Source organism: Drosophila miranda (genome assembly GCF_003369915.1).
Source record: "Drosophila miranda strain MSH22 chromosome Y unlocalized genomic scaffold, D.miranda_PacBio2.1 Contig_Y2_pilon, whole genome shotgun sequence".
Classification (NCBI taxonomy): domain Eukaryota; kingdom Metazoa; phylum Arthropoda; class Insecta; order Diptera; family Drosophilidae; genus Drosophila; species Drosophila miranda.
Window position 1 is genome coordinate 5587069 of NW_022881614.1, and position 72089 is coordinate 5659157.

General features: G+C 42.9%; 6 long non-coding RNA genes across 8 annotated transcripts; 2 read left to right on the plus strand and 4 right to left on the minus strand.

Moving 5' to 3' along the window:
• Positions 1-222: 222 nt before the first annotated feature.
• LOC117194144 lies at positions 223-742 on the minus strand. Its single transcript, XR_004474755.1, has 2 exons — positions 457-742; positions 223-406 (listed from the first exon to the last, which is right to left on the minus strand). It is a non-coding gene; the product is annotated as an uncharacterized LOC117194144 (long non-coding RNA).
• A 6896-nt stretch (positions 743-7638) lies between these two features.
• On the plus strand, positions 7639-8609 carry LOC117193713. The gene is made up of 3 exons (XR_004474661.1): positions 7639-7750; positions 7840-7913; positions 8005-8609. It is a non-coding gene; the product is annotated as an uncharacterized LOC117193713 (long non-coding RNA).
• Positions 8610-17981: 9372 nt separating this feature from the next.
• Positions 17982-19248, plus strand: LOC117193736. 3 transcript variants are annotated; one of them, XR_004474674.1, is made up of 3 exons: positions 17982-18093; positions 18183-18256; positions 18348-19248. It is a non-coding gene; the product is annotated as an uncharacterized LOC117193736 (long non-coding RNA). The 3 variants fall into 3 exon arrangements; XR_004474672.1 differs by lacking the exon at positions 18183-18256 and having other exon boundaries at positions 17983-18093; XR_004474673.1 differs by lacking the exon at positions 17982-18093 and having other exon boundaries at positions 18123-18256.
• A 5880-nt stretch (positions 19249-25128) lies between these two features.
• On the minus strand, positions 25129-27066 carry LOC117193205. The gene is made up of 2 exons (XR_004474529.1): positions 26669-27066; positions 25129-26611 (listed from the first exon to the last, which is right to left on the minus strand). It is a non-coding gene; the product is annotated as an uncharacterized LOC117193205 (long non-coding RNA).
• A 6708-nt stretch (positions 27067-33774) lies between these two features.
• Positions 33775-34789, minus strand: LOC117193206. The gene is made up of 2 exons (XR_004474530.1): positions 34415-34789; positions 33775-34357 (listed from the first exon to the last, which is right to left on the minus strand). It is a non-coding gene; the product is annotated as an uncharacterized LOC117193206 (long non-coding RNA).
• Positions 34790-45911: 11122 nt separating this feature from the next.
• On the minus strand, positions 45912-46451 carry LOC117194194. Its single transcript, XR_004474767.1, has 2 exons — positions 46338-46451; positions 45912-46262 (listed from the first exon to the last, which is right to left on the minus strand). It is a non-coding gene; the product is annotated as an uncharacterized LOC117194194 (long non-coding RNA).
• Positions 46452-72089: the final 25638 nt, after the last annotated feature.

A 72089-nucleotide genomic window follows, 5' to 3' on the forward strand; every position in this document is an offset into this window, starting at 1 on the left:
AACTTGCACTTAAAATTTAGCTTGAGAAACACGGGAATCAAAATAAAACAAAAATCTGCTGACAGCAAGAGTGGTTCTGAGGCAATGTGGTTTAGGCTAGCCTAATAACTCAATCCTTTGTAAATTTTCGTAGGTTGGTGACGATTATGTCCTCCGGCTTTTTGAGATCGGCAGGTTCAAACTGAAGTTCGGACATCCAGCAGTGGTGTATGGTGGTTGGTTTTTCACGAGCCGTAAATGATTTCCGGTATTGAGCTAGCCCAACGTCAACGGTTCAGCCTTCACTTTGGCGCCGTGGATGTGCACTGCACTAACTCCCAAACGGTCAGCTTTGTTGTTTTAGTAGTTGATACCGTAGATTGGTTGGCCGGCTTGGCTGTATTAAGATTTTCCAGTACTCCTATCCCTAAATAAAACTGTGTCAGAACCTTATCTTTCCACGGTGGACTAACGTACCTTTGCTTCTTTCAAGAATTTCACTTTATTTGCACTTTTCCCTCGGGTAGTTCAGCTAACGCCACTCTTCGGGTTTATTAATCCAAATAAACAGTGGATGATTGGATAATAGCGAAAAATTGGAAGTTATGTAACTCCACGTGTCTTCACCATTCACTCTGCGATTGCTATCACGAAAATCTATACATACGTGTGCCGTAAGTGAAACTATGCAGGGGAATGATTTCACATGAATAAAGTCTATTCGCCTGTACCTATTGCATTCCCAAGCTGAGCTTTAAGCTTTAACATATCTGTGCAATCGGATGATCTTCTGGATCTCCTGCATTTCACCAATTTCTTCGAGCTATGCTAGCGAGGGCGGTATGAAAAGTATCTTTGTCGAAATTACAGCAATATTTATAATTTGCCGGGACTCCGTATTTCGGACCGACGATAGGGGACGGGGCCGCAGTCCCGCGGACGGGAGCGATCGTAGAGTGGGACGGGGCAGTTGGCAGTTTCACCGAGAACACTCCGGTTATCGCCGAATAGCGCCTTCAGGGCCCCACCGAACTCAGAATCAATACGGAGGTCTTTATTATGCGATAATACCGACAGGTGTCGCCGAGAGTACCTGGCTATCGCCGGACAGTACTTACGGGACCCCGCCGGCCTGAGAGTTACTACGAAGCGGAAAGGGGGACTATGCTATGCGGGAATACCGACAAGTATCGCCGAGAGTACCTAGGCTATCGCCGGACGGTACTTACGGGACCCTGTCGGCCTAAGAATTACTACGACGCGGAAAGGGGACTTTGCTATGCGGAAATACCGGCAAATATCGCCGAGAGTACCTAGGCTATCGCCGGACGGTACTCACGGGACCCTGTCGGCCTAAGAATTACTACGACGCGGAAAGGGGAACTTTGCTATGCGGGAATACCGACAAGTATCGCCGAGAGTACCTACGGGACACTGTCGGCCTAAGAATTACTACGACGCGGAAAGGGGAACTTTGCTATGCGGAAATACCGACAAGTATCGCCGAGAGTACCTAGGCTATCGCCGGACGGTACTTACGGGACCCTGTCGGCCTAAGAATTACTACGAGGGCCAGGGATATCGACGAGCATCACCGAGAGTGCCTAGGCAATCGCCGGATAGCACTTACGGGACACTGTCGAACTAAGAATTACTACGGAGGTCAGGGATATCGACAGGCATCGCCGAGAATGCCTAGGCAATCGCCGGATAGCACTTACGGGACGCTGTCGAACTAAGAATTACTGCGATAATTTTTATCATACAGGGCAGGTATCGCCGAGAGGGCTTAGGCAATCGCCGGACAGCCCCTTCGGGACCCAGGGAACTACGGGGATCAGGCGAGACACCAACAGGAGTCACCGGGGGGCGCTTAGACGATCGTCGGATAGCGGCCTCGGGACCCTGCGGGGTCACAAACTACTGGAGGGAATCATGCGGAGGGAACAACGACAGGTATCACCGAGAACGCCTAGGCAATCGCCGGACAGCGGCCTCAGGATCCTGTCGGGCTACGAACTACTGGATGGATTCACACAGACTCGGGCAAGAGGCGGGAGGAAAGGCAGAGAAGATGAAGCCCCGGGCCTCCAGGTTCCCTAGTGTATAGATTGTTGGAGGTCGTGCTCTGTTTCTGTTATATTCGTTACATTTCACTTTATTCTTTCTTGGTTCCCTACCTATCGCACCGCTCAGCAGCCCGTATACACGTCTAGAGACTAGCTTACCCCTGAACTCCCACGCTTGTACTCGTCGAAAGCCTCCTCTTCCCCGTGGGTGCATCGTAGATGCAGGATCTCCTCTCCGTAAGTGTAGTATCGATGCAGGGTCTTCTCCCCGTAAGCGCAGCGTCGATGCCGGATCTTCCCCGTGTCACTGATAGCGTTGGCGTGGGCGGCTAGCGTCGTCATCTTCCGCGGCGGCAGAGGGCTGGCGCCGTCGTTCGGCGTCTACGCTGCGCCGGTGACTTTCGTCTCTCTGTCTCGCTGCTGGCGCGTCGTTACTTCGATTTAGTTTTCCGCGTCTCTCTTCTGCCGTTGCTGTTGTGGGCTTACTGTTCCAGCGCTTCGTTGCTGCATCGACGCTGGCGGCTTATCTTTTCGGCGCTTCTCGTCTTCGGCCGTCGCTGAATTGATCCTTTCACGCCGTTGCTGCGTCGATGCCGTTGGTTTTCGGTCCTCGGTGTATTCCTCTCTCGTTTTGGCTGCTGCTGCGTCGTTGATGTTGGGTTTTTGTTCTGAAAAGCCAGTGGCGTCCGCCGTGATCGCGACTTTACCCCCCCCTTTAAAGAAGATAATAAGCTACGTGGGGCTTAGAGACCCCTCGGGCCGTATAATATATAAAATTAATGTCATGTAGCCTTCGTGGCCTTCCCCCTCCCCCCCCTTAACCTAAAACTGAAAAGTCAATAAAGAAAAGTCAAAAATCTTAATCCCTCCAATGGGAAAATGACGGCGAGCTGATGGGCGGAAAAAATGTGGGTGGAGCGTACGCTCCCTCACAGTACTATGCTCCAAAATCTGTCCAACGCGGTTTGACACAAAGGTTTGCCATCGGTGGGGATCTCCATTTATCCAAAACAAAACGATAGTAGCATCTGACCAATAGAAGGTTGACATAGGTGGTCCTGCTGTGCGAAGTTGGTCCCGGATCCATTTTGGCAGTTTAACTGCCAGCAGCGCACCCGAAAGTTCGACTCGTGGTATTGTAATCGGTTTCGTGGGTGTGACTCGACTGCTTGCAGCTAGCAACTGAGTTTGAATCTTTCCGTTTGGTAGTTCTGCACGAATATATGCACATGCTGCATACGCCAGTGATGATCCATCGCAGAAAACATGTAGCTGTAATGACGCAAGCTCGTGGATGTTGAAGCGCAGCCATCGTGGTACTTGAATTTGCTCGACATATGGCAAGTTCTGTATGAATCCCTGCCATCTATCAAGCAGTTCGGTTGGCAGCGGTTCATCCCAGTCTAGTTGTGCTAGGCTGCCATCGTTGCGTTTGATATGGGGCATCCATGAGTCCTTGAGTATCGCCTTCGCGGTCATGACACAGGGCGTGATGAAACCTAAGGGGTCGTATAGTCGGGCGACTGTGGAAAGTAAAGAACGTTTAGTATGTGCGTGACAGATTTCAAAGTTTATCTTGAACCCAAAATAGTCTTGATGTGGATGCCAATAGAGACCTACGGTTTTAACGGGATCTTGGTACTCAAACTCTAATAATGTCTTACGAGATAAATGGTCTGGAGGTATGTCTTGTAGCAGAGAAGCGTCATTCACAGACCACTTTCGAAGTTCCATTCCTGCTGATCGTAAGGCTCCGATCAATTGATTTTGAATTTCTAATGCTCCTTCGCGCGTGGAAGATCCGCTTTGTACATCATCAACGTATATTTCATGTCGAAGGACCCTTTCCGCGAGTGGGTATCGGTCGCGTTCATCCTGCGCCAGTTGATGTTTGACGCGAATGGCTGTGTAAGGAGCTGATGCGGTTCCAAACGTAACTGTGTTGAGAAAATACTCAGCTACCTGGTTGTGTTCGTCATGCCAAAAGATACGTTTATATTGCGAATCCGCTGCATTCATGTCAATGCATCTATACATCTTCTGAATGTCGGCAGCAAAAACAAAACGATGGAAACGCCAATTCAGGACCACGCCGGCTAGATCGTTTTGGACCGCTGGTCCGGTGCATAGGACGTCATTGAGCGACTTTCCGTTTGTCGTTTTACAGGAGGCGTCATATACTACTCTAACCTTAGTAGTGACACTTTCCTCCTTGAATACTGCGTGATGAGGCAAGGTGCAACATGTGGACTCGATTCCATTCTCCTTGCTAATGATGCAATGCTGCTGCTCCTTGGTTGTTACTTTGGTCACCTGGCCTAGTTGAAAGTACTTATCCCTGACCTCCGAATATTTGGCTTGCAGCTCCGGCTGCCGTTGGAATATTCGTTGAAGCATTTGGAATCGATTAATTGCGATTTGACGTGATTTGCCTAGCACCTGCGAAGGGTCAAACAAACGCTTAAGTGGTAACCGTACCAAATACTTGCCGTTCCGTTGTCGGATGTGAGTTCGTATAAAATGCTCCTCGCACCATCGCTCTTCTGCTGTGAGCTGTTTTGCAGAACCGAGATGCTCCATTTCGAAGAATTTCTGGACGAGATTCTCTAGCCTGTTGTGGTGACATCTAATGGTGACAGCGTGTGAGCGTGTGGAAGTGGCTCGACCAAAGACTATCCAGCCAAGCTGGGTGTGCTGTGCAATTGGTTGATTCTCCTTTCCTCTGCGGATATCTGAACGCAGGATCTGTGGGATTACGTCCGCTCCCAGCAGAAGATCAATCCGTTGTGATTTGTAGAAGCTGGGATCGGCGAGTTCTATTCCGTTCAAATGAGAACATTGTTGCAATTTGATGGATTGTGAAGGTAATTGCGATGTTAGCGTTTTAAGTATAAACGCCGTATCAATGGTAGTACAAAACTGTGAAGTACAAGAACTTAACGACAATTCTCCAGCAATTTCTGCCGAAATTGGATGCTGCTTGAGTTTAAGAGCCTGCACTGTGTGCTCTGTAATGAGGGTTCCTTCCGAGCCTGAATCCACTAACGCACGTACCACAGCTGATTGGCCAGTGTGGGGGTTGTGGATTGTGACCAGGGCAGTGGCCAGAAGGACAGTGCTGGGTCCGTGATGTGTTGCCGTAGCGGAGACAAGTTGCGCAGAGTGTGTTCTCACAGACGAGACTGTGGATGGCCACCGGAACTAGTGTAGGGAACCACTGGGAGAGGCTGTGCAGTGCTCTGAGTAGGAAGTGGGGTCCTAGCGTAGAGTCGCTCGTTGTATACTGCCAGGAGTTACCGGAACGAGCGCTATGGAAGGCTGCGTGAGGGTGCGTAGCCACCTGAGCATGAGTTGGGAAATGCAGCAGTGTATGGTGTCTTTGACCACATAGCGTGCAGTTCCTTTTACTGGTACATTTTGAAAATCCATGGGAACGGCTCAGACAGTTGAGGCATGCCTTTGCCTGATCGACGATGGCTTTCCTTGCAAAGCAGTCCTTGGACAGAAGGTCCGGGCAATGCCGAAGATTGTGACTATCGCTACAGTGCGGGCAGCGAGTGTGTTCGGCAACAGCAGTCTTGGCGTGGAAACGGTTGCCCTTGTATGTTACGTTGCCAACTGACTTCTTCGGGTGCCTTTGGTTGACAGGCTGCGGCACAGGTGTCCGCGTCGTGGAGTGGGCACATCGATGCTGACGAGACGGTCGTTGAGAAATGATTGCAGCTGAGAAAATGTGACAAGTTCGGCTGAGCTACCGAGATGGAGCTCCCAAGCTTGCAGTGTCGTGCTTGACAGTCTGGAAGTGAGATGATGAGCCATCCAATGCTGAACATCTAGATTCTTGAAAGCATTGAGACAAACCGTCGCAACATTAAGCATATGTTTTATATCAGCAGACTGCTCCTTTGTCAACTGAGGCAAGTCATACAAACCGTTCATATGGTACATAAACTGCAGCCGTTTGTTGTCGTATCGCTTGAGGACGAGACTCCAAGCTGTTGCATAGTTATTTCCCGCAAGCGCCATCTGCTGAATATCTTCGTCGCGATCCGAGGGAAGAGCTGGCTTCAGAAAATGAAACCTTTGAACGTCGGACAGTTTCTGGTTGTTATGGATGAGTTGAACAAATGCATCGTGAAATGCCGGCCAATCCACAAACTTGCCTGTAAATGTCGGTACAGGTAGCTTGGGCAATTGCACTGATGATACAGATGGATTTGCTGGCTCTGGATTCTGCTGTACCGGTGGTGCTCTTGGACATACATTCTCGTAGGCCTCTGATATGATGCTGAATGCCGTTGTATAGTCTTCATCAAAGCGAAAGGCCACTTCGCCGGACACATAACTATGCGTACTTGGACATCGAAGTATTAGTAAACGTTGGTGATTTTGCTCAAATTCACCTAAGAACCGTTGAAAATGTTGTAAGCGCGTTTGAAAATAAGCTCTAGTTTTCCGATCTGCGCCATCCTTTCTGAAATTACGCACCGTTTGATTAACCCTCGCAATGAGATTTTTCTGAATACCACTTAGATTGTCGATCTCCACCTGAGAATCGGCTGTTGACATGTTGCTGTTATATGCATCTGTATGTACCTTTCTCACCCTTAGTTGCAATTTCTTTGACCTTGTACAAATACTCTGGTACATGATGCAATTATACAAGGTGGTCTCGTCGGGAGCCGAAGTACGTTCGTGTTGTCCCTTATCGTCAGTGCATGCTTGCTTGTTGATGATGAAGGTTGTTAACGGACGAATTCTTTGATATATTCTTAACCCTTATGTCCCGACAACAACAAAATTATAAAAAGCATATAAAAAAAATACCACAGAATTAGAAGTAATCTTTATATATTAAGTAAAAGAACATTTTAATATAACTAAAAATGTTGAAGAAAAATTATTAATGGCTGCATAAAATTTAAATATTAATATATCAGTAAAACCATTTTATTTTAAAATTTTAAAACCCACGGGCCTGTTAAGGGTTAATCAACATCAACATATACCGTCTCACTCACACTCACTATACTATGTGCCCTTCACTCGCACTTATTGCTAGCATACGTTAAGGGACTAACTTTTGCCGACGAGACCACCTTGTATAATTGCATCATGCTCTGGTACTCGGGAGTGGTTCTCTTTGCTTAAAGCGTAGCTTAAGAGAACTTGCGAGTCGTTGTTGGTGTTGTCCGAGCGGAGAGCAGAAACTGTGCTGATGTGAGCGTTGAGTTGAGGCCTTGTGTCGAGCGATGATGTGCAGCAACAGAACGATCGTTGTCTTCTTGGTCTCTGCTTTGCACGAGAGAGAGGCTTGCGTTGCCCTTTGTGTGCTGCAGTGAGGCTACTGTCCAGGCGCAGAGCTATCGTCCGATCTTCTTTGTCCCTGCTTCGTGCGAGAGATAGCGGCCGCTGCACTATGGTCCAGATTTCTTTTTTTTTGGCATAAAGTCGAAATTTTTATGTGAATGGATTACGTTTTTTCTTGCAAATTCTCAATGTAAATTCATCATACATATTAAAAATGAAAAAAAAAAATTATTTAGCTTCCCTGAAGATTTTGGCGAGCTTTTGAAAGTGAACAATCGATCAGCTGATTGTGGGAAAAAAATTGGCGCCAAATTACTTGTTTACATTTTTACGTGGCGATCGAGTAAATTTGCTCAAATAAATTCGGCTAAAAATGGAAAATGAAGATAAAGGTATGTAGTATCTAATGTATTTAGTTATTTTATGTGTAGTCCCAAGATTTAAGTGCTGTGCAATGTCCAATTTATGTGTATTTTTGTAGAAAATTTAACTGCGTCCCCTGTGTTTCGTAGAATATAACAAATGAACTGAGTTCTGCTGAGAAAAACTAACTATGTGAGTTTGTACCTACAAATGTTGTAATTGACTGGAAAGTAACAACTTTGGCCCGTTTTGGCCCCTTTTCTTTAAATTTGTTAATATTCAGGAAAGTTCGAGTTTTTGCATAGCGATCTCATCGATATTTGGCGCAACAACAATCGACAAAAAAAATCTGTCTCACATTGGATTTACAGTAAAATCAATAACAACCATTTGAAAAATGAAAAAAAAGAGAAATAGATAAAAAAATCAGTAATTTTGAATCCTTCATTAAAAGAAACCTTCTGAAGTGCAACAAAATGATGGAATGACGGTTTATGACCACCCATGCTAAATGGATGGCTTCTAAAATAACAATTATTGTTGATGAAAATTGTAAGACACCAAAGAAAATGGGACGTCCAACATTACATTATACAAATGCAGGGACAAGATTAAAAAGGAAACTGGCGTCTGATCTTGCAAATGATAATAATAATAACACGAATCTTCTTATGCATGCTGCGGCAGTTTCTGCTAAGAAAGAACGCAAGACCGACGTGGCTTTTGTCCTAACAAAAACAATTAGAACACCTGAATACCCGACTGAATCGAAAAAGCATCTTCAATTGCAAAAGCCCATTCCACTTTCACCAGATGAAGCTTTAGCTTACCTCCTGGAAAATTCACTCAACAAACAGCAGTATACAAACACTAGACTTTTAAATAAAAGGCATAACTGTGACATTTATCCTAGCTATAATAAAGTAATGGAAGCTAAATTACAGTGCCGACCAGAGTGCATAGAAGTAATGGAAACTACTGCTCGAGTGCCATTACAAAATCTTTTGGATCATACAGCACATCGAATAATTAAATTGCAGTCCGATGTTTTCAAGCAGTTCCCGGATGCATCTGAAATCAAATTAATCTGCAGCTACGGATTTGATGGCTCAACGGGTCATAGTATATACAAGCAGAAGTTTTTAACTGAAATACCTGGCAGTCAGCTTTCCGATCATTCTTTATTTGTAACTTCTGTTATACCCATACAAATTACAGACACCTATCATCGGAACATCTGGACAAATAGAACACCGCAGTCTATTAGATTTTGCAGACCGCTAAAAATTGATCTAGTAAAAGAAACTACTGCGCACATAATTATAGAAAAAAAAGATTTGATTTTCAAATTAACACTCTTAAACCCTTTGTTTATAATTTAGTTGAGAATGTTGACATAGTAGTTACCTATGAAATGCATATGACACTTATAGATGGAAAAGTGCTGAACGTATTAACTGGAACTAAATCTACTCAATGTTGTCCAATATGTGGGGTCACCCCGACAAAAGTATTGGAAATTACAGATTTTAGTTCAGAAACCTTTACCCCAAAGCTTGGAGCTTTGAAATTTGGAGTAAGTCCATTACATGCTTGGATCCGGTTTCTAGAATTTGTCTTGAACATATCATACAGAATAGAGATACAAAAATGGCATATAAAAGGTGATAATAAGATAAAAATGAGCATTCGGAAAAAATATATTCAGGAAAAGATTTGGGAAGATATGGGTCTACGTATAAGCATGCCAAAGCAGAATGGCAACGGAAATAGCAATGATGGGAATACGGCAAGAAGAGCTTTTGCGAACACTAAGCTACTATCATCCATAACCAACTTTAGCGTAGCCCTTTTAAATAATTTTCACATAATCTTAATCGCAATTTCGTGTAACTATTATATAAATTCGAAAAAATTTCGTTCTTTTTGTGAGAGTACTTTTTGTGCTTATATATGCAAACATATCCGTGGTACCCAATGTCCCCTACGATTCATAAATTCCACGGTTTTCAAATAAACAATTCGACGTTGGTTCGACTTGGATGTTTAGGAGAAAATGCTTCAGAGGCACGGAATAAAATGTACAAAAAAGACAGATTATCACATGCAAGAAAAAATAGTCGGGTAAATACTATGACTGACATTTTTTATAGAGCGATAGATTCCTCGGATCCATTACTATCGAGTGTCTGTTTAAAGGAGAGGGAAAGGAAAAACAAAAAAAAGCCTCTTTCCAAAGAAGTATTAAGCCTTCTGGAGTTGCCGTCTACCGAAAGCAAAGATTCATGTGAATACGAAAATGACTCGCAATCTGATTCTGATTCTGATTATAATATATACGACATAGAACTAGAAGAAGAAGATAAGGTCATTTAAGAAAAAAATTAGTGTGTAATAAATTTCCATAGTTTATATATAAATATAGATAATTTGAAATAAGATATTATATATAATGATTTAACAACAAAATGTAATAAATTTGAAGTATGTAATTTAAACTTCCGACTTTATGAAAAAAAAAAAACAAGAACAAGTACAAGTATACAAGTATATGTACAAAATTTAAAAGCTCTAGCTTTAATTTCGAGCTCTGTGTTAAACAAATCTGAGGTGCTCTGTGGAAGGGGGTCGATGGCGTGGTCGAATCTAAAACAAAAAAAAACCGAAATTTTATAAAAATACTCAAAATAATTGTGCAAAGTTTCAAGGCTCTAGCTTTAAAACTAGACTTTATGCCAAAAAAAACGACTTCTGGACCATAAGCACTTTTAATTTGGGTCTAAATCTATCCATATATTAAGTGATATTGCTCCATTCTCTCTACTATCAGCATCTCTTAATAGAAGAGAAATAGCTGTCCTAAAATCAGTCTATGATTCCGATTCCCCCCACTGTGCATGTATTTGCGTCAATCTGTAACTCCATCTTGTAGTAGCCAGCACAAAAATATAGGGAATTGGTTATCTTCTTTCGTCTCGTGAGACCCCCTAGTGATCTTTCAAATGATCAAGCTTTAGCCGCTCTTAAGGTTGGATCAAAGCTTTAGCCGCTCTTAAGTCCGAACGCCCACGCACACATGCAAGCGACGGACAGTGGGAAGCATAGACGGCAATCGTACGATTGCACAGTTAAGCTATGCTGTGCATTAGACGATCGTCTAATGCTGCTCGAATGTTCTAGATCATACGATTGCACAGTTAGTAAAAAGCTCAAAAGCTCTGCTGCACAGGCTACTCAGTCCATCGTCTATTACTGCTTTGAACAAAAGATGAAAGTTGATCGATCTGTAAAGACGTGATAATTCCCGAGTGCGAGCAACATACACAGTGCACACATATATATATAGTGCTGGAAGCATATAATTACAAGTGCCGTACAGCCCAGTGGTCAGTGAATAAGAAGAATTTAGTGCAGATATATTTGGGGAAAATATGTTTTCATATTAATGCCGTGCACGTGCTGACATAACCTATGTTGCAGGGAAGTGTACCTAAGCTGCCCCATCGCGGTATAGTCTCGAGAAGACTACCCTGGGAGCTGTCTTAGGCGTACAGTTGTCGAGGTCTCTCCAACTCCAACCATAATTCATCTTTTCTGGTTCTTATATTACCACCGAGTTCGGAATCTCCAAAGATCCAAGTGAACCAGATCAGCCTCAATCGCCAAGAATATTTAGTGCTGCTCAGTCATAAATAACTAAATATAGGCTTGGCGGAAGATTCGTCAGTACGGCCAGGAACCATATACATCGCACTTGTTGACCTCTAACCAACTTCAGGCGGGCAAGAGTCTACAAAGCAGCCGCACGGGATCGAGTTTTGTCCAATTTAAATTTAATTCATTATCAAGTTCCAACGCATAACATCAGCAGTTTAACGTAATGTAACTGAAACTTTATTAACACCCCTCTTTGATGTTACGCGCGTAAATATCTACATACATATGTGCATATGCACACTAAATTGTCTTTCGTTTGTTACTTTTTGGCTCAATTTTCGCGATAGAGCATAACAATTAAATTTCTGTCTGCATTATGAAAACCAAAACAACTGGCTGATGACTATGCGACGGTGTTTGTAGCGTAATTGTATTGTATGCATTATATATTTATGATTTCCATATTTTAAACAGCTGTATGTATTTTAAACCATCCTGGGTCACTACGCGGCTTGCCGTCTCGGCGCTCCGGGAGGGCCCGGTGTCGTCTGGAGGAGCATGCTGTGGGGTGGATAAACCGGGTCCTTGGTATGATGTCGTTCTGGCTTTCGTATTTGCGCGGTCGTTAGCTGGGTGGGTTTGTTCGCGGTCCCGCGTTGTCTCGTACGCTACTATCAATTGGGTCAGTTCTCGCAACGTCTCGAACTCATGTCTACGGGTGAACAGTTGGTATTCCGGCCGAAGGTTCTCGTAGATCCTGTCCAGCTCCCTGTCTGGAGTATACTGAGCTCGTTGCATCATGAGTCGGAGGTCGATCAAGTAGTCCTGAAAGGCTTCTCGGGGTCGTTGGTGACGGGAGCGGATCGTATCTTCCAAGCGCTGAAAGTATCGCGGGGGTAGGAAGATTTCCAAGAACTCCTTCCGGAACTCGGTCCATGGCTTGCCTTGCATCTGGAACGTCCTAAACCATCCTTCTGCCTTGCCAGTTAGTAGCCCGGAGATGGCTCGCGGCAGTTGTGCTGGGTTTCCGCCATATGAGTCGACCCTTTCTTCCAACCGTTCGATGAAAGCCAGCGCATCCGAGTGTCCGTCGAACTTCAGACCCTAATTGCGCAGTTTATCGGCCAGGGCGGCGAAGGAAATTTCTTCCCTTCCGGGTCGCGAAGTTCCGGCTTCCTCGGGGAAGCGGTGCTGGTGGTGATTGTCACCATGTCGCTGGTCAGTCGTGGTTTCAAGCCGGCCAGAGTCGCCGTGAGCTGCGCGCGGGAACTCGGGAATTATGATAGATAGAGGCTGCTCCGCACAGATCCCTTCCTTCCGCTCTCGCTGACTCGGTCCCGGCGACGGGGACGTGTTCCTCGGGCTTCTTGGGCTGGGCGCGCTGTCGAAGACCATTCCGAGCTCTTTGATCCGTTTTTCGATCCCAGTCGGATGCTCACCGCGCGAGATAAAGGCCGAGATCCGGCTGCGCAGTTTGTCCACTGTCCCGGTTTCACCGAGGCCGAATTCGGCGGCGATGGCCTGCAATTCGTCCTTGCGCCGATACGAAATCCACTGTACCCCCATGTCGAAGCACGGTGGTCGAGCTGGCACTTCGAGGTCTTTCGCGTTTCCGACGGTAGTATCACGTATTGAGCCTCCGGTAGAATCTTTTCTTAGGTAACGCACTGAATACCGGAGTCCTTGGGCTAGTCACGGAAGCTAACACGGTTGTCCAGTGAAGGCGTCCTTGGCGTCCTTGCTGCTTGGGGTCCTGGTCGATAGTCCTTGCTATCGTTGTCCTTGGAATTGTCCTGACTGTTGATCCTGGCTAGGCCGGTCGATAGTCCTTGCTGTCGTTGTCCTGGGGATTGTCCTTGTGGTCCTGGTCGTGCTGGGTTCGTTGATTTAAGCGTTGGATATCGTCCCGTGTTGATGGCTGAACGCTGACTGATCACTTCGAAGGCCGGGCGTTTACTTTCGGCTATAGTTTTGTAGGCTGGGCTTTGAATGATCACGCTGAAGACCGTGCGTTGAATGACTGCTCTGAAGACCGGGCGTTGACTGCTCGCGCTGAGGGTCGGGCATCGACTATTCTCGCTGAGGGCCGGGCGTTGACTATCGGCTATTGTTTTGTAGGCCGGGCATTGAATGATCGCGCTGAAGACCGGGCATCGAATGACTGCTCTGAAGACCGGGCGTTGACTGCTCGCGCTGAGGGCCGGGCATTGACTATTCTCGCTGAGGGGCGGGCGTTGACTATTCTCGCTGAGGGCCTGGGTAAGAAATATATGGCCGGTCTGGTTGGTCTTCGGGAGGATTCCGGCCTCTATCGCTCACGTCTCGCTGGTCGCCGCGTACTTGGCTCTCTCTCTCTAGCGATTTCTGGCCAGCCTCGGCACGGTTCTCTTTCTCTGCCGCCTCTCCGCGGCGCTCTCCTCCTCATGTGGGCGCAGCGGCCACGTGCTGACGCTATTGCTAGGGAGGTTAGGGAAGCCAGCCTCGGCTGTACGTGAATAATGGGCGACCTCACGTGCGTTTTGTTTACAGAGATATACAGCTATTCTTGTCCTAATGATTCCGACTGGCCGTGCTTGCGCATGGTACAGTCCCGATTCTGATCGACTGTTCCACTTAGCGCCCCAAACCAAAACGGAATCCCGGAGTCCCTGCTCGGGCGCCATCTGTAAGGAAGCGATCCTGGGCTGGGGTACATATCTCAGTCTACTTGTAGTGTTCAGTCTTCGCCAGTGAGTTAGGGCCAGAGCCTATTTAGGCTCTAACTCCGACTTTGGCCAATAGATGGTTTTTTTCCTGACCTCATGTTAATAGGAAGCTAGGTTCGAAGGCGCGCATTCTTGCTGTGCTCGGGTCCAGCTCGTCGGATTGGTCGGGGTTCTTTCTCCCCTAGCTACACAGTTTTCCTGACACAAATCAATATAATGCGCTTCAAAAAAAATAAACAGGATCTCGACGTTAATATCAATAACCAAAAAAAAAAACTCATTTCCACTCTGCGCCGATACGCATTTAGAAAACGCTTAGAAAAAGTGTAGTTCGTTTTCTGTCTGATGTAGGGAACAGAGGTGATGTATGTCCCTAGTCTTTACCCACCCAACCATGACAAACGCGTTTACATTCGGGCGTTGTCCCATTTCAAAGATTCAACATCTTCTAGTGCATTTTGAGGGAGATAAGCATAAGTACTTGACGGACGGAGACAATATTTAGTTTAGGCAGACATATTCATGATTACCAATTCATTTTATTTTTTTATGTTAAATGTCCCTAACCATAAGAGATTGTATTGATATTTTTTACATAAATTACAGATATAATCCGATACCTTACATTTACAAATAAACAAAAATATACAAACTTCCTTCTTCTTGGATCAGCAAAAAAAAACTTAATTATTTGAGCATTTGAGGGGGGAAAAATTCTTTCAAATCAGTATATATATATCTACTTTAACAAACTTACGCCTGCATTGGTGTATAGGCATTGTGGTTTCAGCCACTAGTGGTACTCACAGTAATTGGTTAAACTCATCGGTGTATCGTTGGGCCCAAGATGACTTTGACGGATTCATTTGTATACGCTGTGTAATTTAGAGGTTGGTCAGTATAAATGTATATATATATATAGAGAGAAACACATTATCCCAAACTCATATTGCTCAGTTTTCAAAATCTTCAGTTACTTTACAAATTTACTCATTGGAGGAAGCTATTTAGTTACTACATTAATCAACACAATGATAAACGAGATATGAATATGTGGATCTAAACATCTGGTTCTTAGAGCAGCAGCGTATAGATTTTTATGTGATAATGATAAAGGCAAACGGGAACTTGCACTTAAAATTTAGCTTGAGAAACACGGGAATCAAAATAAAACAAAAATCTGCTGACAGCAAGAGTGGTTCTGAGGCAATGTGGTTTAGGCTAGCCTAATTACTCAATCCTTTGTAAATTTTCGTAGGTTGGTGACGATTATGTCCTCCGGCTTTTTGAGATCGGCAGGTTCAAACTGAAGTTCGGACATCCAGCAGTGGTGTATGGTGGTTGGTCTTTCACGAGCCGTAAATGATTTCCGGTATTGAGCTAGCCCAACGTCAACGGTTCAGCCTTCACTTTGGCGCCGTGGATGTGCACTGCACATCCCAAACGGTCAGCTTTGTTGTTTTAGTAGTTGATACCGTAGATTGGTTGGCCGGCTTGGCTGTATTAAGATTTTCCAGTACTCCTATCCCTAAATAAAACTGTGTCAGAACCTTATCTTTCCACGGTGGACTAACGTACCTTTGCTTCTTTCAAGAATTTCACTTTATTTGCACTTTTCCCTCGGGTAGTTCAGCTAACGCCACTCTTCGGGTTTATTAATCCAAATAAACAGTGGATGATTGGATAATAGCGAAAAATTGGAAGTTATGTAACTCCACGTGTCTTCACCATTCACTCTGCGATTGCTATCACGAAAATCTATACATACGTGTGCCGTAAGTGAAACTATGCAGGGGAATGATTTCACATGAATAAAGTCTATTCGCCTGTACCTATTGCATTCCCAAGCTGAGCTTTAAGCTTTAACATAACTGTGCAATCGGATGATCTTCTGGATCTCCTGCATTTCACCAATTTCTTCGAGCTATGCTAGCGAGGGCGGTATGAAAAGTATCTTTGTCGAAATTACAGCAATATTTATAATTTGCCGGGACTCCGTATTTCGGACCGACGATAGGGGACGGGGCCGCAGTCCCGCGGACGGGAGCGATCGTAGAGTGGGACGGGGCAGTTGGCAGTTTCACCGAGAACACTCCGGTTATCGCCGAATAGCGCCTTCAGGGCCCCACCGAACTCAGAATCAATACGGAGGTCTTTATTATGCGATAATACCGACAGGTGTCGCCGAGAGTACCTGGCTATCGCCGGACAGTACTTACGGGACCCCGCCGGCCTGAGAGTTACTACGAAGCGGAAAGGGGGACTATGCTATGCGGGAATACCGACAAGTATCGCCGAGAGTACCTAGGCTATCGCCGGACGGTACTTACGGGACCCTGTCGGCCTAAGAATTACTACGACGCGGAAAGGGGACTTTGCTATGCGGAAATACCGGCAAATATCGCCGAGAGTACCTAGGCTATCGCCGGACGGTACTCACGGGACCCTGTCGGCCTAAGAATTACTACGACGCGGAAAGGGGAACTTTGCTATGCGGGAATACCGACAAGTATCGCCGAGAGTACCTACGGGACACTGTCGGCCTAAGAATTACTACGACGCGGAAAGGGGAACTTTGCTATGCGGAAATACCGACAAGTATGCCGTTGTATAGTCTTCATCAAAGCGAAAGGCTACTTCGCTGGACACATAACTATGCGTACTTGGACATCGAAGTATTAGTAAACGTTGGTGATTTTGCTCAAATTCACCTAAGAACCGTTGAAAATTTTGTAAGCGCGTTTGAAAATAAGCTCTAGTTTTCCGATCTGCGCCATCCTTTCTGAAATTACGCACCGTTTGATTAACCCTCGCAATGAGATTTTTCTGAATAACACTAAGATTGTCGATCTCCACCTGAGAATCGGCTGTTGACATGTTGCTGTTATATGCATCTGTATGTACCTTTCTCACCCTTAGTTGCAATCTCTTTGACCTTGTACAAATACTCTGGTACATGATGCAATTATACAAGGTGGTCTCGTCGGGAGCCGAAGTTCGTTCGTGTTGTCCCTTATCGTCAGTGCATGCTTGCTTGTTGATGATGAAGGTTGTTAACGGACGAATTCTTTGATATATTCTTAACCCTTATGTCCCGACAACAACAAAATTATAAAAAGCATATAAAAAAAATACCACAGAATTAGAAGTAATCTTTATATATTAAGTAAAAGAACATTTTAATATAACTAAAAATGTTGAAGAAAAATTATTAATGGCTGCATAAAATTTAAATATTAATATATCAGTAAAACCATTTTATTTTAAAATTTTAAAACCCACGGGCCTGTTAAGGGTTAATCAACATCAACATATACCGTCTCACTCACACTCACTATACTATGTGCCCTTCACTCGCACTTATTGCTAGCATACGTTAAGGGACTAACTTTTGCCGACGAGACCACCTTGTATAATTGCATCATGCTCTGGTACTCGGGAGTGGTTCTCTTTGCTTAAAGCGTAGCTTAAGAGAACTTGCGAGTCGTTGTTGGTGTTGTCCGAGCGGAGAGCAGAAACTGTGCTGATGTGAGCGTTGAGTTGAGGCCTTGTGTCGAGCGATGATGTGCAGCAACAGAACGATCGTTGTCTTCTTGGTCTCTGCTTTGCACGAGAGAGAGGCTTGCGTTGCCCTTTGTGTGCTGCAGTGAGGCTACTGTCCAGGCGCAGAGCTATCGTCCGATCTTCTTTGTCCCTGCTTCGTGCGAGAGATAGCGGCCGCTGCACTATGGTCCAGATTTCTTTTTTTTTGGCATAAAGTCGAAATTTTTATGTGAATGGATTACGTTTTTTCTTGCAAATTCTCAATGTAAATTCATCATACATATTAAAAATGAAAAAAAAAAATTATTTAGCTTCCCTGAAGATTTTGGCGAGCTTTTGAAAGTGAACAATCGATCAGCTGATTGTGGGAAAAAAATTGGCGCCAAATTACTTGTTTACATTTTTACGTGGCGATCGAGTAAATTTGCTCAAATAAATTCGGCTAAAAATGGAAAATGAAGATAAAGGTATGTAGTATCTAATGTATTTAGTTATTTTATGTGTAGTCCCAAGATTTAAGTGTTGTGCAATGTCCAATTTATGTGTATTTTTGTAGAAAATTTAACTGCGTCCCCTGTGTTTCGTAGAATATAACAAATGAACTGAGTTCTGCTGAGAAAAACTAACTATGTGAGTTTGTACCTACAAATGTTGTAATTGACTGGAAAGTAACAACTTTGGCCCGTTTTGGCCCCTTTTCTTTAAATTTGTTAATATTCAGGAAAGTTCGAGTTTTTGCATAGCGATCTCATCGATATTTGGCGCAACAACAATCGACAAAAAAAATCTGTCTCACATTGGATTTACAGTAAAATCAATAACAACCATTTGAAAAATGAAAAAAAAGAGAAATAGATAAAAAAATCAGTAATTTTGAATCCTTCATTAAAAGAAACCTTCTGAAGTGCAACAAAATGATGGAATGACGGTTTATGACCACCCATGCTAAATGGATGGCTTCTAAAATAACAATTATTGTTGATGAAAATTGTAAGACACCAAAGAAAATGGGACGTCCAACATTACATTATACAAATGCAGGGACAAGATTAAAAAGGAAACTGGCGTCTGATCTTGCAAATGATAATAATAATAACACGAATCTTCTTATGCATGCTGCGGCAGTTTCTGCTAAGAAAGAACGCAAGACCGACGTGGCTTTTGTCCTAACAAAAACAATTAGAACACCTGAATACCCGACTGAATCGAAAAAGCATCTTCAATTGCAAAAGCCCATTCCACTTTCACCAGATGAAGCTTTAGCTTACCTCCTGGAAAATTCACTCAACAAACAGCAGTATACAAACACTAGGCTTTTAAATAAAAGGCATAACTGTGACATTTATCCTAGCTGTAATAAAGTAATGGAAGCTAAATTACAGTGCCGACCAGAGTGCATAGAAGTAATGGAAACTACTGCTCGAGTGCCATTACAAAATCTTTTGGATCATACAGCACATCGAATAATTAAATTGCAGTCCGATGTTTTCAAGCAGTTCCCGGATGCATCTGAAATCAAATTAATCTGCAGCTACGGATTTGATGGCTCAACGGGTCATAGTATATACAAGCAGAAGTTTTTAACTGAAATACCTGGCAGTCAGCTTTCCGATCATTCTTTATTTGTAACTTCTGTTATACCCATACAAATTACAGACACCTATCATCGGAACATCTGGACAAATAGAACACCGCAGTCTATTAGATTTTGCAGACCGCTAAAAATTGATCTAGTAAAAGAAACTACTGCGCACATAATTATAGAAAAAAAAGATTTGATTTTCAAATTAACACTCTTAAACCCTTTGTTTATAATTTAGTTGAGAATGTTGACATAGTAGTTACCTATGAAATGCATATGACACTTATAGATGGAGAAGTGCTGAACGTATTAACTGGAACTAAATCTACTCAATGTTGTCCAATATGTGGGGTCACCCCGACAAAAGTATTGGAAATTACAGATTTTAGTTCAGAAACCTTTACCCCAAAGCTTGGAGCTTTGAAATTTGGAGTAAGTCCATTACATGCTTGGATCCGGTTTCTAGAATTTGTCTTGAACATATCATACAGAATAGAGATACAAAAATGGCATATAAAAGGTGATAATAAGATAAAAATGAGCATTCGGAAAAAATATATTCAGGAAAAGATTTGGGAAGATATGGGTCTACGTATAAGCATGCCAAAGCAGAATGGCAACGGAAATAGCAATGATGGGAATACGGCAAGAAGAGCTTTTGCGAACACTAAGCTACTATCATCCATAACCAACTTTAGCGTAGCCCTTTTAAATAATTTTCACATAATCTTAATCGCAATTTCGTGTAACTATTATATAAATTCGAAAAAATTTCGTTCTTTTTGTGAGAGTACTTTTTGTGCTTATATATGCAAACATATCCGTGGTACCCAATGTCCCCTACGATTCATAAATTCCACGGTTTTCAAATAAACAATTCGACGTTGGTTCGACTTGGATGTTTAGGAGAAAATGCTTCAGAGGCACGGAATAAAATGTACAAAAAAGACAGATTATCACATGCAAGAAAAAATAGTCGGGTAAATACTATGACTGACATTTTTTATAGAGCGATAGATTCCTCGGATTCATTACTATCGAGTGTCTGTTTAAAGGAGAGGGAAAGGAAAAACAAAAAAAAGCCTCTTTCCAAAGAAGTATTAAGCCTTCTGGAGTTGCCGTCTACCGAAAGCAAAGATTCATGTGAATACGAAAATGACTCGCAATCTGATTCTGATTCTGATTATAATATATACGACATAGAACTAGAAGAAGAAGATAAGGTCATTTAAGAAAAAAATTAGTGTGTAATAAATTTCCATAGTTTATATATAAATATAGATAATTTGAAATAAGATATTATATATAATGATTTAACAACAAAATGTAATAAATTTGAAGTATGTAATTTAAACTTCCGACTTTATGAAAAAAAAAAAAACAAGAACAAGTACAAGTATACAAGTATATGTACAAAATTTAAAAGCTCTAGCTTTAATTTCGAGCTCTGTGTTAAACAAATCTGAGGTGCTCTGTGGAAGGGGGTCGATGGCGTGGTCGAATCTAAAACAAAAAAAAACCGAAATTTTATAAAAATACTCAAAATAATTGTGCAAAGTTTCAAGGCTCTAGCTTTAAAACTAGACTTTATGCCAAAAAAAACGACTTCTGGACCATAAGCACTTTTAATTTGGGTCTAAATCTATCCATATATTAAGTGATATTGCTCCATTCTCTCTACTATCAGCATCTCTTAATAGAAGAGAAATAGCTGTCCTAAAATCAGTCTATGATTCCGATTCCCCCCACTGTGCATGTATTTGCGTCAATCTGTAACTCCATCTTGTAGTAGCCAGCACAAAAATATAGGGAATTGGTTATCTTCTTTCGTCTCGTGAGACCCCCTAGTGATCTTTCAAATGATCAAGCTTTAGCCGCTCTTAAGGTTGGATCAAAGCTTTAGCCGCTCTTAAGTCCGAACGCCCACGCACACATGCAAGCGACGGACAGTGGGAAGCATAGACGGCAATCGTACGATTGCACAGTTAAGCTATGCTGTGCATTAGACGATCGTCTAATGCTGCTCGAATGTTCTAGATCATACGATTGCACAGTTAGTAAAAAGCTCAAAAGCTCTGCTGCACAGGCTACTCAGTCCATCGTCTATTACTGCTTTGAACAAAAGAAGAAAGTTGATCGATCTGTAAAGACGTGATAATTCCCGAGTGCGAGCAACATACACAGTGCACACATATATATATAGTGCTGGAAGCATATAATTACAAGTGGTCAGTGAATAAGAAGAATTTAGTGCAGATATATTTGGGGAAAAAGGTATGTTTTCATATTAATGCCGTGCACGTGCTGACATAACCTATGTTGCAGGGAAGTGTACCTAAGCTGCCCCATCGCGGTATAGTCTCGAGAAGACTACCCTGGGAGCTGTCTTAGGCGTACAGTTGTCGAGGTCTCTCCAACTCCAACCATAATTCATCTTTTCTGGATCTTATATTACCACCGAGTTCGGAATCTCCAAAGATCCAAGTGAACCAGATCAGCCTCAATCGCCAAGAATATTTAGTGCTGCTCAGTCATAAATAACTAAATATAGGCTTGGCGGAAGATTCGTCAGTACGGCCAGGAACCATATACATCGCACTTGTTGACCTCTAACCAACTTCAGGCGGGCAAGAGTCTACAAAGCAGCCGCACGGGATCGAGTTTTGTCCAATTTAAATTTAATTCATTATCAAGTTCCAACGCATAACATCAGCAGTTTAACGTAATGTAACTGAAACTTTATTAACACCCCTCTTTGATGTTACGCGCGTAAATATCTACATACATATGTGCATATGCACACTAAATTGTCTTTCGTTTGTTACTTTTTGGCTCAATTTTCGCGATAGAGCATAACAATTAAATTTCTGTCTGCATTATGAAAACCAAAACAACTGGCTGATGACTATGCGACGGTGTTTGTAGCGTAATTGTATTGTATGCATTATATATTTATGATTTCCATATTTTAAACAGCTGCGGCCAACATCTACGACATCATTGGGCCCAACGATCAGCGTAAGACAATAACGCCGGAGTGAGTAATTATGTACAGCGAAAAGTAGTTTGGTCAAAAGAGCCATTGGCTTGAAAGTGAAGATATGCATACAACGTATAATGATTCAAACCCGTCTGCTCAGTGTGTATAATGCACCCTAGTCTGATCTAGCTTTTGTCTACGATTTCGATTCTTATTCTCTCGTTTTTATACCCGATACTCAAAATGAGTATTGGGGTATATTAGATTTGTGGTAAAAGTGGATGTGTGTAACGTCCGTCCGTCCGTCTGTCCGTCCCTATTAGCGCCTAGTGCTCAAAGACTATAAGAGCTAGAGCAACGATGTTTTGGATCCAGACTTCTGTGATATGTCACTGCTACAAAAATATTTCAAAACTTCGCCCCGCCCACTTCCGCCCCCACAAAGGACGAAAATCTGTGGCATCCACAATTTCGACGATACGAGAAAACCAAAAACGCAGAATCGTAGAGAATGACCATATCTTTTAGACTGCAGAATTTGAATAAGATCGTATTATTATTATAGCCAGCATCAAGAATACAATTTCATTTTTTCTCGCCCTGTCTCTCTCTAACACACACGTAGCATAGGCGCCTTTGCTTAGAGTAAAACATTAGCGCCTAGATCTCAGAGACTATAAAAGCTAGAGCAACCAAATTTGGTATCCACACTCCTAATATATCGGACCGAGACGAGTTTGTTTCAAAATTTCGCCACACCCCTTCCGCCCCCGCAAAGGATGAAAATCTGGGGATATTCACAAATCTCAGAGACTATTAAGGCTAGAGTAACCAAATTTGGTATCCACACTCCTTATATATCGGACCGAGACGAGTTTGTTTCAAAATTTCGCCCCACCCCCTTCCGCCCCCACAAAGGACGAAAATCTGTTGCATCCACAATATTGAGGATACGAGAAAACTAAAAACGCAGAATCATAGATAATGACCATATCTATCAGATTGCTAAATCTGGATCAGATCAGATAATTTTTATAGCCAAAAGGAACAAATCAATTTGCACTGGCTACACAGCCCCCGACGTCACGCTCAGACTGATTTTCTGTCTCTCTCGCACGCACTCTTTGTCGTGTCGTTCAATATTAGCGGCGTCTGCCGGAGGAGAGCCATACTGACTTAGTATCGGGTATAACTGTAGAGTTGCGGTGTCCGCTGCAACTCACAACGTTCCCCCTCGTTATATATATATATAGTGACATATCTATAGTCCATGCTCCGCATACCCTTGTCTATGTCTATTACCCTGCACCCACAATACTATAAACAATACGACACCCTCAGCTTCGAACCCTCATAAACAATCTCACACTCGAAATGGACCACGCGTAGCCGATTGCAGGCAATGTAAACAAACACCCTAAACTGGAAGTTGAACATAAAACAATAGATGCCGCACTAGAATCCAGCCGCACTAGAATCCAGCCGCACCAGAATCACGCCACTCTTCAGAGATCAATTACTAATCGATTCTCAAGAATCACACCATCCTAGCTGACCAATCAGAGGCCCTATTTTCAGCCACCCCCAAGTAATGCAACACCGATCATACGCAGCGGAAGCCTTTCATCAAAAGCCGCCTTTCCCACATATCGATCGAGTCACGTACTCCATCTCCGAAGCCGAAGTCGAAGCCAACGCCTCCGAATCCAAATCCGAATCCCAAACCGAGCATCATAATATAAATAGTCTGCATCTAAGAAGCCAACTCAGTTCTGGTCAAGACAAACGTCAATCGCGACACCGTCGGAGAATTCAACCAAAGTTAATTCCGTTCAAGACATCAGACCTCAGTCATCGTCGGGGAAATAACTAACCAATGTACGCTAAGTTTAAGTGAAAGAATAAAACCTTTTTTAAAACTTAAACTGAAGTGTCGCATATTTAACTGGCGCAGTCGGTAGGATCTCAGTTAAAAGTGAATCCTTTTTTTTTTAAGACGATCAATTGGCGTAGTGACAGTTACAGTGCGTAATAACCTACAGTGATCAGAGAAAAAGTAACGCTAATACTAAAGAGATCCGCCAAAGAATCTACACACGATTGAAACTCAAATAATATTAAAAAAAAAAAAAAAAATAAAAAGAAATCAACATGACGCTAACAGAAATACACCTGAACCAAGCCTTGAAGTCGATCAGGCAAATCCCACCATACGACGGATGCCAAGAACGCCTTAGCTCGTTCATAAGCAGGATTGAGTACATCTCCGAAATGTACCCAACAGAAGACATCCGGCAACAAAGCATCATGTACGGAGCCACTGAGGGTCAACTGTGCGGACGAGCACAACTTTTATCACAAAGCCTTCAACCCAACACCTGGACCGATCTAAAAGTAGCCCTAATCAGCAAATTCAACAACCACACTCCATACGAAACGCTGCTACAACAATTACACGACACCAAATTCAATGGGAATATTCGTAAGTTCGTAGAGGAACTAGAAATTAAGTCAAATGTTATAGTAAGTAAACTAAATCTGGAGACTAGCCCAGAAAATAAGATAATCTTTAAAAACGCTCTGGCAAATGCCACCAGACGTACCATAGAAGATGCTCTACCCAATAAACTGTTCATCATTTTAGCAAAGAAAGACATTTCTACTATGGCTAATCTAGAAAAATCAGCTCAAGAGTTAGGAATCTACGAAAATTTCGTAACTGATAACAAGAATCACAAACACTCAAAAAACGGAAATAACAATCGTAGGAATGTTGGAACTTATTACCCTCGCTATAGTAGTAACGATTATAACAATCAAAACCCAAGTACTTCCAGAAATAATCATGGTTAGAATCGAAATAATTCAGAAAATAATGCCGTAAATAATAAAGGATTATTTAACGAATTTAGAAATTCCTTAAACCAGGGCAGTGTAACGAACCAGGCTGGGTGTTGGGGAGTGGGAGAAGGGCGCACGCGGTTATTCCCGGCTGGGATGCTCGTCGGCTAATTGGGGTGGTGATCTTGCCCTCCTCTCACCGGATGCCTATCCTCATTATTAACAAGTTAAAATTTATGCGTGTTACGACGAGAGTTAAGGTGGACCTAAAATTGCTTGAACACATAATTGGCCCTTTCTCCGACCTGTCCCCGAACGCTTTTCCCCGCCTCAGATCTCGTTGAGGGCGGATTGACCCTCCCTACCTTGGCCATTCCTAGGTCGCAATTTATATGGAATGACCCCTTTGCGTCGTTATGGGATCCTCAGGGGCATTTGGCTAGCCGAAGGCAAAAAAAAAAACTGTGAACTAAAACATTATAAAATTTATTGAATTATGACTAAAAACTGAGCGATTCCTAAACTAAAACCAAATATAACCCAACAAAAAGTACGCATAAAAAGTAAAAGAATAAAAAAATAATATCAATAAAATTGCTTAATAATGATGAGGAATAAAACTAACAATTATCTCGGAATTCATGTATAAAGACAGTACAACAGCCAGACCGAAAAGGGGGAAGAAACGGAACAAACAATAGGGGGAATTATGTAATTATCTAAATTTCTCTTTCCTTTTCTCTCATGAGTGGAATTGCCAGGGTTAAATTTTCTTGTTCGTTCTCACTCACCCGATGATCCGCATATCCACCGACGAAGCGCTTCCCGGAGGAGATTTGGACCTGTAAAGTGAACTCCAATCGGGAGTAAATCAAAGGCACACAGAAAAAAAAACCTCACTCACAAATTAAACTCTTTGCTCGCTCCACTCTCACTTTGAGCGACTCATTCCACTCGAGTACAACAAAAAAAGCTCTCTCTGCCCTTTCTTTTTCTTCCTTTTCTTTCGCCTGCCCTTCGCCGACTGTCGCAGACTTTAACGCACAAAAAAACTAACAAAGAAATATTACTTAACTCATTAAATTATTAACACTAATCACTTAACACTGAATCCTATTATTACTAGAGATCTCAGCCATTCCCGGTTTCTTTTAGTTTTAGATTTTCTCCCTTCCGAAATCACTCCATCGTTCCCTGGGACGGTTCCCGACGATAAAAATCACTCGCGAGACCACTCGAAAAACCCCGCCAAATCTCGGACTGCTCTTGCTTTCGCTCTAGCTGCGCTATATAGCCCTGCCTTGGCTCGCTTTTCAACAAGACGATTGAGTTTTTTTTCTTCTTCCCCAAAAACCACTCAACTCCCGCTAGCGTGGCGTCGGTGCCCGTGTACTTGGGCCTGCAATTTTTTCCAACGCTGCTTTGGCTGCTCCTCTGGACCCCTTCTGGCGTCCCTTGGACGCTCGATCTCCTCGACGCCTCGCGTCTTTGGATCCGCGAAGCTGATCCGGGCCGCTTCGCAAAGAAAATACGGCGATGCGGCGTTCCTCCTTTGCGGTATCCACTGCGCCAATGGCCGGTCCTACACGGATGAAATTATCTGACTAGTCCAATTTTCCTTTACCCTTCTCAATCTCACCTAGGCTGGAAAACTAATGCCGGAATGCTGAAGCTCTTCTCCTCCCGCCGCGATTACACGTTTTTTTCCCTTTTTAGCACTTATAAAAAATACTTGTTGGCTGTTGACAGAGAAAACGAACGCTCGGGTCGAGCGCCAAAACGGGAAGAGACCGAAGCCAAGCCCCTCAACAAGCTACAACCCTCGGGCCCTCTCAAAGGACAGGGTGAAATGCCAGAGAAAGTTGACAATCCAAGCTGTTAACTCTATCACTCTTCCTATGCCACTTTTCGTGATCTCCCCGACCTAGCCCATAGAGGGTGTTTGGTCTACCACGGCCCTTACGGTGCCGACCACTAGATGGCGCTGCGAACTAGCTCTCTCGCTGATCCAAGCGTTACAAATACCCCCCGCCGAAGATCTGACTTAGTGGTATCACCCAAGTCGGATCCAAACTGCGCGGATCAGCTATTGTTTTAAGTCTTTCGCGTGGTATCGCCCAATAGACCGTCCTTGTAGATCCTCCAACTCATAATAAGCACTACCTATCTTCTTGCGGATTCTGGCCTTCACATAGGCTGGGCCCAGTTTGGCACTATAGCCAGCCTGGAAGTTGCTCTGCTTAAAGTTCCTCCGGAACACCTCTTGGCCCACTTGGTACGAAACCTCCCTTGATCTCAAATTGTAATTTCGTTCGTTTTTCTGCCTTTGCTTTTCCATTACCATTAAGGCCTTGCTACGTACCAATTCCAACGAATCCTCCTTGGAGAAGACTAGGGATTTATCTTCCAACAATCGAAGAGCTCTCAGAACTTTATACGTTTCCCCGGAGCTAACGAACTGCTGCCCAAATACCATATAATAGGGCGAAGTTCCAAGGCTAGAATGGACCGCGGTTCGCAAGGCGCAACAAATGCTGCTCAGCTCCTCGTCCCAATTTTTCTGATCGGACCTCACATAGGAACGAATGGCGGCAATTACAGATCGGTTTACTCGCTCTGACGCATTCGACTGCGGAGAGTATACTGCTGTGGCCGTGTGTGATATCTTGTGCGCTTTGAGAAACTTTTGGAAGACTTCCGACTTAAATTGCGAGCCATTGTCCGATACGATGGTCTCCGGAAAGCCAAAAGTGTGGAATAGATCTTGCTGCAGATACTTGATCACGAGATCAGCCGTTAGTTTTTTTACAGCCTTCAGGAAGACAAACTTAGAATAGTGGTCTAGTACTATAAATATGCCAATATTCCCGCTTTTTGAACGTGGATAAGGGCCGAGAAAATCTACGTATAGCTTCTGGAAAAACCTCTGCGACTCGGGTGCCACTCCCAACGGGGGTCGCTGGACAGAGTTCGGTGCTTTAGTTGCTTTACAAGTGTCGCACGCGAGTACATACGCTTTTACATCTTTGACTAAACTTGGCCAATAGAGAAACTGTCGCACTCGCTCTAGAGTCTTATGAATTCCCCCATGCGATGCTAAGGGATGGTCGTGAGCATTGGCTAGTACCTCTGGAATGAGACTCTGTGGGATCCATAACTTCCAGATAAAATGATCATGAAGAGTACTCCCTGTGGCGAAATCACACTTCCTATACACACGATCTTCGACCACCCTCAGATCCGGCAAGTTAACGTCATTGGCCCTTATTCTGCTTACCAGCTCCACATACTCGTCGGACTGAAAAGCTGGTGACTCGAGATCAACTGCTTGTCCATAACCAACATCAACGGCCGCCAACTCTTCTTCATTAACTCTGGATAAGGCATCGGGTACAACATTTAAACGCCCACTCCGGTGTTCTATTTTGAAGTTAAAGCCCTGTAATTTCAATGCCCATCGGGCCAGCCGCGAATGTAGATCCGTCTGCGTCATGAGCCATTTTAGAGATGCATGATCGGTGATAACCGTAAAATCATGTCCCTCTATGTATGCCCTAAAACGATTGATGCAAACAATCGCCGCCAGACACTCTTGCTCGGTCACAGAATAATTTCTTTGCGCCTTATTAAGTTTTTTCGACACAAAAGCTATCGGAAATTCGTCTCCTTCCGGAGTCTTTTGCACTAAGACACCTCCAACACCCGACTTGCTGGCATCACAATGCACAAAGAAAGGTTGGCTAAAATCGGGACTACGAAGAACTGGCGCAGAGCACAACAGTTTTTTAAGTTCCTCGAACGCGGTACGTCCTTCTGGAGTCATGACAAATCTGCACTTAGGTTTCAGCAGGTCAGTGAGAGGGGAAGCTATCGACGCAAAATTTGCTATAAATTTACGATACCATCCAACCATCCCAAGGAATCTCCGTAGGGCTCTCAAAGAGTTCGGCACTGGAAAGTCTATCATGGCCGAAATTTTCCCGGGATCCGTTCGAATGACACCCTCCCCGACGATATGACCAAGATATTTCACCGAACGCATACAGAATTTGCTCTTTTCTACGTTGAGCGTTAATCCAGCCAATCGAACATGCTGCGCTACAACTCTCAACACCTTCATATGCGACTCAAAGCTATCGGAAACAATTAACAGGTCGTCCAAGTAGACGAAGACTTCATTGCGAAGTTCCGCAGGGATCACCTTGTCCATCAATCTGGTCATGGTTTGCGACGCGTTGGTGAGACCGAACGGCATAACCTTAAACTGATATAAAGGTTTACCTGGAATTGTGAAAGCAGTTTTGTCCCGAGACTCCGGATCTAAGGGTATCTGCCAATAGGCATCCTTGAGATCCAGACTCGAGATGAACATGGCTCTGGGGAGGCGACTTAGTATACCGTCTATTTGCGGCAACGGATAGGCGTCCTTTCGTGTAACAGCATTGACTTTTCGGCTGTCTAGGCAAAGTCGAACCTTTCCCGGTTTCTGGACTAGCACAACTGGAGAGGACCAGGCGCTATCAGATTCCTCAATAACTCCTAATTTGAGCATCCTATCCACTTCGGCATACAGCAGTTTCTCCACGGCTGGTGACACGGGAAAATGCCGTTGTTTTACTGGCTTAGCATCTCCTGCATCGATGGAGTGCGACAAAACCGATGTTCTACCCAAACCAGAGACTGCAAAGGATGGAAATTCCGACACAACCTTCTGCAACTCCTCTTTCTGACTTGGAATTAGTACGTGCGATTCCTGACAAATTTCTGCTACCTGCATCTCCGGAGGTAATAAATTGAACGTTGACCAAAAATCGATTCCTAGATATAAGTCCTGGCTAAGCGACGGAATGATATGTAGTTCCAAATCCTTCACGACGTTATCATAGGTGACTGGAGTTCTCAATCGACCCAGAACCTCCTGCCGCCTGCCATCTGCAGTATGAGCAACTGAGATGCCCCGTTTAAATGGAATCCTGCTGGTAATTATTTGTTTAGCCAAATTCCCACCAACTACACTCATCGCTGCCCCCGTATCTAACAACCCAAGCACTGGCCGCTCAAAAATTTTTACCTCTGCGTACGGACGTTTATCGAGCTCTTTGTATCTAATCGCATTTATTGACTTAGCTGCCTTCCAAAATGATCTCATCCGTTTGGAGTGTCTTGAATTGGATCTACGACGGAACAGTGTTTCTACAGCCTCTGCATCTGAATTAGAATTAATGAAATTATGCCATAAATTTGTTTTTACTGTACTGACGGGCTGGACTGGAATGCTCGTATCTATAACTGCCTGGTGTTGATTTTCTACTGGCTGGCGTCTGGGTTCGCGGATTTTTGGCGACGCACACTCTGAAGCTGACGAGGCTGTGTGCTCGCCATGCCGTTTTTTTTCTGACATTTTTCGCAAGCTGGTTTGTAAATGTTTGGAATGCCACACCCATAGCAAAAGATCTTGCGGTTGGATTCGCAATCCTGGTACCGATGTCCTTCCTTATGGCAGTTCCAGCATACCAAGGCCAACGCTCCTATTTCGGCTTCGCCCTCACCTTCGGAAAACTCCGTTTCGTCATCAGACATGTGCTCCTCCACCAACTCAGCTACTTGCCTACGGAAAGGGACACTCTTTTGATACCCATAATTCCGTCTCACGTCCTCCAGGAAATTCTCTCTTCGTCTGCATATTTCCCTGAGCTCCCCAACCGAAGTTATTTTTATATTGAGCAACTCGTGCCTTACTTCGGGCCTCAAATTTCTTCGCAGTATGTCTACCACAGACTTTTCTGACAAGGGAGACTCTAAACTATCCATTAGCTGGACTATGGCATCATAAAAGGCATCGAACCCTTCCTTTTCTTTCTGCTTCCGGTCCCTGATCGCCTCTCGAATGTCCACATCCGTGCGAGTGTCTCGGAACTGTTTCTTTAATGCCTGACAAAGCACATCCCATCGGACTACTACCACTGACTTATGAAACCTCCAAAAGAATTCCCGAGCCTTTCCGTCAAAGAGGATGCTAGCGTTGCTACATAGCACCGCAAAGTTGCTTTCCAGCGTTGCATGGGTGAGAGCTTCTACCCTATAGATAAAATTATCAGCGCTAATTCCATCCGCATTCCCGCTAAATCGTAGCTTCCAACCATTCATAATGTGTACGACCATGTCCGGCCTTTGGGACAGATCGGAAGCTAAACTTCTAGGAGTGTCTCTGCCCTCTCTGTAAAATCCTGCCGATTCTCGGCCTCCGCCTGCTTCCTGACCCTGCGAACTATGGTCTGGAGCTATATTTCGAGTGTGTTGATCCCGGCCAGTCAGTTGAAGATGAGCAGCGACATTGGTTTGTATTATTTGCGCCATCTGCTCCGACAACTGGGTTAAAAGGTCGTTTTGCATGGCTCGCACTGCTTGGGTAATCATGATTCCTATATTCCCGCCATCAACTGAAGCTGAACCTGGATTATTATTTGCTGATCCCGTCGCTGGGGTGCCTGAAGCTTTTTCTTTGCTTCCTGCCTGCTGTTTGGCGGTTTGCGTGCCCGAAACCGATGCGCCGCCTTGCAACTCAAAAGTGACTCTTCCACATCTGGGACATTTAGCATTTTCCTTCGAGTAGGGGACGATGCAAGCTTTATGAAATTCGTGGCCACACCTGGTCTTGTATGACTGCAGGGACCCAAACTCTTCCCCACACAGAATGCAAACGGACGGATTTACAGGTTCTCCCTCCATTATTGATTCCCTTCGGCACGTCAACTAACTTTTTTTTTTCCCAGTGCTCACAATTCTTTGCCGGTCGATGACCTATCTCAACCGAGACAGCTGTTTCGGCGTTCTAGCAACTTTTTTTCTTGTGACACAAAAAAAATAAAAACTCTTTGCTTACAGCTTGAGGAAGTGAGACGCGTTTGTAACTGATAATAAAACAAAAAAACAATTTATAATTAAAAAATAATAATATTTTGTGAAAATCGCAATATATAAAGAAATCAAAAAAACATTTATTTGCCTTCAAGCATAGCTTAGTTCCCCTGAAAAAAAATCATATCGGAACTGGTGTGAGAAGAAAGAACAAAGATAATTTACCGCTGCTTGTGCCGTGCTAATCAGCCCTTGCAACAACAACCAAACGTTTTATTGCTTTGGAGCGCCGATCCGCAAGACAAAAACAACGACTGCAAGCTCGAGTGCGAGTAAATCGAAGCTAATCAGTTTCGTCTTCTTTACTCTCCTTCGCACTCTTGCTTCCGCGGACAGGTATGCTGGTTTTCCATCACCCGTGGCCAGGCAAACTCTTATTAAAGATTTTGTTCTGTATTTCCGAGCGTTTGATGGCTAGCTCTGCCGCATGACTATTGTAAACTATGGATGGGTCTTTGCTAAAACCCGTTATTCGTGGTCAGGGTGGACTTATTTAAAGACTTCTTCCCTGCTTTTCCAAACGTCTAACTCGTTGGGCTACGGACTCCATTACTGTAGGGTATTTAATCGCCTACTAAGCTCTACGTCCTCAGCCGTGGCTTGTCGATCGCTGCTAGCAACTTCTCAACAATAAATCCTATGCGACTGACTTGCAAAATTTAGCTGACTATGAAGATCGGTATTCTGGCCCAGATGCTGCAGCAACCGTAGTTTGAGAATAAAAGCGAATAAACGTATATGCCTCTCTTCTCAAGCCCACTACATATGTACATCGTTTGCCAGAAAAACCGAAAGTGTTTTTGATGTGTGTGTTTCTGCGATATTGTTGACCACATCGGGATGCGGTTCTACCAATTATTTTGGGTCCCATTGTTGGGCGCCACTAACTTTATAATAATGAAATTAATAATTACTTATAACTGTAACGAACCAGGCTGGGTGTTGGGGAGTGGGAGAAGGGCGCACGCGGTTATTCCCGGCTGGGATGCTCGTCGGCTAATTGGGGTGGTGATCTTGCCCTCCTCTCACCGGATGCCTATCCTCATTATTAACAAGTTAAAATTTATGCGTGTTACGACGAGAGTTAAGGTGGACCTAAAATTGCTTGAACACATAATTGGCCCTTTCTCCGACCTGTCCCCGAACGCTTTTCCCCGCCTCAGATCTCGTTGAGGGCGGATTGACCCTCCCTACCTTGGCCATTCCTAGGTCGCAATTTATATGGAATGACCCCTTTGCGTCGTTATGGGATCCTCAGGGGCATTTGGCTAGCCGAAGGCAAAAAAAAAAACTGTGAACTAAAACATTATAAAATTTATTGAATTATGACTAAAACCTGAGCGATTCCTAAACTAAAACTAAATATAACCCAACAAAAAGTACGCATAAAAAGTAAAAGAATAAAAAAATAATATCAATAAAATTGCTTAATAATGATGAGGAATAAAACTAACAATTATCTCGGAATTCATGTATAAAGACAGTACAACAGCCAGACCGAAAAGGGGAAGAAACGGAACAAACAATAGGGGGAATTATGTAATTATCTAAATTTCTCTTTCCTTTTCTCTCATGAGTGGAATTGCCAGGGTTAAATTTTCTTGTTCGTTCTCACTCACCCGATGATCCGCATATCCACCGACGAAGCGCTTCCCGGAGGAGATTTGGACCTGTAAAGTGAACTCCAATCGGGAGTAAATCAAAGGCACACAGAAAAAAAAACCTCACTCACAAATTAAACTCTTTGCTCGCTCCACTCTCACTTTGAGCGACTCATTCCACTCGAGTACAACAAAAAAAGCTCTCTCTGCCCTTTCTTTTTCTTCCTTTTCTTTCGCCTGCCCTTCGCCGACTGTCGCAGACTTTAACGCACAAAAAAACTAACAAAGAAATATTACTTAACTCATTAAATTATTAACACTAATCACTTAACACTGAATCCTATTATTACTAGAGATCTCAGCCATTCCCGGTTTCTTTTAGTTTTAGATTTTCTCCCTTCCGAAATCACTCCATCGTTCCCTGGGACGGTTCCCGACGATAAAAATCACTCGCGAGACCACTCGAAAAACCCCGCCAAATCTCGGACTGCTCTTGCTTTCGCTCTAGCTGCGCTATATAGCCCTGCCTTGGCTCGCTTTTCAACAAGACGATTGAGTTTTTTTTCTTCTTCCCCAAAAACCACTCAACTCCCGCTAGCGTGGCGTCGGTGACCGTGAACTTGGGCCTGCAATTTTTTCCAACGCTGCTTTGGCTGCTCCTCTGGACCCCTTCTGGCGTCCCTTGGACGCTCGATCTCCTCGACGCCTCGCGTCTTTGGATCCGCGAAGCTGATCCGGGCCGCTTCGCAAAGAAAATACGGCGATGCGGCGTTCCTCCTTTGCGGTATCCACTGCGCCAATGGCCGGTCCTACACGGATGAAATTATCTGACTAGTCCAATTTTCCTTTACCCTTCTCAATCTCACCTAGGCTGGAAAACTAATGCCGGAATGCTGAAGCTCTTCTCCTCCCGCCGCGATTACACGTTTTTTTCCCTTTTTAGCACTTATAAAAAATACTTGTTGGCTGTTGACAGAGAAAACGAACGCTCGGGTCGAGCGCCAAAACGGGAAGAGACCGAAGCCAAGCCCCTCAACAAGCTACAACCCTCGGGCCCTCTCAAAGGACAGGGTGAAATGCCAGAGAAAGTTGACAATCCAAGCTGTTAACTCTATCACTCTTCCTATGCCACTTTTCGTGATCTCCCCGACCTAGCCCATAGAGGGTGTTTGGTCTACCACGGCCCTTACGGTGCCGACCACTAGATGGCGCTGCGAACTAGCTCTCTCGCTGATCCAAGCGTTACAGCAGAGTACAGAATCCCACAAACTATCAAATCAATCAGACTCAGGCAGGTAGCAGTGCACCAAATCAGCCAGTCAAACGATCTAGGGAAAGCCAAATCGGACAAATGAAAATGGATGTAAATTTTCAGCAGAGTGCTTTGGAAGAAATCGAGGAAGACCATATATAGAAATAATCGTAAATAATAAAAAATTAAGAGGTATCGCGGACTCGGGATCGTCAATAAATATAATAAAAGAAAACTATACAGATTCCAAAGTCGATAGCGACAACCTCACCGTCCATACCATCAATGGACCCGTCCGTCTGACTCAGAGCATTACACGTAATGCAACCAAAAACTGTCCGACAAAACAAAAATTTTATATTCATAATTTTTCTGAAAATTATGACATACTCTTAGGCAGAGAATATTTGATGGCCAGCAAAGCCGTCATCGATTACCGAAATGAAACGGTAACGTTAGGAGAAAGGTCATACCCAATCATCCAAAGTGGAGAAGCAATTGCCGTCGGCAAGACCGCACACAAAGGTGATAAGCCATCTTCAAACGAAGATATATCAACACCTAAGTGCCTTGACCCATCTCCTGAAGGAGAGCAATACTTCGCTTCCGCATTAGAGAATGAATTAAGGGAATGCAACCAGCTAAGGTTGGAACATTTAAATGACGAAGAAAAGGAAAAACTAAAGAAAGTTCTCTATGAATTTAAGGACGTGCAGTATAAAGAAGGTGACATTTTGACCTTCACTAGTACTATAAAGCACGAAATTAAAACCCATCACGAAGATCCTGTATATCGTCGACCATATAAATATGCTCAAATACACGATCAAGAAGTGACTCAACAAATCAAAGATATGATTAGACAGGGAATCATTCGTAAGTCGAATTCTCCCTATTGTGCACCCATCGCTATGATACCAAAGAAAATAGATGCTTCAGGAAAGCAGAAATATCGTATGGTAGTAGATTATAGAAGTCTAAACGAGCTGACAATCAAGGATAAATTTCCTACACCCAGAATGGACGAAATACTAGATAAACTAGGTAGGTGCCAATATTTCACAACAATCGATTTAGCTAAGGGATTCCATCAAATTCCTATGGAACCTAGCTCAATCCCAAAAACAGCTTTCTCCACGAAGCATGGTCATTACGAGTTCACTCGTATGCCCCTTTCGCTAACCACTGCCCCCGCTACCTTCCAAAGATGTATGAACAATCTGCTAGAAGAGCTAATCTTCAAAGATTGCCTCGTATACTTAGACGACATCATTATATCTTCCACTTCATTGGAAGAACACCTGTTGTCACTAAGGAGAGTATTTGGAAAGTTGAGAGACGCCAACTTAAAGCTACAAATGGATAAGTGTGAATTCCTGAAGAAAGAAACGGAATTCCTAGGCCATGTAGTAACAACTAACGGCATAGTTCCTAATCCAAAGAAAATATCTACCATAATAAACTTCCCAATACCCAATACAACCACAAAAATAAAATCATTCATAGGTTTATGTGGATTCTATAGGAAATTCATTCCCAACTTCGCTAATATAGCAAAACCTATGACACTCAAATTAAAGAAACGAGCAGTCATAGACCCAACAGAGGAAAAATACGTCGAGGCCTTCGAAAAATTGAAAGTACTTATCACCTCAGACCCCATCCTCGCATTCCCAGATTTCAACAGAATGTTCACGGTAACAACCGATGCAAGTAACATTGCATTAGGAGCAGTGTTGTCGCAAGACCACAAGCCAATCTGCTATGCAAGTAGAACCTTAAACGAACATGAAATCAATTATTCAGCAATAGAAATGGAATTACTAGCTATAGTTTGGGCAACTAAGTATTTCAGATCATACCTGTTTGGTAGAACGTTTGAGATATTAAGTGATCACAAACCCTTGATTTGGTTGAATAACCTCAAGGAACCAAATATGAAGCTACAACGATGGAAGATCAAATTAAACGAATTTGACTTCAAAATAAAATATTTACCCGGAAAGGAGAACCATGTAGCCGATGCGCTATCAAGAGTAAAGATTAACGAAAACCTACTCGGGGAAACCATTAATAGTGATTGTGCAACGGTCCATAGCGCGCAAGAAGATAATACAAATTATATTCCACCTACAGAGAGACCAATCAATTACTATAATAGGCAAATAGAACTGATTAAAGGTAATGAGGATAAGGTAGAAACATCCCACTATTTCCACAAGATACTGATAAAAATCACATATACCGAAATGACAGAATCATAAGCAAAAGATATAATAAAGGAATATGTGTGTACCAAAAAGAGTGCACTATATTTCCATAACGAAGTAGACTTCCCACTGTTCCAAAGGGCATTCCTGGAGATCAGTCCAAATCACTTCACTAAACTGATTAAATCCAGTACCAAACTCATAAATATTCCGAACTACTCCGAATTCAAAGAACAAATATTGAAGAATCATAAAGAGCTTGTAACGTTCCGTTCTTTTCCCGTCTGATGCAGCTGGGCTGGCTCAGCGGTCGGTAGGCTCGCTGCAACAATATTTGTATGTTGCCCCGACGACAAGTAAGAAGGCACGGGTTGGGTCTTGTACTGGTATGCTAGTATGCTTTATCTTAAGTCTATCTTACTCTATTCCGACTCCGGTGCGGGTCCTCCTCGGGGTTCTCCTCTGTGGTTCGATGAGCGTGGCGCTCCCTGGGCCCCCCACGGCGTCGCCGAGCGTAGCACCGCCGGCTCTACTGACTGGGGCTAGCGATTCTTGGCACGTGGCCCAAATCCGCCTCTCAGTCAGGCGCCTGACGCGTTCGCTCTCACTCGACTCCCTTGGCTTTGCGGCCCGAGGGTGCCTCACTCCTGGTGGGTTGCGCGTCAAGCGTGGCACCGTTGGTTCAAGGGATTGGGGTCTTTGGCTCTTGGCTGCACGCTCGAGTCCGCCTCTCAATCCTCACACAACGTGTTCGCTTTCTAACGCTCTTTTCCCTTCGCTTGGTCTCACTCTTGTCGCTCACTGTGCACTTCACTCTTGCTAGCTCCGTTTGCTGACTGTCCCCTGTTCCTGGTCGCGGCCCTCCTCTTATAGGCTCGCTTCTGCGTCAGCGCCGCCGATGCCGCCTGGCGCTAACGGCACTTTCCGCCATGCGGTGCCCGTATTTTTCCATCGGCGTTCCTTCATTCCCTTGTCGCTTTCCAACGGGACCTGGCTGGTGGCGTGATCTCATGACCATATTTGGGCATGCGCTGGGCCACTGCCGGCCCGATCCCGTCATCCCGCGGCTCTCTCTCCAGGGGTCCTCCCCTCTCATCTTGGGTCCCCGGCCTCCGGATATCCCCGGATAACGGCCGTTAGCGCTTAACACTGCACTGCCCCGTACGTGTGGGAATACCTTTCCTCACAAGCTACTTCACCCAGGTATCGAAAAGACCACTAATTTGTTTAAAGGAAAATTCTACTACCCCGATTATCAAAAGTTAATCCAAAATATTATCAATGAATGTCCTACGTGCAACTTTGCTAAAACAGAGCATCGTAACACCAATCTAACCTTCGAAATCAACCCTTAAATACAAAATATCAGAGAAAAGTATGTCATGGATTTCTATTTGGTAGGCAATCAACAATTCCTATCATGCATTGATGTATATTCTAAATTCGCTACCCTTTTAGAAGTTAAGAGTCGTGACTGGTTAGAAACCAAGAGAGCCATCATAAAAGTCTTTAACGAAATGGGCAAGCCACAGGGAATTAAAGCCGACAAAGATTCAGCCTTTATGTGCGCAGCATTGCAAGCATGGTTGAATGCGGAAAATGTGAAAACCGAAATCACTACCAGTAAAAACGGAGTTTCTGATGTAGAACGACTACATAAAACGATCAATGAAAAATTAAGAATCATTTCAAGTGAGGATAACATAGAAAACAAGCTCACAAAATTCGAGTTAATTCTATACACTTATAACCATAAAACGGTTCATAATACTACAAAAAGATCCCCAGCTGATATCTTCCTGTACGCCGGACTACCAGATTATAACACCCAACTGAATAAAGTTAGGAAGATCAATCATTTGAATAACGATAGAATCGACTTTGAAGTAGACACACGCTACAAGAATGCACCCCTAGTTAAAACAAAAACAACCAACCCGTTCAAAAGAACAGGGGAAATTAGGCAGGTAGACGAAAAGCACTTTGAAAAGAAAAATAGAGGGAGGAAAATCACCCACTATAAAACGAAATTCAAAAGAAAGAAAAAATCTAATAAAAGTAAATACGATAATTGCAGAGTACCCGAAGAGAGGACTGGGAATCCGGAGCTACAAACTGATGAATATTATAATCTTACTAATGTTCACCGTCCTACAGTCTTCCGGACAGAATATAGAGATAGATCCCATCAACTCAAGGAATGGATATCTCATATTCAAAACAAATACCATTAACATACCCATTAATTATGAATACCATTATCTAACAATTAATATAACAAGAACAGATGAAACATATCAGAGTTTACTAGAACAGGCAACCCAATTTAATAACGTTATCCAAGTTCAATATTTAATCGAGAAATTGCAATGTGAATTCAACGGCATCAAAATAGTCAAAAGAAACAAAAGAGGCCTTATAAATGCAGTAGGCACAGTGTATCTATTTGGAACATTAGATCAAGATGATAAAGTCGAATTAGAAGGGGAAATAAACAATCTGGCTAGCCACAGTGTTCAAGCTAACGAATTAAACTTAGTAATTCAAGCAGTAAATTCTGGCATAGAAGTTGTCAATAAATTAAACAAGGATAATGTTAGAAATAAGCAACTAGAGATATTAATATTTAACCTTCAACATTTTACAGAGTACATAGAGGATATTGAATTAGGCATGCAGCTAACAAGATTAGGGATCTTTAATCCAAAATTATTGAGGCAGGATTACCTGAAACACATCGATTCAGAGAAATTATTAAATATCAAAACATCTACCTGGTTGAAAACAGACATTAACGAAATACTAATAATTTCCAACATCCCACGAGAGATCAGAAATATTCCCATACTTAAAATTGTCCCTTATCCAGATGAAGATAGTAACATCCTCACTGACCTAACGCAAAACAATTATTACGTTCTAGAAAACGAGGTATATGAAAAAGAATCAAAACGAAAAATAAATGACGAATGTATTTCAGGAATAGTCAAACAAGTAGAAACAAAATGTCCATACACCAAAGCACACCAAAACTTTCAAATAAGTTTCATAGAACCCAATATATTGTTAACTTGGAAATTACCAAAAATCATACTAAACCAAGATTGCCTAAACCAAGAAATAAAAGTAGAAGGTAACGCATTAATAACGAGGGGGAACGTTGTGAGTTGCTGCGGAGACCGCAACTCTACAGTTATACCCGATACTAAGTCAGTATGGCTCTCCTCCGGCAGACGCCGCTAATATTAAACGACACGACAAGGAGTGCGTGCGAGAGAGACAGAAAATCAGTCTGAGCGTGACGTCGGGTGCTGCGTAGCCATTGCAAATTGATTTGTTCCTTTTGGATATAAAAATGATCTGATCTGATCCAGATTCAGCAATCTGATATATATGATCATTATCTATGATTCTGCGTTTTTAGTTTTCTCGAATCTGCAATATTGTGGATGCAACAGATTTTCGTCCTTTGTGGGGGCGGAAGGGGGTGGGGCGAAATTTTGAGATATACGTTTTATAGTGAGATCTAACAGGAGTGCGGATACCAAATTTGGTTACTCTAGCCTTAATAGTCTTTGAGATTTGTGAATATCTCCAGATTTTCATCCTTTGCGGGGGCGGAAGGGGGTGTGGCGAAATTTTGAAACAAACTCGTCACGGTCCGATATATTAGGAGTGTGGATACCAAATTTGGTTGCTCTAGCTTTTATAGTCTCTGAGATCTAGGCGCTAATGTTTTACTCTAAGCAAAGCCGCCTATGCTACGTGTGTGTTAGAGAGAGACAGGGCGAGAAAAAATGAAATTGTTTTCTTTATTCTGGCTATAATAATTTTACGATCTGGTTCAGATCTTGCACTCTAGAAGATATAGTCATCTTCTACGATTCTGCGTTTTTAGTTTTCTCGTATCGTCGAAATTGTGGATGCCACAGATTTTCGCCCTTTGTGGGGGCGGAAGTGGGCGGGGCAAAGTTTTAAAATATTCTTGTAGCAGTGACATATCACAGAAGTCTGGATCCAAAACATCGTTGCTCTCGCTCTTATAGTTTTTGAGCACTAGGCGCTGAAGGTAACGGACAGACGGACAGACGGATGGACGGACAGACGGACAGACAGACATGGCTCAATCGACTCGGCTATTGATGCTGATCAAGAATATATATACTTTATGGGGTCGGAAACGATTCCTTTTAGACGTTACACACATCCACTTTTACCACAAATCTAATATACCCCAATACTCATTTTGAGTATCGGGTATAAAAATACATAATTACAGTATACAGTTAAATGAATTCTTAATATCCAACTCCATACCAGAATTTGCACAAAGCATCTACATCAACAATAACGTAACAAAAATTAAACTATTGTCTTATTTGCAAACCAAAGAAATCGTAATAGAAAATACGCGATTAAATAATGTATTACATGTAAGCTTAATACTACTATTTGTCATAATCATAATAGGATTAAGCCACAAATTGTTTAATCTAAGTAAAAGCAATAAGCCTAAAACCGATCCGCACATAGAAACACCCTTAGACGAAGACGAGGAATCCCCAGCAGGCACAGTTTTAGACGCACCTGAACTATAACCAAGGATAATCGCCTGAGGACAGGCTTAAATCTAACAATGGGGGAGTGACATATCTATAGTCCATGCTCCGCATACCCTTGTCTATGTCTATTACCCTGCACCCACAATACTATAAACAATACGACACCCTCAGTTTCGAACCCTCATAAACAATCTCACGCTCGAAATGGACCACGCGTAGCCGATTGCAGGCAATGTAAACAAACACCCTAAACTGGATGTTGAACATAAAACAATAGATGCCGCACTAGAATCCAGCCGCACTAGAATCCAGCCGCACCAGAATCACGCCACTCTTCAGAGATCAATTACTAATCGATTCTCAAGAATCACACCATCCTAGCTGACCAATCAGAGGCCCTATTCTCAGCCACCCCCAAGTAATGCAACACCGATCATACGCAGCGGAAGCCTTTCATCAAAAGCCGCCTTTCCCACATATCGATCGAGTCACGTACTCCATCTCCGAAGCCGAAGTCGAAGCCAACGCCTCCGAATCCAAATCCGAATCCCAAACCGAGCATCATAATATAAATAGTCTGCATCTAAGAAGCCAACTCAGTTCTGTTCAAGACAAACGTCAATCGCGACACCGTCGGAGAATTCAACCAAAGTTAATTCCGTTCAAGACATCAGACCTCAGTCATCGTCGGGGAAATATCTAACCAATGTACGCTAAGTTTAAGTGAAAGAATCAAACCTTTTTATACCCGATACTCAAAATGAGTATTGGGGTATATTAGATTTGTGGTGAAAATGGATGTGTGTAACGTCCAGAAGGAATCGTTTCCGACCCCATAAAGTATATATATTCTTGATCAGCATCAATAGCCGAGTCGATTGAGCCATGTCTGTCTGTCCGTCTGTCCGTCCGTCCGTCTGTCCGTCCGTCCGTCTGTCCGTCCCCTTCAGCGCCTAGTGCTCAAAGACTATAAGAGCTAGAGCAACGATGTTTTGGATCCAGACTTCTGTGATATGTCACTGCTACAAAAATATTTCAAAACTTCGCCCCGCCCACTTCCGCCCCCAGAAAGAACGAAAATCTGTGGCATCCACAATTTTAAAGATATAAGAAAACCAAAAACGCAGAATCGTAGAGAATGACCATGTCTTTTAGACTGCAAAATTTGAATTGGATCGTATTATTATTATAGCCAGCATCAAGAAAACAATTTCATTTTTTCTCGCCCTGTCTCTCTCTAACACACACGTAGCATAGGCGGCTTTGCTTAGAGTAAAACATTAGCGCCTAGATCTCAGAGACTATAAAAGCTAGAGCAACCTAATTTGGTATCCAGACTCCTAATATATCGTACCGAGACGAGTTTGTTTCAAAATTTCGCCACACCCCCTTCCGCCCCCGCAAATCTGGGGATATTTACAAATCTCAAAGACTATTAACGCTAGAGTAACCAAATTTAGTATCCGCACTCCTGTTAGATCTCACTATAAAACGTATTTCTCAAAATTTCGCCTCACCCCCTTCCGCCTACACAAAGGACTAAAATCTGTTGCATGTACAATATTGCAGATTCGAGAAAACTAAAAACGCAGAATCATAGATAACGACCATATCTATCTGATTGCTGAATCTGGATCAGATCAGATCATTTTTATAGCCAATAGGAACAAATCAATTTGCAGTGGATACGCATCGCGTGACGTCACGCTCAGACTGATTTTCTGTCTCTCTCGCACGCACTCTTTGTCGTGTCGTTTAATATTAGCGGCGTCTGCCGGAGGAGAGCCATACTGACTTAGTATCGGGTATAACTGTAGAGTTGCGGTGTCCGTAGCAACTCACAACGTTCCCCCTCGTTTAAAACTTAAACTGAAGTGTCGCATATTTAACTATATATATCTATACCCTAATAATTTTCATGCTTTAAAATAATGAATTTATAACTAAACTTATATGATAATTAGGATTAAGGGAATATTACCCACAAATTAGAACCTAAGTCAATTGTTGTGTTTCTACAACTGCAACGTAATGAATATTGAAATTGAAGTCTCCCATTATATTAAAATATGAATCGTTTGAATTGAAATGAATCTTTAAAATCATAAAAATGGTCTGTCGAGTATCTTATAAAATGTGGTAAATCTTAGTAAAGGATTCATCAAGGGACAATGCAAGAACTCGAACGCATTGTCATGGTAGGGGGGGTACAGAAGAGAGGGGCAATCAACACCTAGGTTCTCTCTAAATAGAAATGGTTCAGTTGGGCTTTTATTTGGCGTGTCGGCGCTATCAGTATTTCAGTTTACTTTGTTTTTGTATAATCACTTATAGTTTCCCGTAAAGTGCACTATTTAAATGTAGTGGAGTACGATAGTACAATTAGGTGAGGAAGAACCCCGACCATCCGGCGAGCTAGACCCGAGCCTAGCAAGAGTGCACACGACCAACCCTATTTGTACGCCGTCCTTAAGTTCAGTCAAAGTCATCTGCTGATATCAAGGGCCTATATATCTGTTTACATATATATATATTTAAACTCTGGTAAACTACACATTTATGGAGCCCAACGTGGGGCCAGGCAACTTGCCTTAGAATCTAAAACCAATTAAGAGCCGATATTAAAATTTGGATTTATAGTGTCTTACTATATAGGCCGTTTATTTTAATAAGACAAGCAAATCTTGCCTTGGTTCTACAAGCTCAACCGGTAATACATAAAAATTTCAGCGACATATTTTCTTTTGCAAAATATTGCATAAAGGTTAAAGATTTCAAAGTTTATACTTAGACTCGGTTTTCGGATTTAGCAACTGCAATTCAATTGATTCGGATTGGTTGACCAAAACAGACCTATAGTATCGAATTGTAAGTATCAGAGACAGTTATGCAATACCATACAGTGATCAGAATAAACGGGAATTGTTTTAGGATTTTGCGGTTCCAGTTCATTTCATTTTGGATTGACCGATCAAAGCAAACCTGCATTTTCACTTTAGGCATCTTGAGTTATTCGGATTTACAATTTTATATTGCCAAATCGCGATAGTTGTCCAATGATTCAGTGCACGAAGTCATTAACCTATAAATAGTCCATATTAACGAAAATAGAAAAGCCTACTGAAACCAAATAGATATTTTGTAAGTATTCTGGCATGTGGGAAAGACAGACCTTATTATTACAATTAATACCTTCTTATATAATTTTTATACCCGATACTCAAAATGAGTATTGGGGTATATTAGATTTGTGGTAAAAGTGGATGTGTGTAACGTCCAGAAGGAATCGTTTCCGACCCCATAAAGTATATATATTCTTGATCAGCATCAATAGCCGAGTCGATTGAGCCATGTCTGTCTGTCCGTCTGTCCGTCTGTCCGTCCGTCCGTCTGTCCGTCTGTCCGTCCCCTTCAGCGCCTAGTGCTCAAAGACTATAAGAGCTAGAGCAACGATGTTTTGGATCCAGACTTCTGTGATATGTCACTGCTACAAAAATATTTCAAAACTTCGCCCCGCCCACTTCCGCCCCCACAAAGGACGAAAATCTGTGGCATCCACATTTTTAAAGATACGATAAAACCAAAAACGCAGAATCGTAGAGGATGACTATATGTTTTAAAATGGAAGATCTCAACCAGATCGTATAATTATTATAGCCAGAATCAAGAAAACAATTTCATTCTTTCTCGCTCTGTCTCTCTCTAACACACAGGTTTCATGGTCGGTTTTGCCAATTGCAAAATATGAGTTCAAGGATCTCAGAACCTATAAGAGCCAGAGCAACCAAATTTGGTATCCACACTCCTGTGATATCTGACCTTGACCGTTTCGTGTCCAAATTTCGCCACACCCCCTTCCGCCCCCGCAAAGGACGAAAATCTGGGGCATCCACAAATCTCAGAGACTATTAAGGCTAGAGTAACCAAATTTGGTATCCGCACTTCTGTTAGATGTCACTATAAAACGTATATCTTAGAATTTCGCCGTACCCCCTTCCGCCCCCACAAAGGACGAAAATCTGTTGCATCCACAATATTGCACATTCGAGAAAACTAAAAACGCAGAATCATAGATAACGACCATATCTATCAGATATCTGAATTTGGACCAGATCAGATAATTTTTATAGCCAAACGGAACAAATCAATTTGCACTGGCTACGCAGCGCCCGACGTCACGCTCAGACTGATTTTCTGTCTCTCTCGCACGCACTCTTTGTCGTGTCGTTTAATATTAGCGGCGTCTGCCAGAGGAGAGCATACTGACTAAGTATCGGGTATAACTGTAGAGTTGCGGTGTCCGCAGCAACTCACAACGTTCCCCCTCGTTTTTTATTAGTTTTTCTTTAATTCCTTAAATATTGTCTGATATACAATGGCTGTAAGGCGAAGTACAGATGATATACCAACTGCTTTGCAGGAAGCAGAACCATTTTGTGGAATTTGCAACGAAGTATTGGGAACTAGTGAGATTATAGCCCACACCCCGTGTAGACACAAATTCCATAAACTTTGTATTTTGGAACAGATTAGGACAAACCGAAAAAATGTCCCACCTGTTCATTAGATTGTTCTGCTCTGGCACTAACATTCTCCAACAACACGTTGTTAGCCGAGCTTAACGCCGAAGGAACACGTCCAACTAGTGCTAACGAATCTTTTAGCACAATAGACGGAACGTCTAATCGACCTAAAAAGGGCCAAAAGTTTATTAGAAGGGGTATGAATACGAGATCAACTCAACGATCCAGGTTAGATCGCTCACCAACAGAAACTGAAACCAACAACACAACCCTTCCAATAACCACTCAAGTGGAAATCGCTAACTACGTCCAGTCTGCTGTAAGCATTCAACAGGCTCAGTTAATGGAACAACTAACTTCATTTTTAATCAAAACAATTGAATCTTCGATTCAAAATCAATTAGCGTCACTCCAGTTGACACAACCAGAACATATCACACCCGATGTTTCCGGTGACAATAACATTAACCAAACAAATAACGTGGGTATAGGTCAAGCACGAGATAGTCACGCAGAAGTTCTTTTAGATTTTTCAAGAGCGAGTGCAAATCGAAGTAATTCGAGCTCACACGTAGCACCAGCAAAATTTTCCAGTATAATGCAGAATTGGCGCATTAAATTCGATGGTTCAAAAACATGCATGAGGATGGATGAGTTCATTTATCGAGTACGTTCTCTAACGCAACAAAATCTTTATAACAATTATCAATTGCTTTGTGATCACTTGTATCTTTTATTCGCGAAAAAAGCTAGTGATTGGTACTGGAAATTCCATCGAACTTACCCAAACTTTAATTGGGATACGTTTTGTATAGAGTTTAGACGAAGATTTGAAGATGTTGAGACCGACTATGATATCTGGGAAAAGATTAGGAAACGTCGTCAGGGCGAAAACGAATCCTTCGATGACTTTCAATATGCTATCAAAGATCTCGTGGATAGGCTTCAAAATTCGGTTACAGAAGAAGATGTTGTGAATCTACATATTAGAAATTCCAAGCCCACTCTTCACCACGAGCTTCTTCACTTAAAGATTGCCAACAGATCGCTATTACGACGAGAGGTACGTAAGCACGAGCAGTTTTATAACGATATAAAATCTTCGCTCATTCGTATTGGAATGTCAGGTCCAGACGATAGCGAGCCGCTATTCGATGACTTGGTCGAGCATAATGAAGTGTGTCAAATACAACGTCGTACTTCACACACAGTTCCAACTTGCTGGAACTGTGACAACAAAGGTCATAAATTTGACGATTGTGTAGGTCCTCGTAAGATCTTTTGCTACGGGTGTGGAACCAAAGATACTTACAAGCCGGTATGTCCCAAATGTAACCCTCCGGGAAACCGGGAAACAACAACAAGCAGACACATCCGTAGAAAAAAGTTTGCAAGAATCACCTACTAGTTTAACGAACGACCAAAGTTTAAGGAAACCTAAGATCAGCTCACAAACAGTAAAAAAAACCCTGCCTACGGCATATTTACTCATTTACTCCTTTACCTGAAAGGGAAGCAAATTATATTACAACGCGTAAGAAAATTTTTGATAAGATAGATAGTTTTAAATTTGTAAGAAAGCCCAAACGTTCAACTAAACGTTTAAGACAATTTTGGAAGATGGTTCGCAAGAATAAGAACAAGCTTGTTTCAGCTATATTTCTTAGTTCGGATAACAGGCTGCATACCAATGTCACCATTGAAGGCAGTGATTACGTAGCTTTGTTGGATTCGGGGCCACAATCAGTTGTATTGGAGGCTCAGCCGCGAAGGAAATGTTGGCGCATTGCAAGATTAAAAAGTGTTCAGGAGCAATACGAACGGCTAACGATACTGAAAGTAAGGTTATAGGCAAGCTGTAAACACAAATTAATTACCGTGGATGCACGGCAGACCTAGAAATGTTTCTTATTCCCGAACCTAAGCAAGACGTCTATTTGGGGATAGACTTCTGGCAAAAATTTGGACTTTTAGATAAAATCACACACACTGCAGAGGTATCTGAATTAGATGTTGGAGGTACGGATGACGTCGAAGAACCACCGAACCTACATAAATTGACAGCAGACGAGAGAATTCGCTTAGATAAAGTGATAGGTTGTTTTCCATCTTTCGCTACTGAAGGATTAGGCCGTACCAGTTTAGTCACACACTCTATAGATGTTGGAGCAGCTATTCCCGTAAAGCAACGACATTGGCCGGTATCAACAGCCATTGAGAAATTGATGTTTGCCGAGGTGGACAATATGCTTGCGCTCGATGTTATAGAGGAGTCGACTAGTCCCTGGAGCAGTAATTGCGTTTTGGTAAAGAAAGGCGAAAAATATAGACTGTGTCTCGATTCAAGAGAGGTGAACAAGGTTACAAGACGGGATGAATATCCGTTACCACATATTGATGGTAATCTAAGTCGGTTACCACCCGCTCGTTACATCACTGGATTAGACATGAAACACGCATTTTGGCAAATCCCGTTGGATGAACAATCGCGACAGTACACTGCATTTACAGTGCCTAACCGACCATTATATCAATATAAAACGAGGTGGAACGTTGTGAGTTGCTGCGGACACCGCAACTCTACAGTTATACCCGATACTAAGTCAGTATGGCTCTCCTCCGGCAGACGCCGCTAATATTGAACCACACGACAAAGAGTGCGTGCGAGAGAGACAGAAAATCAGTCTAAGCGTGACGTCGGGCGCTGCGTAGCCACTGAAAATTGATTTCTTGCTTTTGGCTACAAAAATGTTCCGATCTGATCCAGATTCAGCAATCTGATAGATATAGTCATTATCTATGATTCTGCGTTTTTAGTTTTCTCGAATGTGCAATATTGTGGATGCAACAGATTTTCGTCCTTTGTGGGGGCGGAAGGGGGTGGGGCGAAATTCTGAGATATACGTTTTATAGTGAGATCTAACAGAAGTGCGGATACCAAATTTGGTTACTCTAGCCTTAATAGTCTCTGAGATTAAGATACCAGATACGATCTGGTTCAGATTTTGCACTGTAGAAGATATGGTCATCCTCACCGATTCTTCGTTTTTGGTTTTATCGTATCTTTAAAAATGTGGATGCCACAGATTTTCGTTCTTTGTGGGGGCGGAAGTGGGTGGGGCGAAGTTTTGAAATATTTTTGTAGCAGTGACATATCACAGAAGTCTGGATCAAAAACAACGTTGCTCTAGCTCTTATAGTCTTTGAGCACTAGGCGCTGAAGGGGACGGACGGACGGACGGACGGACGGACAGACGGACGGACAGACGGACAGACAGACAGGGCTCAATCGACTCGGCTATTGATGCTGATCAAGAATATATATACTTTATGGGGTCGGAAACGATTCCTTCTGGACGTTACACACATCCACTTTTACCACAAATCTAATATACCCCAATACTCATTTTGAGTATCGGGTATAATGATGCCTTTTGGTCTTTGCAATGCCGCTCAAACTCTCTGTAGACTAATGTATCGAGTTATTCCAGCTCATCTTCGTACACGTGTGTTTGTATATTTAGATGATCTACTTGTTTTATCAGACGACTTCGAGTCGCATTTACTGTTGTTACAGGAGATAGCGTTGTGTCTACGCAAAGCAAATCTAACCATTAACATAGGGAAATCGATAGAAATCACGTATTTGGGTTTTATTATTGGTAATGGTCAGATAAAGACAAATCCAGACAAAATCAAGGCCATCTCGAAGTTCCCTGTGCCAGTTACCGTTAAGCAACTGCGTCGATTTTTGGGGTTATCCGGTTGGTACCGACGTTTCGTTGAAAATTATGCTACCGTTAGTTTTCCCCTAACCGAGTTGCTTAAGAAGAAAAAAGATTTACAGTGGAATGAGGATGCTCAACAGTCGTTTGAGACCTTAAAGTCCTGTTTAACCGCATCACCCATTTTGATAACTCCTGACTTCTCAAAACCTTTTATTATACCCGATACTCAAAATGAGTATTAGGGTATATTAGATTTGTGGTAAAAGTGGATGTGTGTAACGTCCAGAAGGAATCGTTTCCGACCCCATAAAGTATATATATTCTTGATCAGCATCAATAGCCGAGTCGATTGAGCCCTGTCTGTCTGTCCGTCCGTCCGTCCGTCCGTCCGTCCCCTTCAGCGCCTAGTGCTCAAAGACTATAAGAGCTAGAGCAACGATGTTTTGGATCCAGACTTCTGTGATATGTCACTGCTACAAAAATATTTCAAAACTTCGCCCCGCCCACTTTCGCCCCCACAAAGAACGAAAATCTGTGGCATCCACATTTTTAAACATACGATAAAACCAAAAACGCAGAATCGGTGAGGATGACCATATCTTCTACAGTGCAAAATCTAAACCAGATCGTAAAACGATTATAGCCAGAATCAAGAAAACAATTTCATTCTTTCTCGCTCTGTCTCTCTCTAACACACAGGTTTCATGGTCGGTTTTGTCAATTGCAAAATATGAGTTCAAGGATCTCAGAACCTATAAGAGCCAGAGCAACCAAATTTGGTATCCACACTCCTGTGATATCGGACCTTGACCGTTTCGTGTCCAAATTTCGCCACACCCCCTTCCGCCCCCGCAAAGGACGAAAATCTGGGGCATCCACAAATCTCAGAGACTATTAAGGCTAGAGTAACCAAATTTGGTATCCGCACTTCTGTTAGATCTCACTATAAAACGTATATCTCAGAATTTCGCCCCACCCCCTTCCGCCCCCACAAAGAACGAAAATCTGTTGCATCCACAATATTGCACATTCGAGAAAACTAAAAACGCAGAATCATAGATAATGACTATATCTATCAGATTGCTGAATCTGGATCAGATCGGATCATTTTTGTAGTCAAAAGCAAGAAATCAATTTTCAGTGGCTACGCAACGCCCGACGTCACGCTCAGACTGATTTTCTGTCTCTCTCGCACGCACTCTTTGTCGTGTGGTTCAATATTAGCGGCGTCTGCCGCAGGAGAGCCATACTGACTTAGTATCGGGTATAACTGTAGAGTTGCGGTGTCCGCAGCAACTCACAACGTTCCACCTCGTTTTTCTCTGTGATGCTAGCACTTACGGGAATCGGCTGTGTTTTAGCGCAAGAACGCGACGGCGTTGAATTGCCAATTGCTTACATGTCAGAAAAATTATCCGAGGCACAACATAATTATTCGGTTACCGAACTAGAGAGCTTAGCAGTCATAAAGGGGATACAAAAATTCCGCTCTTATATTGAGGGACAGGACTTCGTAGTCATAACCGATCACGCAGCACTTAAATGGTTAATGCAACAAAAAGATTTATCGGGTAGATTAGCCAGATGGTCTATGAAATTGCGTAGTTTCACATTTAATATCCTACTTAGAAAGGGGACACTGAATGTTGTCGCTGACACTCTATCGCGTCAGGATGAACCGGCTATAAAGGAGCTCACGCAAATAAACCCCATGGTTGATCTAGACTCAGATCAATTCAAATCATCTGAGTTTCTGATTTTAATAGAAAGCATTCAACAGAATCAGAGTAAGTTCCCAGACTTGAAAGTGATAGACGGTCAAGTTTTCAAAAGGACAGTATTCGCTTCGGGAGATGAGTCTCAAGAGAACGCATCATGGAAACTTTGGGTTCCGTCAGGGTTAATTACGAACGTATTATATCAAGCTCATGACGCCCCTAGCTCCGCACATTGTGGGATGAGTAAAACCATAGAGAAGCTTAAAAGATATTTATTCTGGCCTCGCATGGTTAGCCAGACGCGCAAGTACATATCTGAATGCACCGTTTGTCGCACGACCAAGAGTCCGAATATGATTCTTAGACCTCCTATGGGTAAACCATTCACTTCGGATAGGCCATTTCAGAAATTATACATAGATCTCTTAGGACCATACCCACGCACGAAAAAGGGAAACATAGGATTGCTCATAGTTGTCGATCACAATACCAAGTTCCATTTTCTGTGTCCCCTGAAGAAATTTACAGCCCCAAAGATCTGTGAATATCTGGAAGGGTCTCTCTTTTATACATTTGGGGTGCCAGAAGTCATCTTGTCAGACAATGGATCCCAATTTTTTGTGGACGTTGACATGCAATGACTGCATCTTTCAAGAGGCGATGCAGTTACAGCACCGTCAAGTGGCCCGTGTGACACCAGCAGAAGGCTGTTACGCGCGGATCCCAGGCAAAACGCAGCCCTCCTCCCGCCCAACCGACCGAGGGGCGCTGCCGCATGACGCGCGGTGCGTAGCCGAACCAAACGCGAACATGCAAGAAAGATAGCTATTAGACTAACATTCGAGGAAAATTAGTACTAAACTTACTAAGAAACTAAGCATGCAATCAAAGTACAAATACCATTAATAGAAAGGTGTGTAAGGATTAATAATTTAATAAGAGGAAGAGAATTAGTGGTGGATATAATATGGTAGAGGGAATTATAATCCGAGCATAAGACCCTAAACGGTTCATGCAAGGAATAATTCGATCTACAAAGTGGAAGGAACAACGGTATAAAATTTCTAGTCAGTCTAATATGAATCGTGAAGTTTATGCGGCTCAACAGATCAGGGCTGTCTATGTCACCCCTGATCAAGTTGTGCATAAATATCACACCAAGCATTTTTCTACGGTTAACTAAGGATGGGAGGTTTACTAATAGTAGTCTACTAGAGTAAGATGGGAGTCTTACACCCGCATCCCAGTTAAGGCCCCGCAGAGCAAAGAGTAAATCTAGCTACTTTCAGGCATTTTTAAATAGCTTCGGTATAACACAAAAATGCACAGCTAATTATTAACTGCAAGCGAATGCCAGCGAACATTCCAATTGGGACTGTAACCTGAATTCCATTAGTGGTTCATTGAGATCTACCTTACATAGGAGTACAGGGTATTCTCCATATTTTCTAGCATTTGGTCAAAACATGATGTTGAATGGGAAGGATTACGCGCTCTTGCGTAAACTAGACCTTTTGAACGACGATACTAGAATAGAGAACCCAGATTCCTTGCAGCTAATCCGGCAACAGGCCAAAGCGAATGTCAAAAAGGCGCACGAAGAAAATTCGCGAAGATACAATTTACGCTGCCGTGATACACAATTAAAGATTGGAGATTTGGTATATGCTAGAAATTTCACACAAAGTAGTGCTATAAAAAAGAACAAGAAATATCTCGGCGTGTATCATCTGAAAGACATTCAGATCAGGAAATAATCTCTCCTAATCAGGTTCTTCAGATAATTATTCGTCGAGCAGGTCTTGTATAAATATCTGTGGTGTAGTAGCCAGCACAAAAATATAGGGAATTGGTTATCTTCTTTCGTCTAGTGAGACCCCCTAGTGATCTTACAAATGATCAAGTCTTAGCCGCTCTTAAGGTTGGATCAAAGCTTTAGCCGCTCTTAAGTCCGAACGCCCACGCACACATGCAAGCGACGGACAGTGGGAAGCATAGACGGCAATCGTACGATTGCACAGTTAAGCTATGCTGTGCATTAGACGATCGTCTAATGCTGCTCGAATGTTCTAGATCATACGATTGCACAGTTAGTAAAAAGCTCAAAAGCTCTGCTGCACAGGCTACTCAGTCCATCGTCTATTACTGCTTTGAACAAAAGAAGAAAGTTGATCGATCTGTAAAGACGTGATAATTCCCGAGTGCGAGCAACATACACAGTGCACACATATATATATAGTGCTGGAAGCATATAATTACAAGTGCCGTACAGCCCAGTGGTCAGTGAATAAGAAGAATTTAGTGCAGATATATTTGGGGAAAAAGGTATGTTTTCATATTAATGCCGTGCACGTGCTGACATATCCTATGTTGCAGGGAAGTGTACCTAAGCTGCCCCATCGCGGTATAGTCTCGAGAAGACTACCCTGGGAGCTGTCTTAGGCGTACAGTTGTCGAGGTCTCTCCAATTCCAACCATAATTCATCTTTTCTGGATCTTATATTACTACCGAGTTCGGAATCTCCAAAGATCCAAGTGAACCAGATCAGCCTCAATCGCCAAGAATATTTAGTGCTGCTCAGTCATAAATAACTAAATATAGGCTTGGCGGAAGATTCGTCAGTACGGCCAGGAACCATATACATCGCACCTGTTGACCTCTAACCAACTTCAGGCGGGCAAGAGTCTACAAAGCAGCCGCACGGGATCGAGTTTTGTCCAATTTACATTTAATTCATTATCAAGTTCCAACGCATAACATCAGCAGTTTAACGTAATGTAACTGAAACTTTATTAACACCCCTCTTTGATGTTACGCGCGTACATATCTACATACATATGTGCATATGCACACTAAATTGTCTTTCGTTTGTTACTTTTTGGCTCAATTTTCGCGATAGAGCATAACAATTAAATTTCTGTCTGTATTATGAAAACAAAAACAACTGGCTGATGACTATGCGACGGTGTTTGTAGCGTAATTGTATTGTATGCATTATATATTTATGATTTCCATATTTTAAACAGCTGCGGTCAACATCTACGACATCATTGGGCCCAACGATCAGCGTAAGACAATAACGCCGGAGTGAGTAATTATGTACAGCGAAAAGTAGTTTGGTCAAAAGAGCCATTGGCTTGAAAGTGAAGATATGCATACAACGTATAATGATTCAAACCCGTCTGCTCAGTGTGTATAATGCACCCCAGTCTGATCTAGCTTTTGTTTACGATTTCGATTCTTATTCTCTCGTTTTTATACCCGATACTCAAAATGAGTATTGGGTTATATTAGATTTGTGGTAAAAGTGGATGTGTGTAACGTCCAGAAGGAATCGTTTCCTCTCACACTATAAAACGTATATCTCAGAATTTCGCCCCCTTCCGCCCCACAAAGGACGAAAATCTGTTGCATCCACAATATTGCAGATTCGAGAAAACTAAAAACGCAGAATCATAGATAATGACCATATCTATCAGACCGCTGAATCTGGATCAGATCGGATCATTTTTATACCCAAAAGGAACAAATCAATTTGCACTGGCTACGCAGCGCCCGACGTCACGCTCAGACTGATTTTTTGTCTCTCTCGCACGCACTCTTTGTCGTGTCGTTTAATATTAGCGGCGTCTGCCGGAGGAGAGCCATACTGACTAAGTATGGGGAATAACTGTAGAGTTGCGGTGTCCGCAGCAACTCACAACGTTCCCCCTCGTTATATATATAGTTAAACATCCGCAACTCGAAATTTAGTTTTTAAAAAAGATTTTATTTTTAGTACTTAATTTCTTTATGTCACAAGATTGGTTGAATTCCCCGACTTAACTTTACGTCTGTGTTCGGAGCAGAACCCAGCCGATTAGCTGCTTGCCAAATAGCACCTAATTCTTGGCCCTCAGCCGCTTATTTTGTTTGTTACTTATGTCTATGTCACTCATTTGTTTGTTAAAGCTTTGCGCTTGCTTGCCCTGCTAAACGCTCTCTGCCAGCTCGCTCTTCGCTATCTCCGCTTTGCGTCTGCCTACCGACGTCGGCCGAGCGAAGCTGCGCTTAGCGATCGGAGCGGCAATGTAAAGGGCAGGCAAGCCACACTTGCAATTTGGATGTCACGCATTAAAGAACATATCGTAATTTTATTTCTGCGCCGAGTTTTATTTAATTCGAAATAATTAGTCGGCCGACTGGGGATAAAAAACATTATCTCCACATAAAATTTGGTGACCCCGACGTGATCTCTGAGTTGCAGTGTCAATTAATAATCATTCGCGATCGACATTCGTTAGCCCTAGCAAATTTTCGGCGGTTAAGCACAATTCGGTGCTAAAACACACTTACATACACCTACATACACGCATTGCTGGCTATTAATTTCTTTGTCGCGACAATTCGGTCAGTGCAGTGCGGTAGGCAGTGCAGCGAACTCACTAATACACACAAGCGGAGTACAAAGCGGAATCGGACAGCTCGCACAGCCGCACAGCTAAAGGCATTAGCTGTAATCCCTTTGCTTTCGGTTCCCACGTTTATACGTATACAGGGTGTCTTTTTCGGTCGTGCTGAGTGACTCTTTTAAAACCTCAACATGGCAGCACCTGAGCCTACCAATGTCGCGAACGCAGCAATGCCGAGTGATGTAGATTTCTACAAGCACAAGGCCGAGTCCATCGCGCGCCAACTAAAGGCCATGGATCGCTTTCTCACCAAGGAAGAGCTTGCCGAGTTAGATGAGGCAGAACTTCAAGCTCGCTTAGAGCAAATCGAGCGAATGAATGCGGATTTCGATGCCGCTCAAACGAGCCTTGAAAGGCTGGATTTCCTGCAGTTAGCCCATGATGCCCGGCTGGACTTTTCGAATGTTTATGTCAAGGTTAGGTCCAGGCTGTCGCGGGAGTTGATGGCTGCTCGCACGGTAAATGTTGCCAATTCAACGGCTCGGCATACTCTCGAGGGGAATTCGTCGTTGTTCGCCTATAATAGTATAGGCCGTTCTCGAATGCCCGAGTTGCAGCTTCCGCGATTCGGGGGGAACTACATGGATTGGCCAGAATTCCACTCGATGTTCTCGACAATGGTGCACAAAGACCATCGTATACCAATCATCGAAAAATTCCAATATCTTCGTGGATGTCTAGATGGTGCTGCGCTGGATACGATTCGTTCCTTGGAACTTTCTGAGGAGAATTACGACAAGGCGTTGAATTTGCTAATGTTGCGATTCGATAATAAACTGTTACATTTTCAGGCACACGTCAAGGCTATTTTCGGGCTGCAAGGGGTGGAGAAGGGCTCAGCTATCGGCTTGCGCGCGCTCAGCGACAAAATCAATTCGCACTTGCGTGCACTTCAGACCTTGGCGACCCCGCAGGAGATTTCGGATGGGTTGCTGATCTTCATCATAGGCACGAAACTGGACCACAAAACAAAGGAGAAATGGGAAGAGAACTTGCCGACGTCAGGATTGCCTCGGTGGTCAAGCATGGCCTCATTTTTGGAAGCGAGATGTCGGATTCTGGAGAATTTGGGATCAGCCATGGCAACAAGTCCTAGTCAACAGGTGGGAGAAGACAATCCTGTCACCCTTATCACCTCCAGTAACGACCATCCTAACCCCATATGTAACCATTGCAATTCCTCCGAGCATTACATATCTAGATGTCAGGCATTCCTGAATCTCTCTGCGTTTGAACGATACAAAGAAGCAAAGAAGAGCCGCTTGTGTTTGAACTGCCTCAACAAAGGCCATGAATTGCAGAGGTGCAGGTCAGGACTTTGCAGGCATTGCCAGGCCAAACATCACACGCTACTCCACATTCCATCGGGAACTGGTGCTTCATCTTCCTCTTTGCCGGCCGAGGAACCGATCCAGCAAGAGGCCGCGACTGTGCTTCTAGCAAGCGGGTGTTCTAGCCCTCCCCCCTCGATCCAGAAATCTCAGCCTAGCCAGAACGTGTTGCTACCTACTGCCCTCGTCCATGTAACAGATCGTTATGGAGCACTTATCCCATGTCGTGCCATTTTGGATTCTGCATCACAGGCAAACTTTGTAACATCTAGACTGGCTGATCAGTTGCAGTTGGATCATCGCTCGTCTTATGTTCACATCTCTGGAATCGGAGATTCCATTCTACCTTCGAGCAAGTCTGTACATATAGTTGTACAATCCCAGGACGCAAGCTATCGAGCTTCCTTCGCTGCAATTGTCACCAACTCAATTACGGAAATGCAGCCTAACTTCGGCGTAGACGCAAAGGATTGGCCAATGCCGAATAATCTAAAACTAGCTGATCCTAATTTCTCCAAGCCCCAACGTATCGATCTGTTGATAGGTTCTGGTTTGTTCTTCGATTTAATGTGCGTCGGACAGATTCGACTATCATCCCAATTGCCAACATTGCAGGAGACTAAACTTGGTTGGATAGTATCAGGAAGCATTGATAGCTCGGAGAATAAGCGTGCAGCTTTAGCCGCTTTTGAAAATTCCTCGTGCATCTCTATTGACGATTTTCGACCCACAACGCTGGAGTACCAAAACTTAGAGCAGCAATGCAGGAAGCAGCTGCTCGAGTGCCAGGTGCAAGTGGAAAAACTGCGATCGGAGAATCAGGAACTGCAGCGCGAACTTTTCCATATATTAAAAACCTACATATCCACGCTAAATGAAATTCAACTTTCAACAATTTCTACATTGCCAAATTTCCTGCCATTCTATGCAATTACAGAGGTTCCCGATGATCAAGACGTAATCACGACAAGCCGCCTTCGTAAAGAAGCGCCGATTGCTGCGTTCGACGATCATCCCAGCGTAGCCGCCAGCTGCGCCCAAGCAAGCATCTTCAAGAGGGCCGTTGGAAAAATAGCGGTTCTGCCCCTTCAGGATGGATCTGTTGAAAGCCTTTGCCTTCCAACGGGGGGGGAATGTTCGGAGCAGAACCCAGCCGATTAGCTGCTTGCCAAATAGCACCTAATTCTTGGCCCTCAGCCGCTTATTTTGTTTGTTACTTATGTCTATGTCACTCATTTGTTTGTTAAAGCTTTGCGCTTGCTTGCCCTGCTAAACGCTCTCTGCCAGCTCGCTCTTCGCTATCTCCGCTTTGCGTCTGCCTACCGACGTCGGCCGAGCGAAGCTGCGCTTAGCGATCGGAGCGGCAATGTAAAGGGCAGGCAAGCCACACTTGCAATTTGGATGTCACGCATTAAAGAACATATCGTAATTTTATTTCTGCGCCGAGTTTTATTTAATTCGAAATAATTAGTCGGCCGACTGGGGATAAAAAACATTATCTCCACAGTCTGCTTGTCTCAAACGGAACTGATCTCTCTGCTGCTGGCTAGTTTCCATGAGCCCTTCTCTTGGAACTCCCGACTCTGGCTTCGGGCGTTGCTTTCCTCGGCTGCATCTTCGTGTCGGTGGCGTACGTGCCTGGATCGATATTTGGGGATGCGTCGGCTTTGATGAAAGGCATCCACTGCTGGCGATCGGTGTTGCATTACATGACGGAGCTAGAAATGTGATACTCCTTGGTTTTATGTCTAGCATTGATTGGTCCTCATGAGTGGCGTGATTCTAAAGAATCGATTTCTCGAGAGTGGCGTGATTCTAATGTTGATGAAACAATGTGGTCCATTGTTTATATTATGGGGGCCCTAGCTTGGAGTATGGGAAGAAACAGTTATTGATTCTTGAGTGGGGTCCTGTTACTTGTGTGGATGGGGTGGATGAATTGTACATAAACATAATGTGTATGGGATGTGGGGAATTATGGATATGTCACTCCCCCAACGTTTGTTATTAGCCTGTCCCTAGGCGATTACCCTCGGGTATAGTGACGGGGTGTCAAGTGGCTGAGGTTGGTTCCTCTTCTGCTTCTATTATAGGGTTAATACATTTAACCGTGACTCTTTTAGAAGTTTTCTTAAATTTAACAGCTACATAACTTAGTAGTACTAATATAATTATGACAAATGAAATTAGTAGACTTATTTGTAATAGGTTACTATATTTGGTGTATTGCATAATTATTTCATTAGTTTGGACATACGACAGTGGTTTTATTTTAGTTATGTTGTTGTTGACATAAACATTCTGGGCAAAATCTAACATTGTGTTTGATATTGTAAATTCATTTAATTGGATTGAACAGTTGTAGATTTTTATAATGGTATTTCCTTCCGCTATGATTTCTTGGTTTACACAATTCTGGTTTAGCGTTGTTTTTGGAAGATTCCATGTGATTAGTATATTGGGTTCAATAAAGTTTATTTGAAAGTTTTGAAAAGTTTTGGAATATGGACATTTAGTGGGAATTTGCATTAAAATTCCTTTTATACAATTGTCATTGGTTTTCCATCTAGTTTCTTTAACAAATACTTCTTCATTTTTTATGTAGTACTTGTCGTATGTCATATCTGTTAACATGTTATTTAATTCGTCTGGATACGGAACGATTTTATAGATTGGTACTTTTGTAATGTCTTTGGGAATGTTGGAAATTATTAGAATTTCGTTGGTATCGGATTTTAGCCATGTGGAGGTTTTTATATTTAGTATTTTCTCAGAATTTATTTGTTCCAGGTAGTCTTGTTTTAATAATTTTGGATTAAATATACCGAGCCTAGTTAATTGCATACCTAGTTCTATATCTTCGATATATTCTGTGAAATGTTGTAGATTGAATATCGAAATTTCTATTTGTTGATTCCTGTCTTTTTCTTCATTTAGTTTGTTTATAACGTTTATTCCGCTATTAACTGCATCTATTACCAAATTTAGTTCATTCATTTGAATGCTATGGCTGGCTAAATTTTCTATTTTTTGTTCCAAATCGACTTTATCTTCCTGATCTAGTGTTCCAAAGAGATATTTGCAGGCTGTTCCTACTATATTGATTAGGCCTCTTTTATTTCTTTTGGTTATTTTTAGCCCGTTCATTTCTCTTTGCAATTTGTCTACTAGATATTTTATTTGGATTATGTCCTGGAATTTAGTGGCTTGCATTAATAAATTTTGGTATAGTTCTTCGGTTTTAGTTACATTAACAGTTAGATAATGGTATTCGTAATTGATAGGTATGTTAATCGATCCAGTTTTGAATATCATATATCCGTTTTGGGATTTTATAGGATTTAGTTCTATGTTTTGGCCCTGTGCCATTACGATGGTAATTATGAGGAAGATGAGGATTTTAATTGTGTTGAAGTTCGCCGATTCCATTAACTTCCTCGGTTTCTCTGGAATTATTATATTTGCTTCTATTAGATTTCTTCTTTTTCTTAAATTTTGATTTATAATGAGTTATTTTCCTACCCCTATTCTTTTCTTTATAATGTTTTTCGTCTACCTGTCTAATTTCGCCCGTCCTTTTGAAAGGATTTGTTACCTTAGACTTAACTAGAGGTGATAGTTTATAGCGGGTATCTACTTCATACTCTATGCGGTTTTTATTTAATTGAGTGATTTTATTCACTTTATTTAGTTGGGTGTCATAATCAGGTGAGCCTGCATAAATGAATATATCAGCTGGTGTCCTATTTGTGGTATTATGTTTGGTTTTATGATTATAAGTATAAAGAATTAATTCAAACTTCGTGAATCTATCTTCTGGGCTATCCTCGCTAGATATTATTCTTAATTTTTCATTTACTGTTTTATGAAATCTTTCTACGTCAGATATTCCATTTTTGCTGGAAGTGATCTCTATTTTGACGTTTTCCGCATTCAGCCATGCTTGCAATGCTGTGCACATAAAAGCTGAATCTTTATCGGCTTTGATTTCAATTGGTTTGCCCATCTCGTTAAAAACTTTCATGATGGCTCTTTTTGCTTCTAACCAGTCACGACTTTTTACTTCTACAAGAGTGGCAAACTTCGAGTATACGTCAATACATGATAGGAACTGTTGGTTACCAACCATATAGAAATCTATGACGTATTTCTCTCTGATGTTCAGTATTTCCGGTGTAATTTCGAATGCCAACTTCGTTTTTCTATGCTCTGTTTTGGCAATATTACAAGTAGGACATTCGTTTATGATGTTTTGGATTAGTTTTTGATAATCCGGGTAAAAGTATTTTCCCCTAAACCAATTGACGGTTTTCTCTATCCCTGGATGGAGTAAGCCTTTATGATTCTTTAATATGGTTTCTTTAAATTCAGCGTAATTCTGAATATCTAGGAGTTTCGTGCTTGATTTAATAGCTTTGGTTATATTGTTAGAATTAATGATTTCTAAATAGGCTTTTTGGAATGGAGGAAAATCTATTTCATTATGGAAATATAATGCGCTCTTTTTGGTGCATAGATATTCCTTTATTATATCCTTCGCTAAGGTGTTAGTCATTTCCTTATACGTGATCTTGATGATTAGCTTGTGAAAATAACGAATTGTTTCTACCTTATCTTCATTGCCTTTTATTAGCTCAATTTGCCGATTGTAATAGTTAATTGGTCTTTCCGTGATAGCAATGTGATTTAGATTTTCTTCCTGTGCGCTATGTACAGTTGCACCAACGCTATTGGACGCTTCTCCAAGGAGATTTTCATTAATCTTTACCCTTGATAAGGCATCAGCTACATGATTTTCTTTGCCTGGTAGATATTTCATTTTAAAATCAAACTCATTCAGTTTTATTTTCCACCTTTGTAATTTCATATTTGGCTCCTTTAGGTTGTTCAACCAAATCAAGGGTTTATGATCGCTTTGTATCTCGAATGTTCTACCGAACAGGTATGAACAGGTATGCCCATACGATCGCTAATAATTCCTTTTCGATGGCTGAATAGTTTATTTCATGTTCATTTAGGGTTCTGCTAGCGTAGCAGATCGGTTTGTGTTCTTGTGACAAAACCGCTCCCAATGCTATGTTACTAGCGTCGGTTGTTACCGTGAACATTTTGTCAAAGTCTGGGAACGCAAGGATAGGGTCTGAGGTGATGAGTACTTTTAGTCTCTCAAATGCCTCGACGTACTTTTCTTCCTTGGGGTCTATGACAGCTCCTTTCTTTAGTTTGAGTGTCATGGGTTTTGCTATGTTTGCAAAATTAGGAATGAATTTCCTGTAGAACCCGCACAGACCTAAGAATGACTTTATTTGTTTAGTCGTTTCTGGTATTGGAAATTTGAGAATGGCAGAGATTTTGCCTGGATTTGGTACTATTCCTTCAGTAGTGACTACATGACCTAGGAATTCAGTTTCCTTTTTCATGAATTCACATTTATCCATTTGTAGCTTCAAGTTGGCGTCTCTCAACTTTCCAAATACTCTCCTTAGTGACAACAAGTGTTCTTCCAATGAAGTGGAAAATATAATGATGTCATCTAAGTATACAAAGCAATCTTTGAAGATTAAATCTTCTAGCAGATTGTTCATACATCTTTGGAAGGTAGCTGGGGCAGTGGTTAGCCCAAAGGGCATACGAGTGAACTCGTAATGTCCATGCTTAGTGGAGAACGCAGTTTTGGGGATTGAGCTAGGTTCAATGGGTATTTGATGGAAACCTTTTGCTAAATCGATTGTCGTAAAATACTGACATTTACCTAGTTTGTCTAGGATTTCATCCATTCGTGGAGTTGGGAATTTGTCCTTAACTGTTATTTCATTTAGACTTCTATAGTCTACCTCCATTCGATATTTTTGCTTTCCTGAAGCATCTATCTTCTTCGGAATCATAGATATGGGCGAGCAGTAAGGAGAATTCGACTTTCGAATTATTCCCTGCCTGATCATATCTTTGATTTGCTGGTTTACCTCCTGATCATGTATCTGGGCATATTTGTATGGTCGTCTGTAGACCGGGTCTTCATGTTGAGTTTTGATCTCGTGCTTGATTGTACTTGTGAAAGTCAAATTGTCACCTTCTCTGTACTGCACATCCTTAAACTCATATAAGACCTTCTTTAACTCTTCCCTCTCTTCGTCGTTTAAGTGTTCCAATCTTAATTGATTACATTCCCTTAATTCACTGTCTAGAGCGGAAGCGAAGTATTGATCTCCCTCTGGAGATGGGTCCAAGCACTTAGGTGCGATCTTCTCTTCTTTTGTAGAGGGATCAGTGCACTTCTTTGCGGTCTTGCCGGCTTCAATAGCTTCTCCACTCTGAATGATTGGGTACGACCTAGCTCCTAGTGTTACAGTGTCATTTCTGTAATCGATGACGGCTTTACTTGCCATCAAGTATTCTCTTCCTAATAAAATATCATAATTTTCGGAAAAGTTATGTATGTAGAACTTTTGTTCGGACGGACATGTTTTGTTCGCATTCCTCATTATACTCTTAGTTAAACGGACAGGTCCATTGATGGTATGGACCGTAAGGTTATCGTCTTTTATCTCGGAATCTGTATAATTTTCTTTTATGATGTTGATCGATGATCCCGAGTCAGCGATACACCTTAATATTCTTTTATTAATGGTAATGTTTATATAGGGTCCTCCTCGGTTTCTTGCGAGGCGGCTTGATGAAAATTTACGTCCATCTTCGTTTGGCCACTCTGGCTCTCCCTCCCTCTTTTAGTAGGTTGGTTGGGTCCACTCCCACTAGCTTGGTTTTGAGATATTTGCTGATTGAATGGATTCTGAGCCCTACCTTGATTCAAGGAATTTTTGAACTCATTGTATAATCCAGGATTTTGGGAATTTTGATTTTGATTTGTTCGATTAGTCTGACCTGTTCCAGATGAACTCTGAGTTTGATTGTGATAGTTAGTAGTATTATAATTTGGATAATAGTTTCCAACATTCTTTCGATTTGATTGAGACGATTTCGATTGATCTTTATTTGTACCTGAATCTGTTGTACTAGCTTCGTACAATCCTTCTTCTTGTGCTGCCATCTTAAGATTAGACAATGTGGTAATATCTTTTCTTGCTAAGGTCATGAACATTCTGTCAGGAAGTTTTCGAGAAATGACATCTTTAATTGTGTTGTTCAAAGCGTTTTTATAAATGACATTACGAAGACTGCCGTTGAATCTGGTTGTGTATAGTTGTCGTAAGAGTTCTTCATATGGTGTGTGATTTTTGAACTCGTTGATCAGCGCCGTCTTCAGTTCGAGCCACGTGTTGGGTTGTATCATTTGCGATATGCGTTGTGCCTCTCCTGACAGTTGGATCTCGGTCGCTCCAAATAGGATCCTTTGTTGGCGAAGATCTTCAGTTGAATATAATCCGCATACATATTCGATTCGTTTGATAAATGAGCTTAGCTGTCCAGATGAACCGTCATAGGCAGGTATTTGTCTGATCGACAGCAGTGCCTGGTTCAAGTGGATTTCGCTCAATGATGGTGGTGGTAACGCCATGTTGTTGGTGTTGATTGGGTTTTGTTTTGTTTTCAGTAGTTTTTAACTTTATTTTGGTTCACATGTAAGTTTTTTGACTTTGTATTTAGTTTTTCACTGTTCTTGGTGGATCACTATCTCCGCTTACTTCAGTTCACTTAATTTTATTTTTGCAAATCGTATGTGCTCGTAACACATAGGTTCTTTGGCGGATTTCACAATTTTATTAACGATTCCGGGATTACGTGATCACCGTAATTAGAAATTACACAAGCTGACCATTACCGAAATATAGGAGTTAATTTTAAACGAAATCCTACCGACTGCGCCAGTTAAACATCCGCAACTCGAAATTTAGTTTTTAAAAAAGATTTTATTTTTAGTACTTAATTTCCTTATGTCACAAGATTGGTTGAATTCCCCGACTTAACTTTACGTCTGCTTGTCTCAAACGGAACTGATCTCTCTGCTGCTGGCTAGTTTCCATGAGCCCTTCTCTTGGGAAAGGAAGGGACCAAGAGAAAGGGTGAAAGCACCTTCGCAGTAAGCAATTAATATTCTTGATATGGTCCCAGTCCCCAATCCCATCCCCGTCCCCGCCCCGTCTCTTTCTCCTACCCTCCTTGTACACCATTCACTGTGTGTTTACTGTGCACCTTGTCGTTGTCGTTGTTGTTGTTGCCCTTTCTGTGTCCAAGAGAGCATAAATCCGAAGTCAGTTATGGTGTGTGTGTGTGTGTGTGTCCGGGCAATACCCTATACGACTGTGAGGGTTGGCTTGTTTATGGATTATCGGGTGGCTTAAAAAATCGTAATCTGATGGCTTCCAAGAGAGCTTTATGTCAAACAGATTTTTTGATTGCTAGAATTCCTTGGAGCTTGGTGTTGTTTTTTGTTTACAGGGTATCATTCTTCAAATTTTATTTGGGATAGATTAAAAGGGATATTCTGGCCATAATTACATATTTCATATTTTCATACAAGTTCATATTTCTTATATGCCGAAAGTAATAAAGTTTTCCCTGAAGGGAAGTTCATAGCCTTCAACGGGGTATCAAACATTTGCCTTGGGAGAAATTACAGGGGATTCTACAATCAAAATGCAAAAACTAAATTTATATTCTAGTTTTTTGCAGTTACCTTGTATACCATACAAATTCTGTGCCTTTTTTTTTACGAAGCATCGAAGTTTTCAAATACGAGTATGCTTCCTCCATAATCGCATTTTCTTTTGTGTTGACTCTAAAAGCTACTTTTACAGGGTATCCAAGCGTCGCAAATCGGCCACACCGCATATTTGCACCTGTTTCGAGGTCACACATGCAGCTTCTAGCTGCAGTTGAATAAATTTTGTGCAATGTCACGGTAATTATGTAAAACAGCGCCATTAGTGCAAAGATTTTCACCTCGAGCGGACCTGAGGAACTGATTGAATGAATGAATGAGTGCCGAAGTGACCGTGTGAGTGAGGAAGGAACTGTGCGACTGTCAGACATTTGCTCGAATTTATGAGGCATGCTGTTGCAAGGACAATGCAACCTGTATGCAGACGCCTGTGTGTGTGCTGATGTTGATGATGTTGCCAGCAGCGGCTGATCTGGCATTGGTGAATTATTTATGCCAACTTGACATTTACTTGGCCAGGCCAACAGTGTAGGCCTTGTCCTTTGACTTGTTGAACATTTTTAGAGCATACTTTCCAGCGCATTTCGTATTAATTGCTTCGCTGCAAAACTTAAGCCAGATATCTGGCTGTAAAATATACATTTATCGTTGTATACATATGCACACATATAAATCTATATTTTTCAGATACTTTCATCACCAGGCAGCAGACAAGCGGACCAGCAGACCAGCCAAATGAAAATGGAAAATGAACAAGTTCAACTGTGGCAGCATCGAGGCAGCCGTAATGCTTAAACACATTTTAAATATTCATAATTCAATTTTGACTTGGTTTTTCGTTCAACTTTCCTTTTTTGCGTGGCCAACGTCAACGTTGCAAGTATCTGTATCTCATTTTTGTTGTTGTGGGCGTTGTTGCTTCCTTTGTAGTTGTTAACTTGTTTGTAGCTGCCACCATGGCTCTGCGGCTCTTGCAACTTGTTTCCTCGGCTGCTGCTGCTTCTCAGCTTCCCAGATTCCCAGCTTCTTCGTTTTCTGTTATTCTTGTTCTTGGTTTACGTTATTAATGAGCAAAAGTAGAAATGCAGGCCACAGAAACAGATATAAGATGGAATGGGGGGACTATAGGGAAACAGTTGCTCCTGGCAGGCACTGGAAATGAGCTACAGTTACAGGGTATACTTGAAAATATCAGTATATTCAATCGGAATATTCTGGGCAGGAGATCGTTACCTATTCCTATCATCTATCACTTCTAATATTTATTTTTGGTAAATACAGCCTCTTTTCTTGTCTCTATTACACGAGTACTTCGCTCATTCGTCTGCTTTTTACCGCTGGATATGCTGGCAGGTGTTTATAGCCCAAAACCTTATCCGCAGGGCCTGTAGGGTAAATGGCATACTGGTTTCACTGCGTTTTAAACGGTTTCACTACCAAAGCCACGGCCAGGGGCAGTCGTGAAAAGCAAACAAAGCAAAGTAATAATTTCCAAAGTTTTTGACGTTTGCCCCCCGCTCTTTTTCCACTACTTCTCTCTCGGAGCAGACCCCTCTTGAGCGTTTCTCTTTTGACCAAGTCCTAGAATGCACTTAGATATGTATAAAGAATATTTTTTAATATGGCCGCGTGGCCCATTAATTCGTGGAAAACAGATATATAAACGCAAGAAATGGAAAAATTAAATAAATAAATAAATAGTCAGAGATGAGGAAGAAGCTTCAAAAGCGTAGAGGGGAGTGGGCTTAGATCACAGCAGGGGGGCATGGAGTGTGGGGCATGATTTTGTCGTTTGACTTTTGGCAAAAGAAGAAGAGCGGGAGCCGGAGCTGGAGGAGGGTTAGAAGGGGTGTGGCACATCATATTTACCTGAAAGTTGAGCAAAAGCTATAGCGTAAGCCCTTTACTCCCTTTGCACCGTACCTCGTGCCCCGTGCCATGACAGTCAGCAATAATAAGGATATTGCAAGGCTCAGATTCCTTTACAGTAGCTCAAAGTAGATCCTGGAGGAGGAAGAGCGGAGGAAGGAGCGCCAGACTTAAAGAAGGAGCTGGGAGGAGGAGAAGGAGCATAGGGAGGGCCACTGAAAAGTATCTAAATAAATATCTCAGCAAACTGAAGTTTGTCTCGAGTTGAGAGCTTTATCTGAAAGTGCCCTTGCTGGCAGCCAGCAGATAGATAGATGGAAAGATAGAGAAACGCGTACGCGTATGCTACCTGGAAGCAGGGCTTCTGCGGCATCTGTCCAGAGATCCATTGCTCCATTGCTACATCGCTTCTCCCCGGGGATTTATGTTGTGAAAAGTGAAACATAAGCACTGCGGATTGTAGCGACTTTGGCAAAGACAGACGCCCGGATAACTCACAGAAAAGTGGAAAAAAAACATACACACATGTAAGACATAGAGCGATACGTGCCATATCATGAGGCAGTGGCATAAATGTTGGACCAGCATCCAGGCCATCCCTTTCCACAGAAATGCCAGATATTCAGCGTTGAAAGTGTTTATATCCGCTGCAATTGCCGGCTGGGAATGGGAATGTGTATGGGTATGGGAGCAGGAGAAGGAGCGCCTCTCGGATCATAAATCGCTATGAATGCTTTTCCTAGCTGGTAAATATTGCGGAAAAGTGTGCGGAAAAGATACAGATACAATAAGCACAGGAAATAAGGCGAGAGAGAACACAACACATACAGATACAGATACGAATACCAGCGATGGGGTATGTGGTAGATGGGGTGATACTTAAATACGATTCAGAGTATATGACGGAATCTACCACCCCTTTTTCTACTATTCGTCTTCGACAACGGAACCCAGTTCACCAGCCGATCGTTCAGAACATTCATGCGAAGCGCTGGCGTGGAGCTGCAACACACAGCCCCGTATTGCCCCCAATAAAACCCGACGGAGAGAGCCAATCGGACTGTGAAAACGATGATCGCCCAGTTCGTCGACGACCACCAGAATACATTGGACGAGCTCCTACCCGAGATGACATTGGCGATCAACTCCAGCGTCTCCGAGACGACCGGATTCAGCCCCGCCTTCCTCCTGCAAGGAAGAGAGCCCCGACTCCCCGGCGCCCTCTACGACGAAGTCACGCCCGGGACAGGGAGTACGCCAGAGACGGCCACCAGCAAAGCGACGAGGCTGAAAGAAGTATTCGCCGTCGTCCGGAACAACATCCAGAGAGCCAGTTAAGAACAAGGGAGACATTACAACCTCCGCCGGCGACTATGGCGCCCCGCCGTCGGATCACTGGTACTACTACGCCAACACCACCTCTCGAACGCCGCCGAGGGCTTTGCGGCAAAGCTAGCCCCGAAGTTCGACGGCACCTACCGGGTCAAGAGTTTTCCATCGCCAAACATCGCCAGATTACAACACTGCGAAAGCCGGAAACACAAAACCGCAAATATCAACGACCTTAGAGAGTTCCACGATCACGAGTCCGAAGAACCCACTGACCTACTCGAGAATGCTGACATCGACGAAGAAAGCAACGAGACATTAACCCGACGCCCCAACCACGGCACCGCTGAGTCAGCAAGACCCGGGACACCCGGCCAAAAGACAGCACCGGCAAAAAAAACGAGCCCGATGGCATAATACCGCCGAGAATGCAAGCGCAGCGAACCGCGCGACCACCAATTAATCGAACAGCGCTGACGCCAGCGAGAGAAGTAACGTAACGCTCACGACCACGCGCCCCACAAACCCGCTGACGAAGCGAAGAGAACGCGGAAACCCCAACGCAGACCCGCCGACGGGGCAAGAAACGAGATGATAGCAAAGCGGCAGGCGATCACAAAACGCACCCCCGGTGCAACACGGAAGCGAAAAGAAGAGCGTGCTCCGCGAGTACAGCCCCAAAGAACGGTTTAAATAGCCGCAGCGCTGGCCCACATCGATCAGTGCACTCTCACCAAGAGAAGACGAAGTCGTCCGCCGCACACCCAACGCACGAGTCTTCGTAACTCTCGCCGGGGAAGAAAGGGGAGGGTGTAACGAACCTAAAAGGGTTCGATACAATCCGTCCCCCGACTTATAATGAGAGCATCGCACCACACCCCGCAACCAACGCCCCCCTCCGCAAGCAACCACCGATCAACACGCGCCAACTCCATAACGATGACCAAAGACATCAGGTCACGCGAACTTTCCCCACTCCAGGCCAAGCCATCGGCCAAGTACGGTCTTCCGGGCTCATCAACTGCGGAAAGTTGACGCCGCGAAAATCTGCGACGATCACCAAGAACGGCAAAGTGCACCCCGACGCGGAAGTGCATTTTTAAACCCGCAGACCCAGCAATACGGGCCTATAAAAAGACGGCGACGAGAACCAAAGAGCAACTTACGCAGAAACCCGGCTCAGAGTACAGACGGTGTACCAGCAACTTACGCAGAAACCCGGCTCAGAGTACGGACGTGGTACCAAAGACTTACGCAGAGACCCGGTTCGGAGTACAGACGTTGTACCCGGAACTCACAAGAAAGCATCGGCGACCAATTAAAATAAGTTCATTTAAAGTGCTAAGAATTACAATAAAGTGTCGAATTATCAAAGTAAAACGCCCGATTGCGTAAGTTCACTCCAATTAGCCGAGGCACCGACGCCACCCCACCCCGAGTCTACGCAGCCATTTCGTATACACGACGAGCGACGCCCATTCTAGCCCCGATCCACCTCTCTACGATAGGCCGCCCCCTGACGCCCCCTTAAGGTTCCATCCATTTTCTACACATTTCTTGTGGATTGACCCTGGACGTGACTGAGCTTGCCTCAGCCTGAATCACAGAACTTATTCAGAGTATCAATCTCTCGCTTCAATTTCGGCTGTCTTTAGAGTTCCCTTGAATTCAGCTATTTAATTCCTTGTAATCTTCCCTTGCGATTCTTAGCTATTAATTTTCCACCAACGATTTCCACCTGGATTCACAGAAGCATACACTTTTCTCTGCTCTGCTCCTTACAGTGAAGGAGACTCCTTAAATTCAAGGGTCCCAGGGCCCAGGGCCAGCCGCCAACAAAGCTCGATGGTTAAATGGAGCCGAAATAGAGTTGCAGCTGCAAAAGGCCACGCCTCCCTGCGTAGCGTAGCAACTGTTTTATTTTAGGAAATTTAATGGAAACAGTGCAACAATTTCTCTATGCATTTCTCTCTTTTTCACCCTCTCTTTGTGCTCTAGATACGGTCAAGAAGCAGCCAAAGCAATAGCAACAATAGCACCAAAAGTTGTTAATTTCTACGTAATGGGAAAAGTTTTTAATCTACCTACACTTTTTGCCAGAGATCCCAAACAAACGGAAATACACACCCACAAGCTCCATCAAATCGAGCTTTATGGCAACTCTGGCAGCAAATAAAATACGCCACAAAAAAAAAGAAAAAGCAAGAGTTCCCCATTTGAAATTGCCGGAGCCCCAAAACCCAGTGAATGCACCACACTTTTCCACACCACTCAAACGTAAATATTTCGGAGAACACTATACACAACACTAGGATGGACTCCGGCTGAAACTGAGCCACGTTTCCTAAGATATATGTGATATGCTGGCCCTGCTGGTAGCTGGGAAAGCCGACAGCCCGCACACATAGGTGGAGATTAGGCTAGAGAGCTTCTAGATTAAGGATTAGGATCATGGGTATCTCCAGGTGCACGCTTCGGTCGCTTTGAGAAGCCTGGTGGCAGTGGCTGGCCGCCGGTTGCACAATTTCAATATCTGTGGCTGGCATAGCTCGCAAACGACGGTCAACACTTTTTCCCTTTGCTGTCTCGTCACTGACAAAACCGAAAAAGACCACGAAGACACGGTCTCTCACTGAGCAGAACACTTTTTGTCTCTTCGCTTGTGTTATGTGTTTCGGGTTTTCGGGTGAGCCCGACACACGATCGTGTCTCACAATAACAACTTAGAGAGACACTTTGGTCAAGCGCTCACAGCAAAAGTGTCTTTAGATGAGCAGAACCAAAAAAGTGTCTGAGTAAAGTGTTTTTAGTTTTTTTTTCGTGTATATGTTTATTTATTCATGTTTTCCGCATCTTTTGGGCTATTGTATTGTAATATGTATATTGATATGCAAAATTGGCAAACGAACATTTTCGTTTTGCTTTTCACGATTCATTTAAAGCTCCA